The sequence below is a fragment of the Ammospiza nelsoni genome, chromosome 3 (genome assembly GCF_027579445.1).
Source record: "Ammospiza nelsoni isolate bAmmNel1 chromosome 3, bAmmNel1.pri, whole genome shotgun sequence".
Classification (NCBI taxonomy): Eukaryota; Metazoa; Chordata; class Aves; order Passeriformes; family Passerellidae; genus Ammospiza; species Ammospiza nelsoni.
In genome coordinates this window covers 15,491,956-15,552,903 of record NC_080635.1, presented here as the reverse complement: position 1 = coordinate 15,552,903, position 60,948 = coordinate 15,491,956, and the positions used below count along the sequence as shown (strand labels likewise).

General features: G+C 40.6%; 1 protein-coding gene across 3 annotated transcripts; it reads right to left on the bottom strand.

The window, feature by feature from the left end:
• Positions 1-2,880: 2,880 nt before the first annotated feature.
• Positions 2,881-45,283, bottom strand: AFTPH (aftiphilin). 3 transcript variants are annotated; one of them, XM_059467625.1, is made up of 10 exons: positions 45,059-45,283; positions 34,455-36,231; positions 24,694-24,845; positions 24,063-24,189; positions 23,687-23,743; positions 22,009-22,131; positions 15,529-15,589; positions 13,818-13,901; positions 9,782-9,905; positions 2,881-4,092 (listed from the first exon to the last, which is right to left on the bottom strand). In XM_059467625.1, the coding sequence occupies exons 2-10, from the start codon at positions 36,219-36,221 to the stop codon at positions 3,948-3,950; spliced, it is 2,640 nt and encodes an 879-aa protein (XP_059323608.1). In that variant the 5' UTR covers positions 36,222-36,231; positions 45,059-45,283; the 3' UTR covers positions 2,881-3,947. The 3 variants fall into 3 exon arrangements, 2 of the variants coding, with proteins under 2 accessions (XP_059323608.1, XP_059323609.1); XM_059467626.1 differs by lacking the exon at positions 13,818-13,901; XR_009418031.1 differs by lacking the exons at positions 13,818-13,901; positions 15,529-15,589.
• Positions 45,284-60,948: the final 15,665 nt, after the last annotated feature.

The following is a 60,948-nucleotide window of genomic DNA, read 5'->3' as shown; positions in this document are numbered from 1 at the left end:
GCCTTTACTCTGAGTACAGCTTCACCTTCCTCTTTCTTCTTCTGCTGAGCTCCTGCTTTGTGTTTTCTTCCAGCTCCTCCTCCAATTGTTTTTAGGCCTCTGAATTTAAATGTGTTTCTTCCCATCTCCTTTCACATTCCAGGCTCTCTGGAGGGAGCAGACCAGGCTGCTTGCTGCCTTTAATGGCTACGCTCTTTGGTAGAGGCCAGAAGACAAAAAACTTCTCTGATTTTGTAGCAGACACTCCTAGCAGGTACTATGCAATTATTAGATGACCTATGCTTTTATAAATGACATTCAAGTGTATTTTGCAACCATCGTGTATTTTCAAAATGCTCTGAAATTTACAAGATAAATATGCAGAGTTGCAGAACTGGCACAAAATGTAAATGGCTGGACCAAGGGTGATTCATCTTACATGCACTGAGCTGCATCTCTCTCACATCCTAAAAGGCCACAGATATTCAGTTCAAGTGCAGCAGTCCAACAACCAAACTTTCCACATGATGATTTCACTACCAGGTAGAATTCTGTGCCACAACTCAATGTGATGAAGAGTTAACTTCAGTACACACTCTCTGCATTTGAGGACATGTACACACGTTTATTTGCAAGCTTTACTGTTGGCATCTCAAAATGAATTTGCTGAGCTAATGATATTCTGAGAAGGTGTCAACATTCCAGGTGTTGGGCAGTGCAGCACTGCCAGCACCTGCAGCAGGTGGTGGTGCTCTAGGTAAGGCAGAGCTGAACCCCCAGGTCCCACAGCACAGTCTTTCAGATAACACTGAGCAGAGCCCAGCCCTTCCTAGCAGTCATTCAGGAGCCTGCAGCTCACTTCACACTGGGATCTTTGGACTTTGCTTCCTGGCCATGTGCCAGCTCAGGGGACTGCATGTGAACCAGGTGTGCTCTGCTGCTCGGCCTGGGCGGGCACACTGCTCAGTGACACCAGCTCTGGGCTGAAAGGGATGCACCCTGGCATGTCTGGTGACAATGCACAGCAACACAAATGTGCACAAAGCATCCACTGCCATCCTGCCCATGGGGCTGCTGGAAAGATTAAACCAGACACTGCATGTTGTGTCAATGGGAACAGCATGGAAGGACAACCCCGATGCAGCTGAATCTGTTAGCCAAAACTTTCTGCATATGAACAAAGCTGCCTGTACAAGACAGAGGAGAGAAGCAAGAGGATCCTGTCTGTCCATCCCACCATCAACAACAAAAAAGGAGGCTTAAATTAGGAGACAGAAAGCAGTCCTACATTTTAAGGCAGGCAGCATCTACTGCAAAAGGCCAAATTTGGATGTAAGCTTTACATCTTTCAGCAGCGTGAAGGTCTGTGGGATGCAGAAAGAACATAAAAACCCCATAAACACATTCTGGATAGTACCAGGTTTCACAAAGTTTCAGACTGGTACATCAGTCACAATAGAAATCTCCTTTTTCCCCTCCCCCATGCACGGCAGGCCACCAGAACTGCACTCAGAGACTGGAAGACAAATGGGCAGCTGCCTCTGGAGGCAATTGTGAGGAGACTAAAAATCAACTTGCAGCTGGCACTTCCACCCCCACCTCTCCTTAATACTTCAGTCCACTCGCTGCCAGACAAGGATCATGAGTCAGCTCCTAAACATATTCTCCCTGAAACAATGGCTACAGCTCTGTGCTGCAGCCACCCCACTGCTCCAGCTCCCAGGGACACGCCACAGCCACGGAAACAAAGGCACCAATTTTAACCTAGGGCAGCCCAAGCCCAGAACTGAAGGATACAAAAGCATGCACTAAAGAATACTGTGCTAAACCTAGGAGATTAGCAAAGCTCATTTTGACATGTAACGGGCATGAAGTCAGTGCTGCAATGAAAATCTGCAGAAACAGCCAACAGAAGTGGGTTTGGGGCTACATGGTAAAGCAGATGGCTTTTGCTCAAACCTTTTCTGCTACAACAGGGTGCAGTTTGATACCCCATCATTGTATACTGCAGTACTAATTAGAGGGCAAAGGAGACAATTTAGCCTTTACAAATTAACTTTACCATAACCATAGGAGCTGCTGTCTCAATTCTGAGCAGCCACCACTCACTGAATCTCCTGCACTCACAAAGATGGAATCCCAGCACTGGTCTCTCAAGGAGAGTAAAAAGCTTCCTTTTGCAAGAACAACCTTTCAGCTTACCCAGCTGATGACATCAAACTCAGGCTTCTCTGACCCAAGTGCTGTCAGGCAATAAAGAATTCAAATAACAGATAAAAAAAACCACACTAGAGATTTCTCAGAACAAGATGTTAGGTGATGAACTGGTGGTGACTACTGAGCACTTAAAGAGCTGTGCACATAATAAAGACATGGAAGAGTCCATGTCCATGCACCATCAAGAAAGAGCAGCACCCAGAACATGGCTTACCTGCAGCAGTAGAGACCCTGAGAGCTCCAAGCCCTACCTCCACTGAGACCCTCTGATGAGGTGTTTACAGAGCTAACCTGAGAGGAGAATTCTGTGACTGCTGTGTTTCTGGTTTTCTGCAGCTAAGAAATCAGCAAACCCAGCTGTCCTTTCTCACCTCACCATAGCTGGTGTTTCTTACAGCTGAATCTTGTCAATTGCTTTGAAGAAGTCTCTAACCCTAAATATCATGAGCCACACTGCCCTACAAGCCAGAAGGGAAATTGGAGACAGAAGTAAAAGACTGAATCCCAACATGATAAAGAGATAGGAGAATTGAAGGAAAACCTGCAGGACCCTGCCAGGTTTGTGGTTTGTGGGACTGAGCAGCACAAATCAGAAGGTCCTACAGCACATCAATTTTACCACTACCAGAAAAGTGAGCAATGCACACATTCTGTAAAAAAAAGACAGCAAGCTGTATACATATATATCTTTTAAATTATTTTATTTTGTGTAAGCTAAAAGGAAATTTACACACTTAAATCTCAAAAGACCTTGGGCATGCATATTGACCTTTTTAGAGGTTCTTCGACATAGCTCTCTTTTTTCCATAGGAATTTCCCCAGACATTTACAACCCATAGTTTTTTACTGTATATACAGCCTAAAACCATAGCAATCTATGATTATGTCATTTTACACTGTGCAAAATCAAACAGGAATAGTGGTACAATAGAACATAAAAATTTTTAACAGGTAAATTTCATTGTAAGACATTCATATTGTTTTGGTCCTTCTTTTCCAAATCAAACTGATTAAGAGCAGACAACCTTCTAATGACCAAAAAAAATTAAATCAAGTGTTTAGACAGTAATCCATAACTGGAACAAGAAATTACTGACAGCATACCTTTCAAAAGGCTATATAGTGACAGAGCCATATCACTGAAGTTCAAGAACATAAAAACTGATCAGCCAACCAATCAAACAGGGGGAGGGGATGGGGGAAAAGAAAAGGAAGAACACATCTTAAGCTTGTTAAAACACAAAAGAAATTACTGGGTTTTAAAGAAACAATAACTGAAAAACCCACAAAAGGGACAACATTACCTTTTGATTTTTTTCCAGCAAGAAGTATTTTAATATATGCAGGAAAGAAAAAGTTGCTCAATGCAATCTGAAAGTCTTAAGGGGCAACTTCACAGATCGTGAAGATTGAGGTTTTCATTATGTGTTTATAGGATTTTTTTAAACTTTTAAGAGTTTTTTAAGAAGGACACCACCAGTGTATTTCACAAAGACATAAATGTATACAGCCCAGCACAACAAAAAGAATAGATCTTCAAAAAGATTTACCCCCAATTATTTACATTTTTCTCTAATATAAATTTAGGACTCCAGTATGTAAATAAATATACATTACTATGTATACCTTTCTAGTGCTGCTTACCAACAAATCATCTGAACTTGATATTTTTTTAATTAAAGCAAGATTGCTTTTTGCCACCCGCAGAGGGAAGAAAAAAAATCAATAGAAAACGTCCAATTCACATCACTTTAGTCTACCTTTTCTTGGCAGCTTGTTGAAGGTGTTAATGTGGCTGGGAACATCAACACCTTGGCATGCATGAAAGTTAAGTCAGGAAGGCTAGAAATCACCTTGGCAGCCTCTTCACTAAGATGTTCTTCCTTTTTAGGCTTCCTGTTGGGAAGAAGAGAACAAAGTGCATTAATCCAGTACCTAATAACCCTGGGATCACTGAAACAATCACTGATTGAAGCAATGTTCTGTCAGCTTGTCTCCCACTGACAGGCACTTCTGCAAGCTCCTTGAAGGTAGTCTAATGTTATAATACCTACCTGCCTACCAATAATGTGTTAACAGAGAGAGTCAGCAAAATGTTCCTGTGTATATTGTTGCAATAAGGAAAAAAATGTCCTATTCAAATGATAATTTTTACAGGTTTTTTTGTTAGCAGCTTCAAGAGTCAAGAGACTCACTTGAATGCCCATATTCTACAGATAAAACAGCTGGAGCATTGGTTCTAAACTACCTAAATCTGGTACAATTCTTCAAAAATACAATGGAAAAGATCTTAAAAGGACATTAAGAAATGTCTAAGTTACTTCTCAGTAATTTTAAAATAAAAAAGCACTTATGCTGTGTTTTCATGAGTGTTCTCACACTGCCCATCATGCCACTCCACACTGTGATCCCAAAACCTTTTTCCCCTCAGGATGCAGCAGCAGCAGAAGGTGCCTCACAAATAAGTGTATCTACTTGCTTTGAAGTGCAGGAGTATGAGCAGCCATGATGCACAGAGCAGTTTGGGAATCACTAGGGTTTACTTTGCCTTTTGCATTATTCACAAGAATTACTGAGCACAAATGAATAAAGTAGTCTGAATCCCATGTCACTTGGTTCTCACTATTATGCAAAAAATTCACACTTCCCAAGTAAAATGAGGCCTGGCTCAGACTGCTACAGACCCCCCTCCTTTGCCCAAATATCCATTCTTTACACATATCTGGCTTATCTTTGAAGAACACTGACTACTACCAGAAATACTCAGTTTTCCATTAAACATAATTCCAGTTTCAAAAAGGCACCTGCTAAATCCCGTAATGATGTAAGAAATTGCAACTGAATAAGCTCCCTCATCTTTGTGGGGATAAAAGCTGAGACAAAATGCTTGAACCAAAGAAATTGCTTTCCCTAGAGCACTTCAGAAATCTCCTTTCTGTATCTGGTCTTATTTATAAGCATTAAACCAAGCCCATGAGAGGGCAATGTCCTCTCCAATCAGGAAGCAGCATGTACTTTTTGTCAGCCCCCACGAGGATTGTTTCCTCAGCTGAGCAGAGACCAGTGGAAAGCAAGGGGCCACATGTTTGCTTCCACAGAAGCTCAGAATTCCTTAGCTAGAAGAAAAAAAGAGCTGGAGTCAAATGCATCCTTGACATCTGATGGTTGTGGTGACCATCACCACTGATCACAGTGCTGACACTGAACTATCCCTTCTGTTTGCCACTGAAATCCCCACTCAATGAAAGTCCTCTAGATGAGGCAGCCTGAACACTAAATCTGACTTACCTTCACAGAACAGCAATATTTTTTTTCTCTGCTACAGTGGAATTTCACGAGCTACTGACTAGGCAGATTACCAAATTCTGGAGGATAAACAAAGCTGTGTGCTGGTTTTACTGAAGGAAGAAGCAAAGAGCCAATATGTGCCTCCTCTAACAACTTCACAGTCAGCTCTGTTTGCACTCAAAGGACTATCTCTGAGCTGTTGAAATGTGGTTCTCACCCACCACTGTGTTATCAGTAGCCTGTGCCACTATTAATAATGACTTACCACAAGCCCCTTAAAGGTACCAACTCCTGATGATCAAGGACTCAGAGCTAACAAAGGAGTGTTTGGCAGAGGAAGCCAAGGGAAGAGGGCTGCCTTGGAGATGTTCCTGTAATTGTTCATCAGGCTAGATGGAGCTCACACACTCCTTGCTATTTATATTCCTCTTCCTCCTCTGCAGCATGCTAAGCAATGGCACTGCTGGGCCCAGAGGCAGCGCTGCTTTTCCCTCTGTGGTCACATGCAGCACCTTTGTCACAGCACAGTGCCACCACTGCTGCTGTGCCAGCTGCTCTCTGCAGAACAGGCACACCAGGAAGGGGTCCATCCCACCCAGTTACCCACTGCTCCCCTTCTGGCTGGAACACTCCCCTTTGCAATAACTTATCCACTCCAATGCAATGTAAAAAGTATCTCTAAAGCAGGAGAGGCTAATGCACTAACATACACTAACTAACACTAACTGCACTAAAACACTAACTAACAGCAACCACTGCTTAACTGTGACCAAGACAGAACTACAGATACAATCACTTGGTAATGAGACTCAAACCCTTTTCTGAAATCACCTCAGTGCAGAAAGGGATGAGATGGCCAAAATTCTCCATTCCTCAGTGGAGAGAGGCAATACAACAAAACTGGACACTACAAGTACCCTTTCTGGGTAACAACCAACACTTCTGGCAGCAAGTATCACCAGGACAACCCTAAAGAGTTACTCACTAACTCTAATTTTAAAAGACAAAGTAGCATCATCACTGCAGACAGGTTTTACCTATTAAAGATAGCAAATTTCCCATTAACTGTGATGTCCATTAATAGAGGCAAGAGAAGTGACTGTGCATTAACTTCAGGCACCACTTTTGCTGAAGATTTCCCATTGCCAAGAGAATCTTTTCCTGAGCCCTGATCAGTGGAGAGGAGTCTTGCAGAGCTTCTCCTGCTCAAGCACTCCTCATTTCTAGGTGCCATGGCTCAAAGAACAGACACCTGAGTGAGTGTACTGTCTCCTGTTTCCATCTGCTTTGGGATCAGAACTTTTGATTACAAAACCATGTAAGGATCCATCCCTGGATCAAAACAAACTCTCTGCCTCACTGAGGTTTCAAAATAATCCTCTACAGCACACTTTGCCCCACTAGGTTACATTCCCTCCCAAGAAGGACAGGAGGGATATACCCCTACCCAAGCATTTGTACCAGCCTCTCTGTCTGTAGGCACTAAATTTCCTTTTCAAAGGCATGTTAACACCAAGCCACAAGAAATGAACCAGACTTACAGGCAGGAAAGTTGCTGGAAGAAAATCAGGCAAGAAAGAGGGAATGCTTTGTCCGTCCATCACTTGCATGTCACTGTTCTGTTTTGCATTCCAACCCCTTCCTGCAGCATTCAAGTCTTTCAGGGCTTCAGTCACCTCTCATGTTTGCAAAGGGTTTTTAGGATAGCACCAGCAAGGCCAGGCTTTATCAGCAACAATGAGCTGATTAGAGAAATGCACTTTAAAAACACTCTGTAATTAAGAGTTAGCCTGCTCCATCCAACATCATCCCCAAGGAGTATTTCCAGTTTAAATGAGGGTTTTGGCCATTTCTTGGAAAGGTATCAGTGCTCTGCTTTCCTTCAAAAAGACAGCAGATAAACTTTTGATCTCTGCCAATTCTATGGAACTAGGCAAGGCTGGAGACTCTGCGGAATGCTGCTCTGGATCCCTGACCTTCAACATTTATTGCTGCTGTCAAAGTTTCAGGCTCAAGCTGAGGAGGAAGTTTCCTTCCTCTCCCAATACTTTCCTGCTGAGAAACAGACTTTCTGGTTCAAGAGATGGCTTTGCAACCAAAGACAGGGCTACTTTAGACAAAGACAACTCTCCACATGGCATCCCACAGCTGAACAGTGGTATTTCCACTCTAAACTTTACCCTAAAGATCCTGAGTTCAGCCAACAGACATGGGATAGCCTCAGTAGTACTGAAGTTGCCATCAAAGTGATCCCAATCCACTGATTTTGTCTTCCTCAGTTAGTTATCATTGATGTCTAATAGTTAACATTTCCAGGCTGGTGCATGAACCTCATTCTCACTGACCTGGCTGTACCCAGCCACTCCTACTTTAAAGCCTCCAGTTCATTACAAAAGAATTTATAAAACTGAAAAGAAAAACAAATTTATTACAAAAAGCTAACATTGTGCCACACTAGTTGGCATACTGCTGAGGCTGTACCTTCTTATTTTACAGAAGGCTTCTGGCCTGAAAAAACAGACTGTTTTTCTTTTGGGGAGCATGAAATCAAGAAGTAAAAGCACTTTTTTTTTTTTTTTTTAATTAGGAGTTGATAAGAACATACAAAATGTATTAAACCATGAAAACAGCAAATCCTTGTGTGTGTCTGAACTTAGCCTCCAAGTCTGAGGTGTCAGCCTGGTATAATGCTACATCACAGATCTAGAACTAGTTCCTGCTGGCAAGCAATGCTCTCCAGAACAGGGGAAGAGCTCTGACATTTGGATAAAGAGCTTTAAGAGCACAAGTAAGAGATTTCAAGTGCATTGTGGAAGCACTCAGGAAAAAACCAAACCCCTCATATCAAAAAAACAGTACAGAAAAATGAGGGTCAACACTTACTTAAGCAAAGTTCCTTTGTAAACAAAAAGCTAAGACATCTTAAAGCAAGGTACAAATCTAAGAGTGCAGATACAACAAAGATACATTTAGAGTTTGCATGTCCTGCTGTGGTTACTTTTAAATTAAGCTTAGAATATAATACAAAAGTATTTCAACTGTAACTATGTTTTCTAATTCCTGAAAGCCAAACTTCCACTACAGTATCTCCAGGAAGAGCATGTGCACTCCATGGATAGAAAAAGAAGCAATCCAGAAGACCCAAAAATCAGCATGGAAGTGGGGAGTTCCCTCTACTGGTTCTCCCTTGAAATTTCATGGCTGGTTGATTTCATGCTCACTTTCAGAATTATCACTGCAGGAAAACTGGGAAGATCGTTTTCTTAGTAAAAGAGCATGTTTGACAAGAACTCTTGAAAATTACAAATTAGTCATTTTAAACAAGCCAGCTCCACCCCACCATGACTGTGCCTCCTCCTAAGGGCTGCTGCATGAAAACACATCCACTTCAAGAGTGCTGAATAAACCCTAAGGCTCACTGGGGAGTGAAGATATGTTATCATGCACTTGTTGCATGTTGAGGCATACATTTCCAAAAAGCCAATGTTTTACCTGGTAAAGACTCCTCAGCATTTCTTTTAAAGGGCACAGGCATTAGTTATATGTTAAGACAGTCTAGGACCCTACTGCTAAGACACACATAAAGAAATAAACCCAAAGAATACAAGCTTGTAAATAGAGAGATGATTCTGGACCAAATCAAAGCCCAGACTTCAAGCAAGCCATTTGATGTCTAAAGCCTTTCTACAGATGCTACCTATAAAAAAGGCACAAAACTACTTCATGTGTGCTCCACTGAGGCAGAAGTGACACCCTAAACCAACTACACATTCAATTCTCAAGGTGCAACAGCAAAATTAAACTGATGTTTGCTCACTGAAGTTTTGACAGGTGTTAGGAATATTTGTGAAGGGACAAATATAGTCATAATTATTAGTCTGTTATCATTTAACTTGTGCAGCATTCTGTATTTATAAATTACACAGAGACCAACCAAGGAGAGTCTCCTGGGTCAGCCCTAGGTCACTGAGCCGATTCAGTTTACCCTGCCACTCTCAGGAGCCACTCTGAGCTCTGATGTTCAGAAAGTTGCTTCCTCCAGTTCAGTCTTTGGCTCTACCTTTTCAGCATAGGTCCTGGTGATCTTTTTCCTTCAGCTCATAAACTCTTACCCATCTCATTTTAGACTTCTGAGATAATTTGAAATAGGAACTACAGTACAATGAACTTCAGATTTAAAATCTAAAGCCTTTTGATCATTCAGGAGCTTCTGCCCTAAAACTGCACACACATTCACACCTCACATTTCACACCCCCCTTAGAAACAGAAGAATAATGTGCAATGAAGAGCATTTACCTTGTGGACGTGCTTGCCTTCTCCACTGTGGACATGAGCCTTGCAAAAGCATCAGTCACTCTGCTGCTTGCATTGGAAGTTTCCAGTTTTGAGGTTGTCAATTCATACAGCTCAGGATCCACACCTTATAGTATAAAACAACAATCAGTGATGGTTGGAGGCAAGTCAAGTCATAATTAGTCACAGACCAACTTGCTAGAGACTGCTTTCTGTAAACATCTGAATCATTTATAATTGGAAGATACATGAAAAGAACATGACAGAACATGTTTGTGTTTCTGAAGCATCATCCTCTCTCCCCATCTTTTTTCAGCAGCTTTTTCAGCTGTAGTAGAAAACACATGCCTTGGATCAAGTCTGGCATACGAGGTCTCAGTCTGTGAGTAAAAAAAAAAAACAACAGTCTGACTTTTCAGAGTGAAACCTCTATAAAAATGTCAGCTGTGTCAAAAATAGATTGTTTCAATTATTTCAACTCAACTGCCTGTATTAAAAGAACACTGCATGTTAACAGGGACCAACTCTTCACCTAGAGATTACAAACAACACTGGCATGCAATAGAGTGCATTTAGCATCTGGCTTTTCCCTAGGGGTTGTCTTAAAATTTTAAGTGAGGAAAAGAAGCTTTTATGAAACACAGAAGTGGAATGGCATTAAAAAAAAGTTACATATTAATATGCACAGGACCACCAAAACTTTTAGTCTATGCTCCCTTTTCAACTTTCAACTATTCCTAAGTATTTCTAATGGCATTAAGAATCCGAATGTTTCAGCCTTGAATTTCTAGCTTCAGTTATCTGAGGTCAGATGCTGAATTTTGACATCACTTTTGCTGAAAATGGATTTCAAATTTTAGCAGCAGAGGTCATTCTGAAAACACTGCAAACAATGGAAAGCTATATGCAAAAAATATATATGTATGAGCTAAATTCTATCTGTTTAGTATCAAGCATCACATCTCAGTAGGAAGCACCTCTAGGATTTTTAAATATTACATACTATTTCTTAAAAACCTTCTAGGAATTGGAATTACCAAAATAAATCAAGAGGAAAGACTGTTACAGCAAGTTCTGTTGCATTTGAAATTGCTGATACTTCCCTAGTTACAGTTTCAGATATTTTATGCTTCAGAGGTTTCATGAAGCGTGCATATGTGCCATTCACAAGGTGTTTTTCAAAGACAGCACAGAATTTCTGTTCATAAGCACTGTGTTTATTCAGAGACACCTCTGAGCTAAACAGGTGTCACACTTGTGCCTGTTGGTGTGGACAACACAAAAGCATTTCACTCTACTGCAGAACAAACACTGCAAATACTGGGACCTGGTGCTCCTGTGCAGCTCCCAGATACAAAACCAGCATTTATTAATGTTTGCTGATGATTGTATCCAGTTTAATTCTCAGGATCAAGATGCTTTTAGAAGTATTCCTGAAACACCAAAAGATTACCAGAAATAAATGACAGTGCCTATTGTCCTGCCTTTACCACCAGTAACTGCAGCACTGTGAGTGCTAAGAGATGATGTTAATCATCCCCAAACCTGCTTTGCATGAGCTCTCCACAAGCAGTGTCTTGACCATTTATCCTTTTGGGACAAGTTAATTCTTCTTTTATTGTGAGGAAACTTAGCTGACCAAAATGTGAAATAAAGAAAATCATCTGGTTAAGTTGCAGGATGTGGAAGATTTGTTTCACATAGTATGAGTTGATTAGAAATTAATCAGCTGTCCTTTTAACACACATGGTTTTTTATATCTGGATTTTCACAATTGATTTGATCCAGTTCCATGCAAAATATCAAAATATGTACTATCCTGAGACCGGTATACCAAGACTTCTAGAAATGTCAGATGTTTACAGAACTTAGAAATAGGAAAAAGCCTGAATATTCCATAAAATATCCACTTTCAATCAGGGAGAGGAAGCCTTGAAGAAATACACTTTGACTTGCAGAAGCCTGCGAGATCCCATTAAGGTACAAATTGGAAAGCTAATTGAAGGAAGGAGCCCTTTGACATGCAACTCTGCAACAAACATTAAATGCAACCTTGGAAGTTACATCATTTAGATATTGCCATTTACAGTCCTGTCTTGGGATGTCACTGCTCAATTTATTGCTCTTTAGGCACCTCTTACTCAGCTGCATTTATATTAAACTACTAACATGAAAAATAAAACAATACACTAAATCTGTGGGAAAATATAAGAAATGAGTAACTCCCTATTCATAATGTGGAATGAAAATTTTTATTAAAAAGTTATTTTGAGTACTGATGAAATCACACTGAGAAGAATTCCATGTCAATCTATAGCAAGTAAAACTAAATATCCAAAGAAAGAATAAACTTCTACTGAAAAAAGTATCTTCCTTAAGCAAAAAAAAAAAAAAAATCTAGCAATTTGTCTTTCATTTATTTTATGTATTTTTTAAGAGTTGCATATTCTCCACTTTATTCAGATGATGAGAGAGTATTTAAGTAAACCACTGCAAAACCTTAATGAGATATTGAAGGAAAGTTAGCCAACCAAACCCCACACAAAGCTCCTAAACACACACACAAACACACGAGCTGCAAGCCATGAAACAAATGACTTTCCCAGAAACAAGTCAGTAAGAAAAAAAAACCCAAAGCCAAACCAAAAGAAATGAAGGGGAAAAAAAAAAGGCACTATAGGGCATACCATAGAAGATGATACCTGTAACTTGATGAAACAACAACATAAAAAATAAAATGCAATAAAAGACCAACAGAGTATTCCTCCAGTAACACCTTCCAGTGTGCACTCCTTCTGCACAAGCAATAATGCACGTACCCAACTACACAAGCAATAATAGGTGTAATGGGCACTGGTGACTTGTGGCAGTGGACTTGGCACACACTTACAAAAAAACCTGTAGGACTCAAGCACCTTTTGTTAGCTGTCACTTCCATGACAAATCTGCCCTCTTTCATCTGATAATGGTATTTCTCAAGGGTGGAATAAAAAGTCATTTAGATTGCCATGCCATAAAATTGCTTTCAGTGATTAGATTTTAAAACTAAAAAAGCGTGTTTCTAAAAAGAAAAAATACCATAATAATTATAATAATTTGTTTGAAATATGGGAGGACCCCAAACATCTTATGAACAGGTTTTAAAAATTAAAATCACTAAGAGGAAAAATATCTTTCCTGTGACTAAATTGATTATCATGGCTTCAGGCATTGTATTGAAGGAGTACTTGCATTATCAATTTAACCTATGCACTAGAAAAAATCCCCAGTGTTCCCTGAAATTCCTGCAGGAATTTATTCAAAGTGTAGGTTTTCACAAGCTCGTGCAAAATACTCAGAGCATATAAAAACCATGTGAAAAATGAATTAAATTACTTTCACACATTATTCAGGGAGAGAGTGGTGTTTTCCTCTCCTTTTTAAGGGAGTAAGTTGCAGATAAAATGCTTTGGGTTCAAAATTAACATTCATGAACTTCTAATACCCCACAAACATGCAACTATCCTTCTTTTCTATTATAAAGGCTGTTAAAACACCTTTTTCACTGTATTATTGGTAGTAGCCCATGACCTCCTGAGCTATCACGTATCAAGGTTGATAAATTTATATTCACACATGGCTTCCAAACATCGTCATAATCCTGTAATTTGGAGGCACTCAGAGAAGAGAGCAAGCCTCATCTTTTGGGAATTGCCACATCTACACCATTTTTCAAATTTCCTTAAGTGCTTAGAAGAGTTAACTTCTGGAATTTCTCATTTGAAACAAGTGTTTTAACATCTTATTTGCAAGAGCATAAAAGCCATTCATTCCTTCAGCAGGTGACAAATACAGAGCTGACAGTACCTTTTAAATACTTCGTACTCGATACAAAACATCAGAAAACAGAACACAGATTAAAGGAAAAACGCAGTAGAGAGACATTTTAGAGAAATGCAATGTAAAACTTCTCCTTGTTTGTAGGAAAGTCAAGTGATGTGCTCATGCTTTTAGTAAGTCGTTATATTCGTAACAGTTGTGGTTTGAACACTCTGCTGACCTGGGATTGTGGTGGTGCTGCTAGAGCTACTGTCATCCACGGGCCCAAAGAAATCAAGGTTCAGAAGAGTGGAACCTCCACTAGCTTGAAATTCAGTGACCGTGTTGGTAGGCAGCCATATAGAAGGTAAGCCAAGGGAGGGGTTTATGTGTAAAAAGGGGTAAGACACACACTTGAACATGCAAGTTATAATTAGTACTCAGTACGCAATTTAAAAATTGACATGAAAACAATGCTTACAGTATTAGTTTGTACCTTCTAAAATGTTAACAACTTAATTCAATGCACATTTCCTCATGTACAATGCAGCAAGGAAATCAACACTAGTAACTTTAAAATATAAATATTTATTTCGATCTAAAAATGAAAGAGAACCAGCACGACCCAGAGAGAGAGATGTGATCAGTTAAAGGGAAACAATATATAAGTCAATTGACAGTTAAAATATAATGGGCTTTTTCTCCCCTTACTGAAATTGAAAGCCATTCTTTCATCAGGAAAACTTAGCAAAGAACAAAAAGAAAAAAAAATTCAAAATTTTATTTAGCAGCTTTAAGCTATAAATTATCATTATCTTAAAGCAGTGTGACCACTAGGTAACAAAGGCCACTCTTATGTCCAGCTCCTCACTGGCAAATTATACTGTTCCCCTTTAGCACTAAAACAGAAATCAAACCAAGATACATTTTAAAGTTGTTTGTTAAAAGAAAGCATGATGATTGACTGAAGTAGTAAGACACCAGACAACAGCAAAAGGGTCCATCCAGGCTTTCCTTCAGCACCATGATATTGCTATCCAAACTCTTACACCCCACACATTCTGCAACAACACAGTGTGGCAACACCAGTGCAGTAAGAGATGCACTTTATCTGAGCCTGCCTTTGAACTTGTGTCATCAATCAGTTGCTGTCAGAAGGCTCCTTGTAAAGGAGTTTCTTAATAGGTTTCTAGTCTGTCAGTCAAACAAGTTTCCAGAACTTGTTTTATTTCCTCTGCATGCACTTACATTTCTGACACTAGAGGCAGTGGCACAACTCACTTTGCTATTAAAATAGACATAGGTGAAGGGTCTTTTAGGTGATAACTATATACATTTACAGATACAAATAAGTTTGTAGCTACCTCTTTAATATAATAGCTATAATTAGCTCTTTAGTGTAAGCAAAAGTGATAATGAATGAAGTCACATTTTTGAAATATAAAATTATCTTTAAATCTGAAAACTTTCAGCTCAGGAAGTGTACATTTTCCAAACAGTTTGTGGTTAAAATATTGTGCTTTGAAGTAGCCACTTTACAGAAGTTTGTCATTTAGAGGATGTCTAAAGAGATAGCTGACTGGTGAAAAATACTTTTAGGAAGTAAAACTCATCAACCTAAAATGCTCATTTGTTCAGAGTTTCATTATAATCTGCAGTTATACGTAATGAAGTGTTAATATTGCCACTGTGTCACTAGCATATGGCAGGAATCTAAAATAATACTTAACTTGTATTTTTCAAACTATGTAATACTTCACACAGGGGAACTGTAAATCAGAAAGAAAGCCTGAATTTCCAAAGTTAGGAGTAAGAAATAAGTAATATATATATTTTTATATATGTGTGTGTGTATATATCTTAAAAAAATAATCAGCAGATAGATGTTTGTCTGAACTTTGTAGCTTTCTTATCTCTAGCTCTGGTGCTAGAGGCTCTACGGAGAGACGTACCATCTAAAGGGTTAGTAAGGCCACTGCTACTCCAGTCAAACTGGACAGGTGGTAGAGATTCCTAGAGTTGAAAAGTCAGAAATCAGATTTTATAGTCAGTTCAGGTTACAACAATGCAAAGCAGTTCAAACAACAGATTCTTTAGCGTCTAAACACTAAAAAAGACAACTAAATGATCAAGCCCCAACTTTTGGGAGGTGTGTCTTTCCATAATATGCACTACAGATTCAAAGTAGATTTCCTCTACCACAGGAAGTCCATTAAATTCTGATCAGCACAGATTAAGTAACTTCTAACTCAAGCAGGATTTGCAAATTAACTAAAACATGAATTGAATAACAAACCTTAAGGCAACATTGAAAATTAAACTATTACTTTCATGGAAGATGAGGCACTTAGCATAAATAGTTATGTATACACAATTACAGGGCAAATTCAGAACAGTGAAAGCTGTCTGTGCATCCATTCTTTGTCTTGATCATATATATCATTTATCATCAAACAACCAATCATTCTTTTGGTTTGTTTTGCTCTTAAGAAACACAATCTCCACACATGAGGGACAAAGTATCAACACCCTCTCCACTCCACCCCCTTTAAAAATACAAGTCCTGTGAGTTATTATCCTTTCACAGTTAATTAATCCTGATCTATATACAAACCATGGGCAGCAATGCTTGAACAAGAGGAGATTGGAAACACTGACTCCTCCTGGGAGCCCATCCTTGCCTTTTGATTTCCTCTTGTTAAGCCTTTTGGACACAAGCAAGCAGCAGGGACCATGCTCTACAGGGGCAGTGTGAGTTGCAAGCACTGTCTTCCTGTACTCCCAGGACACAAACTGATGGGACAGTAGCAGAAATGTCTGAAAGAAGCTGAACCTTTCTACTTCTTTCTGCATTACACTCTGCTCTCTCCCCAGTGAAGCCAACTGTCATGAGGCACTGGGAAAGGATGTGCCCTCAACTTCTAAAGAAACAATCACAGTATGGAAGAAAAACAATGGATTTTCTCAGCAATGTTCTTTAAAACACATCAGTACTTGTTAAGCTTCCAGTGGCTGAGCCATACTTTCTCTTTGCTTTTGTAGAAAATCAGCCTTCATTTTTAATTTTAAAGATTCCAACCATCCGACACTGAAGAAAAATGCAGATTCACTAATTGAGGCTGCAGCAACCTGAGGTAGCTTTGTAGCACAATTAAGCTCACTGTAAATTTCCTCAGTGCGAGACCTTTGCAGGAAGCAAAACAAAGGGAGCTGGAGATTTCTGTATTTATTTATAGGAAAGATTTTTCTAAGCAAGACATTTACTATCTAATGCCTTAAAAATACTTTCAGCACTGAGCACAGCTTGAACAGTATTCTCTCCATGGAGGTTAATAAACTGATTCTTCACTTTTTACTTTGCTTTGGGAATGGTCTTATGAAATGATTTGCATGTAGATATAATGCCAGCAGTGTGGAAGCTCCACCTGATGAAGTAATGATCACCATTATCAGTAGCTTGTTTAAACTTTGTCACATGTAAAATATATTAACATTAAAAGGAGTTTGTAGGAAAAGAGAAGGGCAGTGAGTATAACAATTTAGCAGCTTTCTGCTCTGAGCAAAATGAACTCAAATTGAAATAAAGTGGCTTCCTACCAGCTCTTACTGAGGAAAACACCCAGTTGATTTTGTGTCAAAGGCCTGAGTCAGGACTGATGACTGACAGAGCTGCATGGAAAAAGTGGCAGCAATGGTTTGCAAAGTGTTTGCCTTTAATGATGGCCTGACTCTCAGATTTGACAAGGAAAGGACAAAGGATGTGATGAATTCTTCCTAAAATGGGAAAAAATGAGTCTGACTCCAAATCAATAAGAATACACCAAATATATTAGTCTGCTCTGTGGGGTGAGGCCACCCTGCTGACTTCAAGTACTTTGCAAAAGCAGCCCTCACCTACACAGATGCTGGCAAGTCCCAGTCTATACAGTAGCAAACCAAGTGAAAGGAAAAGGCAGGGGAAAAAGCAAAATTAAACTGAAAGTTTTCTGTTTCTTGCTACTTCAGCCCTAAGAAACACCTGAACACAGGCACTGAAACATCAGCCAGTGGGAATATACTCAGCAAATGGGAATACAATGTTCAGCCTTTCTGAAACTGTGAGGTTGTTTTGTTACTGCAATTATTATTTTAGTAACATGCTTTAAGGAAAAGTGCCCAATCTATGAGAATATTGAGAAATGGAGCACATTGCTTTCACTCCTCAAGGCCTCCATCTTAGATTACAGGACACAGTACAGAAATGAAAAAGTACACTCAGCTGTCAGAGTACTACTCTGAATGTTAAAAAGAAGTAAGAAAGAGGAAATTAAAATGCCTGCCTGTTTTACTGCATCATATTTCACTTTGATGCAAGTGAGAGATGTTCTCACACAGTAATTTTAGAATGTATTATGTAAGAGCTCTCATAATCCAAAAGAGTAAAATGTAAATGTTTGTGTATGTGCCAATAATTACTCAAGGAAAATTAAACAAAATAAATAAAAAGAAGCATTTTGCTGTCTTAAAGCTGGGCAAAAAGAATAAAAGGACTTGTAATACAAATATAATGTCAATATTCAGATGGATCCCAAAAATGAGCATCATACACATTCCAGAAAAAGCTTTACATGCAAGTAATTCATACATTTCCTTGTGTGTATTCCTTGGCAAAATTTTATCAGTTCTGAAAACTGCTCTTTTCAGACAACCCCTTTACACAGCTGTCACATCTGAGAGAACAGCAAGTTCTGCAGCATCTCTTACCTGCAAATCCTTCTTCCTTACTCTGTCAACAAAGCCACACACACTCTCACACTCTTGGATCTTTCTCACACGTATAACTGGAGAGCAGTTCCTGATGGAGCCTTTGGCTGGTGGCCAATAATATGGTAGTTTGCATCTGTCATTGTTAGAAGTCCTGATGGTCTCTTATGTAATTAAAAGTGTTTTTAGAGACTGTCACCCCGTGGGGTTTAATTAAGGTTTAGTCCCTAATAGCCACCAAGTGTAAGATGTATATTTCTATTATAACCTGATCCCTAATTCAGTGGCTTACATGCAAGCAGATGTGCTGTAATGGGCACCTGCAGAAAAGAAGCACTGGTAATTTTCTTCTACAAAGGTCTGGGTCACTGCAGATTTTTATTCCAATAAAAACTTACTAAGTAAAATTTGGCAGGTAACCCTCAAAAGAAACATAGTCCCAAACAGAGAGAAGAGAATGCTTTGAAGCAATAGCAGAAGAGCAGAAATATCTGGACAACTTTCTTCAAAATATCCAAAGAGAAGCAGATAAATAAACTTTAAAACAACATTAACCAGAAAACAGTACCAAACCAAGAGAAAGCAGTCATCACTAAGTCCAGACAGCAACCCTTTAGACAAACACTGGAATGTAATTTGCATGCACTGCCTGAAGACTTGGCTGTGATTTAGAAGCCCACTAGAGCTGCACTAAAAAGAAGAGAAAGGCACCTGTCTAGGGTCTCACAATCAAAGGGTGCCTATTCCACCAGCCACTCCTTACACCTGATGTGCCTTTACAAAGCCTTTTACCTCAGCCCTGTGAAGTCTTCGAGACACCATGCTTAGATCAAGGCAACAGTAATCAGGGGATTATTTTATATTCTGTTTACTGCCTTACAGTTATGAGCACAGAGGAACAGAGAAATAAACCCCTCAATTGTCAAGATAAACAACAGATCAAAGAAGAATTTAGATTCTACCTTCAAATATAAAAGAGAATGACTCTACAAAAATCATCTTTATACAACAAACTAATGTGACAATCCAGTGACTTGCTTGAGAACTCAATTTCAAAACCCTTGTCCCTATAGCTTAAATGGCTCAGATGGAAATTTGTCCACTCTATTTCCCCAGCCTAACTCAGTCAGACCCACTGGAGGGAATGAAGGCAAAACATTCAGAGTTTATGTCATAACTAGGAAGAGACATTGCAGCTCATTTGCTGTTTTTTACCTCATTCTATTAGTTCTGAAGTTCTCCAATTTAAATCTCTGCATGGTTTTGTCTGTTTGCCTACAACAAAACCACTTAGGAGGCATTTCTGTGTTTCTACAAGTGTTCTTTCCAGTATTCCTTTTGCCTCATCAGTCTTCCAAAGTCTTATTCCCTTAGCAGGAAGTCATACACACAGATGCACAGACACTGATCTGTATACAAGTGCCATAAATGCCAGCCCTCAGAGGAGAACTTTTCCCTGAGCAAAGAACATGAATCTATCAACCAGAGCCTCTCCTTCCAAAGAGAATGTCAATATTCTGAAGTTTGTGAAAATATGGATAAATCTTCATTCTGAAAATGGAGGAATTTAGAAGTTTAACTAAATAATTACACATTAACCAGGTACACTAAAGAGATATTTGAATTGCTGCACCTAAATAACTTGCACTTAGAATAAGAAGTTTCAGACTAAGAATAATTTTAGAATAAGAAGTTTCAGAGTCCACTAAAACTGCCTGTATTTCTACTGAATAGTTTAACAATGTTTCTAGCAGAGCTCCTAATGAAATGCTTGGGCACATCATCTTATTACCACAACAATCTGGAATATTCTGAAAGAGCCATTTGTACAATGTGACGTGAAACTGGATTTTCCCCAAAGCACACAGAAGCCATCAATCATTGACAGAAGATGAGACCAAGAAAGAAAGGAGGTCTCTGAGGTGGAGAATTGATTGTTCATGCCCTGAAACTTTCAGAATGTCATCTAACTGTAGCCTCCTAGAATTCTGAATGGTTACAATCCCTAACCCATTTCTTCCCCAAAAGCTTATTTTAGTGTTTGTCTTTTTGAAAAAGCTAACCTAACGCCAACAGTGCAGACAGACAGCACACAAACTTCTCAGATGTATTCATGGACCACAACTATTGAACAGAGATGGCCTTATCAGAACAAGCTGTAGGTCAAGATTATCCCACTGTGACAAGTAATGGGAAATTCTGTAGCAGGAATTCATAATTACAGAAAAAGAGAGACTTTGGTAAGTAGAGGTTCTTATTTTCAGCACTATGACTGTCAAGCAAAACTGAGAAAATGGCACTTGTCAGAGATGCTGTTACTTCAGGCTCTCTCAGCTATCTACACTGTTTAGTGTATGGCTTCATTTATGTTTCCTCCTCTGTAAAAAAGGGTGATTTGAATGCTGCAAAAAGACTGTGAAATGTTCCTACTTTCTTACCATACAGTAGATTTCTTCCGGTCAGACTGCTTGCACTGATGTTACCTTTTCCTATATCCACTTCAGCTGCTCAGTTCCACTGCATAGGAGGAGCAGCACAGGAAGCACCAAATGTGTATTGCTGTATAAAACAATGGGAGCTCTGAGCCCACTGACAAACTGCTGCTCAGTAATGAAAAAGAATTCTCCTGTGCTATAAGCATGTCACACTTAGAGCCCTGCAGTGTGGCAGAACAAGGACTGCAAGAACATCACTACAGTCACAAGTACCTAGTGTTAAGGTTAAGTGTAGCCCAAGAATAATCCTTTCTGGAATGCCTTCAATCAGAAGTCACGAGCACAGCAGGTACCTGAAAATGTTGGGTGGATTAAACAAGACCTGCACTAAGGAGGGACACAGCTGAGTCTGAATATGTACGGAGCATCACTGTAATGACACTGAAAATGAAGTATCTCTGCATATCCCATTAGCTTGTTGACAACCACACATATTGAAGCATGCATGGCATTCAAGTGCTCTTCTAATATCCTTACATCAAAACAACAGCAACAAAGAACTCATGAAATTCAAAAGCTCACTCCCAAACTCCTCTGAATTAATTTTGTATCAGACTTTAAAGATAGAGAAGCCAGTAAAGCAACTGTGTGTAACAGATAATTCAATAAATCTGGCACAAAGGGCCAAGAGAATTCATACAATCAAAAAGTCAGACATGTATGCTTGTAATGACCACACCAAAAATCTCTCTTGGGGCAGCTGGGCTGCTTTGCATGATACTCTGAAGAAGTAAGAAAGGGCAAAAGGAAATGAACCTGAACAGTATAAATGTAAATAGCATCATTCAGAAAACTGAGTGCTAACCAACACGTAGAACAACCTCCAACAATGAGCTCCAGAATAAGCAAAGATGAAGAACCCTAGCCAGAGGTCAGATGAGTCTCACATTACATATAAATCTATCTACCTGCCCAGTGCCTTTGAGAGCAAACTGCTGTGTAACAGTAAGGATCATCAGGACTCTGAAATGGTGGCCACCAACTGCTACAGCCTCATCACAGGGACTCCCAGTCACACATGAAAAGCAGATCCAAGAGCAGGACTTCAATCTGGCACAACCAATAGCTGCCTTTTACATACAGGTGTCTTTGAATACACCATCCAGATATTTTAAACATAAAGAGACAATGCACCCCATTATTTCCCTCATTCTTTCTTTTCCTCTGCTCTCCCTTCTCTCCCTGTTTTTTTACCTGGAACTGATCAGATGCACATGTGTTCATCTCTGGTGATACAGGAGGTGTCTGTCCTATTGAAGCTATTTTTTCTGCTGCAGATATTGGTTTCAAAGGTTCCTTGGTAGGTTCTAACATACCCTGAATAAACAAACAACAAACAACTAAATAAATAATCTGATTTTTAAAAATGACTTGCACACACAGACACACACATTTACAGACATTTCAAGAACTGCAGATGCCAAAAACTAGAACACACTACTAGGTAGTACTACCCTCAACTAAGGGCTTGGGGGTAACCATGTATCTCTGGGACACTTTCACTGTGTTGAGATGGAGCAGGGGAAAATCATCGTGGGTCCTTAGGCCTAAGAAACATTTTAGAGCTAGTAACAAAACCCAAGTGTTGAGCTGGAGCTTGCTTTCAACTTTCAGTGAAGTAATTTAAGCTGGAGAAAACAGTTACTTGATAAGGTGATGTCTTCTCCTCCCAATTGTGTGTAGACTATTCCAGAAATATCAAATGACCCATCACAAAAGTACAACTGCATTCATTCCATTTCAACAATTAAGTAATCCAAAAGAAACAAACCAAATTATCAGTTTTCAGAATGATAATTACTGAGATGCAACAAATGCACTAAGAGGCATTAAGAAAATAAACTCATACTTTAATTTTAAGCAAACATTTAAAATATAGATAGTATTATGAAAAATGTCTGAAATCTGATCTTGAAAAAAATGTAGGGAGAGAAGATCTACAGAAAGCCCAAAGTTTGCACTGAGACATGCCAACCACATGAGAAAAATGAGAAACCCCCAAATAAAAGCATGGGATTTGCAACTACAGCATTTTAAACAATTTTCAGAAAGTCACTTGCCAAGATCCACTGTCCCACAAATGTTCCTACACTTTATTAGGGGAGCTTTGAATTTATTCACCAGTTCAATAATTTCTTTTGGACAGCAGAGAAACACAGAAAGCAATGTGGAAACAGAAAGCAACAAGCCACTTTACTCCTACTCCTGCTGCTATCCAGCTTATTGTGTGCAAAAATATAAAAAAAATTTAGGAGACAATTATCAGCAACAACAATCTGCTGCAAAAAATAACTGCATGTGTTGCAAACATAGTCCTGCTCACAAACAGGAAGAAAAAAGCAATATCTCAGAGTTGTTTTAACTACCTGTATCAGAATACCATGTCAACATCCAAAGAAGCACACAAGCTGACCTTGATGCACCAGAAAACTGCAGAATTCACTCTATAAAATTACCCTACGTAATTAAATCAGCCTAATATAAACCAAAGAAAAGTATTTTGTTACTGTTCCATTTGTGGATGGTCATATGAAAACATAGGTGTGTTTGTCTGTGTATATATATATATATACATGCTCTGGTTTTTTAGAAAAGAGAGCATTTATTCTGCTCAGACCAGCAAAAATCACAACCCTTATCTTCTCCTTGTTTTTACCAAATACTTCTTTCACTTAAAATCAAGTATCTGCTTGCACACATAATGAAAATTATTTATTTGGTAATTCTTTTCTAGCATTTCTACTGATGCCTAAGCCATAACTGTACTCACAAAAATATCTTTCAGCACACTTGGTGTTTAATGTCATTGAATATATTTAATTACATGATGTTGCTGGAATTATAACAAAAAATAATACTAAAAAAAGCTTACCAGTCCGGCTGCATACATGGGTACTATAACAGGCTGCTTCTTGTTGCCTGTAAAGAGCTGATAAAACAACAAAGAATTTACTTAAGAGTTTCTTCTATGTCAGTGATGGAAATGTTTTTCAATGCTACATAACTTGAATAAGGTTAGTATCACAGAATAAATGCTATGTTACTTATAACACAATGGTTAAAAACTCATTTTTGCAACTTTTGACATTAATAGGGGTTATAAAAGGTTGCCAGGTGGTCAGTCATGAACAACCATGTCCTGTGCAATGATGCAATTAGGAGAAGGCACTCACACAGAACACCTCCACCTGATTCTACATATAAAGCAGCTTCCTTATTTAAAAAGGCAGTTTTACTGGCAGACTCACAATATTTCTTGTGTCAATTCCCAGGGAGCACAGAAGCTTTTTGTTGCTGTGGGAGCCACCCCACTGGTATCTCAGTCCGTACGCATCGTGGATGTCCTGCAGCTCTGTCCACACATCCATCAGTTCCCTGCACAACCCATCATAAATCAAGTTATCATTCAGAAATAGAGCTTAGCAGCCTCCAATATTTATTCTGTTTTTTAATGCAAGTGACTTATTATACATTCCAATTGAATTTATGCCCAAGCACAATACCCAGGGGAACTAAAACTGCAGTGTTCTCAGAGCAATTATAGTTCAGACTTCTTACTGGAAAATTATGTCCATGGCAGGCAGGACAAAGCCAGCTAAGACTTCATCATTACATGAATAAATACAGTAATTTATAGCAAGTGTAACTAATAAGACATATTTGGTTAATTCAAAGACATAACTGAAAAGAAGATGATAGGCTGCTGAGTTGCTAAGTGAAGTACTCCTGGTGTATGTAGTCACTGAAAACAAGAATTCTGAGAGATAGCTGATTTTCACTCAATGGCTTCTCAAAATACTTGAAGCAAACAGCTCTTTTTAAATTACTGTCATATGTGTTTCAAGTTCATCTTATATTTGTTGCACTGTGGTTTCTTACCCAGTACTTCCTAAGGTCTCCTCAGTTGTTATCTGTTTTTCACCTGCTTCCAGCAAATGATTCAAGGAACTTATTTCTTCTTCAATTTCAGCAACAGGAATGGAAGGAAAACAGACTTCAAATATTCGTTCCAGACGACTTAGCAATGTTGTCTATACCAAAGAGAAAATATTTATGTCAAGTTTTGCTAACTGCTACAAAGGTAAGTCCAATATTACAGCAAGATGGAAAACAACTTCTAGCTAACACAAGATTTCACTTACTACAAAATATTAACTGCCAGAGGACCACAAGACTCTTTAAACACCAAATACAGGCCAGGATCCTGTACATTTACTGTTTGCCCTCTGCAAAGTGAGTTCTAACAGAAGTGTCCAAAGTCACTCTGGTTGAAATTACCAGAAAGTGCACACAACAAGATTTAGGCTATATAAGGATAATGTCTCAGCAATATAAACAGCATATATTGGAAATAATGGTTTCCAGACATTTTAATTCCAAAGCATGCACTGGGCCTTGGCAGATGGATCTAACATGAAAAACAAAACAAAAGTCAAACAACCTCCTGCCCTCACAAAACCAAAAAAATCCCTCTGTTTTTTCTGACAAGCATAGTATGCTTTCTTCTTTTCAAGTTCTTCCCTTACATTTCTCTTTTCTCTTTAGTATTTCCATATAGACAGGATTTCAGCTTCTTGTACCTCTGTTAACCGGTCTTGGACATCAGATGTACTAATGATATGGAATTTTTTTTCAACCCATTAAAAACAGGTAAACATCAAGCTTTTATTATTTATTAAAATATCAATTTCAATGGTATTTTTTGAAAGGTAAAAATACCTTGATGTAAATATGTAAAAATTAAATTAAAGCCTTTTTTAATGTACTCATTTTTGCCAGAAACACATGAATCTCTTTTCTTGCTAAGGAAAGAAGACAGAAGCCTGGCATTCAGTGGAGTGTTTCCATCTTTCTAGTTTAGTGTTCCTCAACAACCACTTTCCCAGTGCTCTGCTGCAACACACACAGGGCAGCATCCAGCAGCTCCAGCACCTGCTTTTCTACTGGGGAAATGGAAAAGAAACAGAGTAGGCGGAAATCCCAGGAGCATCCCACAGCATGTGCTGTTTTAGCTGTGCCAGCAGAGCCCTCCTGTGGAGATGCAGCATATTCCAGCAACAATGTTCAATTGACACACATAGGCCTCAAAACAGAGGGTTTTTGTTACAACTGAGATGATTTAAAGTTCAAAAAAGCAAGGCTATAGGAGGAAGTTACCTATTTTAGTTAGGCCAATCGATACAACTGGGACAAACCTTCATGCAGCAAAATATCTGCTTCACAATTCCAATCATTATCTGCAACATTTCTTATTTGAACTTTTAGCTGAAAATTTGTCTTGTCTCTCATCTCAGCTAAGCAACTCACTGATCATGTACATCACCAAACATAACAGAGGTAAACATGTTATCAGAATATCTGGATTCTGTGTTGGAGTTGGGATGATGAGTCAGGAACTGGGATGGAGTCTGTCCAGACTATTCTGTCTGTTCAGCCTCTAACTGCAAAAAACAGGAAAATGAATTGGCTTAGAGCATCAGCTCTTCAGTTTTACTGCCTGGGAAAGAAATGCCTGAGAGGGACAGCCACCAGGTACAGCCACTTGTAAACCATAATGTATCAATGTGCAAAGATCTGAATTCAGAGCATACCTGACTCACCCTCCCCCCCTTTTTTTTTCTTTTCTTCTTCATTACCTCTCTGGTAAATTCTGACCATAATGAGCCATGTTCTACAGTAAACAATTCTTCTTTTAATCATCTCTCAATGCTCAGTCATTCTGGCCATACACTAAGTTGCAATACTTGTAGGCTGTTTCCTGTTTGTTAACCAGAACTAAGACACCACCTTACATTTTTAGGAAGTAAAACTAAACACTATTCCAGATTCTAGGCTAATGCTTTAACACACTAAAGCATATTCTGCTTCAATTTCAAATCTTAACTTTGCCTACAATATATCACTTCCCCTTATCTTACATTACCAGGTGATGCCTACTTCATTTCTGTAATACAGCAAGAGAACAAATCCCCAGGGAAAAGCAAGAGGCAGATGAATGGCATCACATTTCTTGAAAAGGATCAACATTTGAGAACATGCTAGTGACTAAAAATATGCTTGCTTAGGTAATGAAAGAACTAACAGAACATCTCTAAGAACCAAGCAGAATCTCAGTCAGTGTCACATTTCAAATCTGAGTTTAAGAATTGTGCCAAAATTTCAGGAACAGTTTAACTATAGCATTCTTTACACTTCCTGTCATCTTTTCTAAATTCCCAGCAATGTTCAGGCCTTATTTCTATATGACAAAGAATGGTTTCCATAGCAAAGCAGAATAATTAATTCTGTATGTGCAAATGGACAAAGGGATGAGTGCACAAACACACATCTCCACACAGTGGCAATGGAAGCAGCTGGACTTGGTTTTGTAATGAAATTACAAAGCAACTGAACTTGTTTTGGCTTCCAGGTATTAAGGGCATATTAAGGGCATTACCAAGATTTTAAAGCTGGTGTAAATGTCCACCTCCTACAAACTCTAATCTATTGTTGCATAAATCAGACTGCAAGAAAATACTGTACATGACCAGAAGTAATGTCATGTCTGTCTTTCTGGAAAAAAAAAAGGCAGAAGCCAATAATTTTTGTCCACTTCTCATGTCACTAAAAGTATCTGATACATGATTGTTCTGCATGGCCATTCAAGAAGAATAATTCTTGAAGGCACTTACAGAAGATGTGAAAAGGCTACAGCTGCCATTAAACATTAGCTGTGATTCTCCAAACAGCTGATAAATAGATAAGTAAATTTATTTATTAATAAATTTAAAGACTCATAGTTTTTGTAAATGCATTTTGGCAGACACTTAAGACGTGGTAATCACCACCAGAACCAAAGAAAGTATCAGAGATGCTTTTTAAAAATAAGCATAACCACAAGATTAGAATTTATCTCTGTGGTAATTAAACAGGGGTCAAGATCCATCCCTCAGAGCTGAAAGCCCAAAGTACTTGGTTTACACAATTTGTTTTTTCTTCTTCTCCACCACAAGGTCACAGAATCCAAAAACTCCTTCAACACAGCAATTCTTCACTGACCACCCAGCACACCAAATCCTCCCCAGGTGCCCCCACATGAACCCAACAGTGACAGGGCACTGCCTTTCTTCAGAGCTATCAAAAGAGGAGATAATAAAATTTGCCATAAAAACAACACACTTGAGCCCCACTACAGAAACAGTGGACACAAATGGCAGTTTTCACCATGTAACTGCTGTAAGGCTTCTGTGGGTAAAGTTTAGGGGAACTCTGTGTGCAAGAGTGGAAAAAAGCCAGTCTTGCTTCTTTCTTTCCACGGTTCTGGTCCCATCTAAGCTGTGGAGCAGACACAAGAACTCATCCAGGTGAACTCCCTTTCAAAGAGTGGAGTGGCACTTTGTCCTTCCACCCTTTCCCCTTTCCACTGGAGGGCACAGCCCCATTTTTAACACAAGCCCTTATTTTCCCTGAGGAAACCTCTTATATCCCACAGCATCTCTGCTCTGGCAGCCTCCAGAGGTGCTTTAAGAAGGGGAGAGTCAAAACCAGAGGCATTCCTTCAACCCTCCTCATCCTGCTGCCAAGAAAAGAGGCCACAGAGGAAGCACCACAAACTCTGGGCTCTTTGCCTCTACCAAACACAACACTGGAAGATCTAAGAATAAATAAAACCAGTGTAATAGTTAAATTGTTGAGCATGTTTAGATATTCAAGCTTTTGTGAAAAGTAATAAAAGAAAAAACATATTAAAGGAGATGGAAATGAGCCTGTGAAAGATCCAAAATGCTAAACATATAAAGTAGGAAAGGAATAAAGTCCATATGAACATGACTGGCTTCTGGTTGGAACTCAAAAGCTAAATGAAAGTTCTCAAAAAATGACAGAACAAAGCTCAGGGGCCAAGAAAAGAAAATTATTAACCACTGAGATTTTATTTAACTTAAATCATGAACTCACTGTTCTGCAGAGTGCCTAGCACAGCTTTTTATGACTATTTTAATAAAATAAAGATTAAATGAGAAGCTCCCTTTGCTGGGTTTTTTAACAACCAAACCACATTTTCCAGCAACACATTTGCCTGTGAGAGCTAAATAGCCATTTACTCTTCTACCTTCACCATGTGTGTGCATGGGCTGGGTGTATTTGGGGTTTTTGTTTGGACAGTTTTATTGATGTTCTTGGAGTATTCTGGGGGGGTGGGTTTGGGGATTTATTAAGAGCTAAACTTCATGACCATATAGGACACAAGGGAGCTGAAGAACCAATTTCAATGGATGTAAGTCCCCATGGGGAACACACCAATCAACTCCCTCAAAACTTTCTGGACTCAAGCATTAAACAAAGCTAAATGGTTAACTAAAACCCCACAAGCAAATGAACAAATCCCTAAGTTCTCAATGGAATGGGGATGGTTTTTTCTTTGAAACAGTTTATGGACTGTATAAACTATGAATCCATTTCCTTTTCACATAGCAACAATTTGTTTCTTTGAGGAGGCAACACCTCCTCAGAAGCAATAGGAGAACAGATGCAGGCAGAAAAACTCCTGAGTAAAGAGAAGCAAAGCTTACAAAGAAAACTGGTTTAACTTCTCATGTTTCAAATGTGATGGCATATCTTCATCCCCACTTTAAAAGATGGTTAGTATAAGGTAGTGCCATAAATTTCTTAGATGTAAAAAACTGAATTGAAATATGCATTTTTATTTACATGATAAATTTATAATGGAAACACTGATCCTAGACTGAGATTTGCAAATCAGAAAGAGGATGCCACAAGAGCTAAAAAACCCTTCATCAACATAAAATGAGGAATCAAGATTTTTTTAAACAGTAATTTAAAGAATTAAAGAAGGCAATGTTAGTCCTAAATATCCCAAACCCATTTTAAAAGCATAACTATAAAAGTTTTGAGCTCAGCTGCAAAGCAAATCTGAAAATGTAGTGGCTTAAGGGGGAAAAAAAGTTAAGATTTCTCTTCTCTTTTTACTGCTTGATCTGAGAGTGTTAGAAACTGCAGGGAAGTTCAGGCTAGAAATATGAAGCTGTCTCTCTCCTTCCTGCTGGAACCTTCACCATTTATTCTCCCTCAGCTGAAGAATGCATCAAATATTGCATCTTCCATGCAAGCAAAGTCCAGTTTAAGAGTTATTTATTGTGAGTACATAAAACTCACTGACCATTCCAGTTTGTCACGTTGTTGTTACCTACTGGTGTTGTACTAACTTTTCAGTCAGACTCCGAGAGGAAGTACAGCAGATGACACTTACGTGTACAAAATGGAAAATAATTTTGTCCATAAATAGTAATGCTAAAACAACCCTCTCTCAAACTATTTTCTTTTGCAAGATTCCCCTCAGCCAGTCTGTTCTGAAAACCAGCAATTACTGATTACTTCTAATAGTGTGATTTTTACTGTTATACAGCTGCAAATACTTCAGAACTGTGCTGTGGACTTAAAACCCCCAAACCTTTCCAAAAGGGTATGTTTACATAAGCAGCCAGTACTATTTTAATTTACCTTACTGAACTGAGGGGCTGAAGTCTTTATGGTCATAATTACTTTTCTCCAAAAGGATGCTCATTGCCCAAGACAGAGTACACTCCAAATGACAGTGATCCAGGGCTTTCTTTGTCTGGGTGCCTATTCATGGCTCAGTAACTGTGCCTCGCCCACACTGATTAATCCAAAGAGGCAGAGCCTGCACGGGCTCTCTAATAAGTGGAGAACCTTAAAATCCACTTGGAGGACTGTTCACCTTTTCCTTCAGCCCTTGCCAGGATTTGTTAAGTCACAGGTAAGATCTGGCCTTCCAACCGAGCCCTTCTTTAGCTCCTATTGCTCTGGAGATGCCCATGCTCCTTGCACAAAGGCAGGCACAGCCATATTCCCCACCCACACCATTACCATGGATTATTACTGCTCTTGTGCCTCACTGCTGAATCCTATATATATATATATATATATATACACACACACATATATTCTTAATGCAGCAGAGTAACCCCCTCAGCTGACTAATGCTCAGCATTATCTCATGGGAAAAGCTGCCCTACAAGCCTTATATTCATCATAAACAAAACCTGGTAGTGTGCAATGGGATTTCATGGAAAGGACTAATGCTTGTGCAGATTTGCTCAAGACTTGTTGGATCAACCATTTCACCCACAACTACATCCTAAATCTGTTACTGAACACAAAGGCACATCTCTAATGCAGAGTGCAGCCATACTGAAACCAGGCATTAGATCTTTTCTGCTGCAGACAGAAACTAAATGGATTAAGGTATATGCAGCATTAATATGGGTTCAGATGGTAGTTTGTGCATACCATGCCCTTCCTCCTCTCCCCTCCACACAGAACCACTGAACAGAACAGGTCAGCATGTTACAAATCCTGCACTGCAAATTGTGAGCAGAATTCAGAGAGCCTGAGACCAAAGGCAAGGAAGAAAAGACCATAATCTTTTTGCCACTACATGTGACTATATAAGGGAATTTTTGTGAACTTCCCACCTCTTAGTTTCATCCTTTATATTGTATATTTTCTAATAAAAACTGTATTAAGTAGTTGAATTGAAGCAAAGCCTATTTTTAATTAAAGATTATACCAAATCCACAGTCTTTAAACAGTTTGCCCATCATACATACATTGTGCAATCAAGACTGCATTCAGAAAGCACAATATTTTACTGCCATCTCCACATTCAGAATCTACAAACTAAGAAACAAAGGAAAATACATAGAGACCTTTTCAATGGAAACTTGAGCTACTGATAAATAACTTTGCTTTCATGCTGCATTCTGATGGATGAAAATTGCTGTATACATTATTTCCACATTTAAACAGCATTGCTGCTGGCTAAGTAGCCTTTTCAATTTTCTGCTTTTGCAAAGAATTCCATTAGGATCATTCTGTTTATACACCATTCAGGATTCTTTCATCACCACATTACAGTGACTCTCCCAGCCTCACCATCACTGATCAAGTGTATTCAGTATCTTGTAAACGATCCCAGCTCACCTTTAGCCTAAGCTGAGATCTCAATTTTCCCATCTATCTCAAGTGTCTAACACATGCACTGTTTGTACACGGCCTGCTCCCTTTGGGTTGCTACAGCAAATGCTTTTTAGATCTGCCAGCAACACATTGATGCAGGTAATCTCCTCCTCCCTACCCTTCTTTAGGCTGGTAATAACAAACTTTGTTCTCTTCCCTCTCACCAGATTTATCTTGCCTGCCAGTATTTCTGCTCTTGCATCAAACAGCTGCAGAACCAAGTTTAATACCTGTCAAACAGAAGATTGGCAACAACTTTAAAATGCCATATTTTGTGTTTTGACCTCAGTGACAACCTCTCAAATGACAGCAAGGAAGCTGATCAAAATCTGAGTTTAATTTTACTAAGCTTCTGCACTCAGAGTACCAGGGCTGTCTGCTGGCTCATGCTGACTCATTAGTTAACCTCTGTTCCTAACAGCAATTTAGCAAACTGTGGCTCATTGGATTATAAACAGAATTACTATTTAATTTTAAAACAAGGATTTTTTAATATAAAAAAAGTTTTAGTAGATCCCTCCGAAACTTCAAGCACTTACAAAATAACTACTGCTTTAAGAGTTAACTGAAAAAAAATGTAGCAATTGATACTGCAAGGCTAAGGAAACTATTGCAACAGAGAAAACATGTCCAGCTCAACTTCCTCTCCAGTTTATTTGCGTAAAACATTCTCTCAGCTGTACTTCCTCATTGGCAGAGGAAGAAGAACATCACTTTAGATCCAAACAGTCACAACTGACTGTAGCATAAAGAGAAGGAATGAAAAAACTTGAAGTCTTAAAATTTGCTTTACAATTAGACTTCATGGCAGACTTTAAGTAAGGAACTTCCAGTTTACTTGACTTTTATCTTTTGTTAAGGCAGGCTTGGGGAGGGAAAACTTAATTACAGAGCCTCTGAGGGTTCTGTTTTTATAAATATCTACATTCAGAAGTGTTTTCTATTGAAAATCTATCATAAAATCACAGAAAACTTTAAGTGAAAATAAATATTTGAAACCTTCAGGCTATCCCTTAATATTAATTAATTACAAGAAAAAAGGGATGATTTACTAGAATCATCTCCCCACCCCATTTCTTTCTCAGATTCCGGACAGTCTTTCAAGTGGCAAGAGAAACAATTGAGATTAATTGCAATAATCTTAGTATTCTCTAATTTTATGGGTGAATAGGTAACAATGGATTTGTGCTTTCAGCTTAAGAAATGGACCAACACATTCAGGTGATAAAGCAAGGTCTGACACAGACACAAAACTCTGCCTGCAGGTTTACTCAGGAGCCTTTTTTTTTTTGGCTTGTGAAATCTCTTTGAGGTTTGGAGTTAGTCACTGCACGGAACAGCAGGCAGGAAGAGCAAGGACCTGAGGCTCACAGCTTTTAACGTGACAAGAAATCAGTGCTAAGTCCCAAAAGCTCCATTCCATTTACTGATGCTGGCAGAGCTCCAGCTGGCACAACCTCCTGAAAAGCCATTTCACCTGTCACTGGTAGGAAATGGGAAGAGGCAGGGCTGTCACTGAGCAAGGTCCTGAAAGAAAGGACTTACCTCATTTCCTTTTATTGCCAGAGAAGATCCAAACCTTTCAGACACATATTAGCACTAACACCCTTTACTGCTGGTGCTGCTGCACGCTTCAAAAAGACAGGGCATACTCTAAACTACTCACATGGCATGACATGAACAAAAAGAAGCTTTGAAGAAAATTCTAAACTGAAATTCTTGTTCTGGATTTTGTAAAAGTATTATTAAATGCTTAACAAAAAAAGTCTTTGTATGAATAGCCACAGATCTCAAAATGACTGTCAAAAAGGTTTAGGAAGTAACTAATTAGGAATTAATGAATATTTAGCAATGAAAGCAGAAAACATAGGAGAAGTGGTATGAAATAAACCTATTTACTTCCCTCTCCTGGAAACTTCTAATTAGAAATAGCAGCAGCTTTAACAAATCACCAGTCCTCTGTGATGTTGTTAGAATGTGCAGCTCCCCACAATTAATACCTAACAGAACTTTTAAAGAGTTAACTTCCCAGGAGTTTGAATACCCAAGACGGAATTCCACAGCTTTTGTTTTATCATGCTGTCTGCTCTAAGTGAATTAGTACAACTAGTTACAAATCAAATCATCATTTTTAATCAGGTTTTGAAAACACAGATAGAGAATGTTGATGGAAAATTTTGGGAACCAGTAATCCCAGCTTCTGGTCACACCACTATTTTACAAAAAGGCAACAGAGTGCCTCCCCAAAAGGCAGTAAACAATGAAGCAAAAGGAAAAACTATCACAGGCCCTAAAATGTTCATGTTGGCTTATTCCTTTGATCAATTTATGTAAATGATCACATGTAATCATCAAAACACATTCCTACAAGTTCCAGCACACCTTGCTCATTTGTCTGTGGGAAGTAACAGTGCTGCAAAGATCTGCAAGATCCAAACACAGCATAATGTTTCATGCCAGCCCACCTCACAGAGCACATTAAATCTCTCCTGAAAGGCAAACAAGGACTATTCAAATATTTGTTGTACGCAGAAGCAGGAACCAGGAAGAACTGTATGCACAAGAGCAGAACAAGACTTAAGAAAATCAAAGTAAACTCTTACCTGAACTGAAGGTGATAGCTCTTGCTTACTGATAGTCCCTTGGAAAGATGCTAGAGCAGCACTGTCAGTCTTGTGGAACACTGGGCCATCGCTCCTGGCAGACACATCTGTCCTATGTGACTGCCACGTCTCTTTTCTGTGATGAGATTCACCAGCCTGCTCGTCTCCAAAGGCAGCCCAAGAACAGCTGTCTTTTTGTTCATCTTCAAAAGCATTCCAGTCTGTGGCCTGGTCACAACCTGCTGAACTGAAGTCCGCAAAGTCATCCGAGTCCTGGAAAGCAACACTCTCATCTTGAGGTTTTGGCACCGAATCGAAGTCTCCAAATTCAGTATCGTCACCATTTTCTACCTCAGTAGTATGCTGGAAGTCTACCCCAGAAGTTTTACTGGTAGTATCACATTCTAAAGTGCCAGCAGCCTGATTTAGTTCAGCCTGGTCCAAACCTGCTGGCTGCTGACACACAGTACTCGTGTCCCTGAATTCACCAAACTCCTCGTTTGGTTCGCTGACGTGTGCGGGCTGCTCAGGAGTTCTCTCTGAATCGAGAGCATTTACTGAGCCTTCAGCATTCCTGAAGGTGGGAGATGCACTGCTGACTGAACCAAAGTCACCAAACACATCATGTTTGTCACTGCAAACTACAACTCCAGTGCTACTTCCACCATTCTTGAGATCTTCATCACCACCCAGTTTGTCTCCTGCAGGATCACAGCTGAGGCTTTGGATCTTATCAGTCTTGATGTCTGCTGCTTTTGAAGAGTCCTCAGACCTACTAAAATCTTTGCCATTCTCTATGTGATGTTGTCTTCTCCTCCCACTGTGCTCTCCATTCTCTGTAGTGCATATTGAACTTCCAGTTGTTTGAGATGTACTAGAAATTGCAAATTCCAGTGCTGAGGGACCCTGTTCATAACTAATTTCTGAAATGCAAAGCTCTTCTTCACTATGAGTTACTCTGTTTATTCTGTTATTCTCCTGAATGCTCACTGAGTCTCTTTCATTAAGAACACTGCATATTGTAGGCTCTGCTCCCTCTAAATGGATTGGGGTTTTGTTTGAGAAGGTAGCAAAATCTGCAACATCTTCACCTGAGCTAGGCATTGAGTTCAAATTTTGCTCAGTACTATGGGTGCTAAGAGTTTTCAGTCCCTTTGAGTCACCAATACTGTCTAGATCTTCTGTTCCCTGAGGATTTACAGGGTCTGATGCTGCAAATCCGTTTGTTAGAATCTCTAGACACGGAAGTTTCTCACCATTACAAGCATCTATTTGCTCATCCTGCCTCTCAACTGTTACACCAGTTCTAACCACATGAGAAGAAAAACCCTCTGATTTTCCAGTGTTGTCTCTTTGTTCCCCCCTTCTGTTTACATCTTCTAAAGCGGTACCTGAAGTTCTAAACTTAGATTTTTCTTTGATAGTACTAGTAGCTGACATATCAGAAAGCTCCTTAGGATGAGTAGGAAGCTCTGCAATGCAGTCTTTATCTTTACCATTTTTAACAGATGTGAAAGTTGCAATGCTAGCTACATTGTCAGAATAATCATGGAGTGGGATGAAATGATTTGTGGGTATAAACTCTTCCTTTGGATGACTGTAGTCCGCTGTATCAAAATCAGCAAAAGCTACACCAGCAGTGCTCACACCAGAAAATCCTCCAAACTCATCTTCATCATCATCATCAGCTCCATTGTCAAGTGGTGGAGGGGATGAGGAGTACATTCGAATAATGTCTGGTTCCATTGTTTGGTTCTGCTTCAACATTAATGTATTTCTGTATGAGAGGAAAACAGAGCTATGTTAGAACTGGGCTAGCTTTCATCTTCTTACATATTTCATTTTTACAGTTTCATGCCTCATTTTTAAAGTGTGTATATAGGTCAATATCTGTATTAGGTATCAGAAAGAAACACTCCCCAAACCCATGTGTTTTACAGGTCACAAAGAATCTATTGGGACAGTTCAAGTCTCTTCTAAACTATTACATGATCAAATTGTCAGCAGACAGTGCTGAAATTATCACCTTGAGCTGTTGTGCAACACACTGGCACAACTAAATTCAGTTTTAACTCATCAGTTCTCTACCTCCCATCACCAGCAGTTCACAAAAGTGCCAGTGACCCTGGTCCATGATTTGCCACCCTCCTTGTGTGCTCAGGTGTGTGACAGGCATTAAGCCACTCCATGGACAATGTCACAACAGCCATACAAACAAGGGACCTTCATCACTGTCAAAGACTTCAAAAAGGGCTTCCATAAGCTCTGAAATGGTGAAGGAGTGGAGGAAGGAACTGCTGTTAGAACCACTAGCTATGACCTGCTGCCCTACTCTCTTTCTACCAGTTTGGTTGCCCTGTTCTCTGGATTTCCCACCCACAAGCCAACACATTGCCTCCATCTCTGCTGCCACCAGCCTGCTTCTGTCTCAGGAACCAGCTGAGAAATGCCATCATGAGGCCACCAGTAAAGCCTAGAGCCAAACACACTCCATCAAAACTTATTCTCAAAAAGAGAGCTGAGCACAATTATTCATAAAGTATTTAACCACAAATCACTAAACCACAGGGGGAAAAGAAAAAAGAAGAAAGTATTCCCATGGCCTAGATAGAAACAGATTAAGGACTTTCTCTGTCTTAACATTGCAAACCATTGCAGGAACAAGCCAGGTATGGGTGGAAAATTTTCTTTCCTAAAGAATGAGCTTGACTTTTTCAATGCTGTGTGCAATTAATGAAACAATAACTATTAGTATGCATAAATTCACAGTTGTACACATCACTGAACTAGTCCATAACTTCAAACCCTTCAAAGAAGAGCTCACACCAATCTCTCTCCATTTCAAATGACACTTGACATGAATGAACCATAATAACACTAAGCCTCACCTACAGAAAAAGAGTGGAAACAACCTAGACATACTGGCAAATATTTGAACTTCTAACCACCAGAATAAGTGCAGACTTTATAACACTAGTTCTGCAACACAGATAAAACATGATCCTTATATCCAGTGCCTTTAGCAAACAAGTTTGTAAAAGCACCTCAGGAGCAGCACACAAAGGGTAAAAAAGCAACAAATGGAGCTCTGCAGTTCTTCTCAAGCACAACATACCAAGCACTTGATATTTGCCAGGAAACTGGCATCCTTGAGGTGACTAACATAAAATTTCTTTTTGAAAGGGTAGTTTGCAGTTACAAAAGTACACCATGCTTATCAAATGAAAGCATGAAGTAATTTGTAACATAACATGCAAACAGAAGAGAACTGCAAAGGAATTTTGTTTAGAATAAAGCCTAAGTTGTCAACAAGCTCCCACATAGGCTTACTCAGCACCAGCTGCTTAACAAGGTATTTATTTGAGAGAAGAGCTTCACTCACTCTAAACTTCTGAACTTTCCCATTAAAAGAAAAACTTGTCTGTATAGTTGATCAAAAACCATGTGTTTTAAGTCTTTTCAGATTTAGAGTTTGGTTTTCACCAGAGTAATTTGAAATATCACATTCAGGTCTGTGTGTTACTAACTATACCACCTTACCTTAGTGGATCTCATTTTGGTAAGATATCCCAAGAAAAATTCATATACTATCCATCATAACAACTCTACCCATTTTTTGGTTGACCATTTACTGTATGACTATTTTAACCTCAGCCAAAAATAAATCCCAACAGAGTTGAGAACATCCTTGGAGGCAAGGATGATCTAAAATAACCCAAATATGCAGTTTCAGAAAACAAACTGAATAATGTGAGAGGAGCAAGCATCACAACCACAGGGAATTTACCCACAAGACTAATTTCCTTTCCAGTTAACGTGAAAAAGGGGAGACAAGAATAATAAGGATAAGCACAGGACAAAGACAACTGCATGGGAGCTGAAGCAAACAGCCAAAACCCAATTGAACATGTAGGAAGATGTCTGACCATTTAAAAACTTTCTCTCCTGCAACTTCTGACATAGAGCAGAAGAAACTTCCTTCAATTTTTCATTTCAAAGAACTTTTAAAACAACACAGGGACCATTTACAAAGCAGCAGTCCAGCAGCACAATGCTCCAGCTACATTTCAGTAACAGTTGCCAAAACAGGATCTGCAAGGAACATTAACTGTACTTTTAAAAATTTGATCACAAGTTTGATAGTCTACTATGTGTTTAATCCACAAGAACCCACTGCCTAACCAACTGTATGCACTTCTGCATAATTACTGTTTAAATGTCAGGTACTTCCAGTTATGCTACTGCTGTATTTTAAAAGCCAAAAACAGAGAGCTCCAAAATGTATGAATCTGCATTATAAATGAGTGTAAGGTTACAACTGACACAATTTAATTGTTGTTGACAGAACTCAAACTGTAAGAAAAGGAAAAAAATCATAATAGTATTCCCCCTCCTCTTGACTAATCAGTGATAAATTCTTAAACTGGGCATAATCCCAATTCTCCTCACAATATAAAACAGCATGGGTATTTTATAGTCTTAATGTAGTTTTCTTCAGAAAGAATTTCATTATGGTCCTCTTTCATGACTTCCAAAAGTGTTCTATCTGCCAGCTAGAAACCAAATCAGTTATTGTCCATTGAAACCTTTGGTGAAAACCCACAGGTCTGACAGAACAAATACTTTGTTCCTTATTTCATTTAGTTAATCCCTGCTTTGTCTGGCATTTCAAATACAGCTGGCACTGTGGCTTCATCTTTTGTAGTCCTTTTACCCAACTCAGACATATCCTTGGTCAAGACATTCTGCTACATTATCCTGTAAACCTGGTATTTCAAGTGATGTTTACAATGTGATTTAACCAAAGTAGAATTTGAACAAGTTCTATGACCAATGATATGGATTATTCATCATCTTGTTTTTGAGCCAATTGGTGACCAAATTTAAAAGTCTAGTATAAAGTTAACTCTGTTCACTTATAGATTCTATAAATATGTACTTCTTAAAAGAAACCACCAATTTTTCAGTACACTATTATCATAAGGATTGTGATTTGAAGGCAATTATAACAGCCTTTACTTGTGTAACAGAGCATAACTTGCCAAACTTCTGTGATTTGTAATAAGTAACAACCCAGGTTTCTGGCATCAGACCTTACACCCCGAGGAGAGGAATCTGACACAGCTAAAGTGTTCATGTTTAGTGGATTGCTTTAGTCACAAACACAAACAGATTTATGCTGACAAATGCCAGTAACTTCTGCAGATCTCAACAGTTAAAGATTAGACTGAAGACAGATTTCTATCAATTGCTCATGGCACATGGTTGCAGCAAGGTTTTCTAGGAAAAATAAAGAATTTCAGATGAATTTCATATGCCATTTTCTGTATTTCTTTCTTTTACCTGTTTGCTTGTTGGGTTTTTATTAACTGGAAATGCTAGTTCTTGCTTCCATGTGCTTCTTTATATTCAAATTCTAAAGCTCACCATCAAGGGATTTCTCAAAAAATTTCAGTACCGCAAACAGGAGACCACTGTGTAAGTCATACTATAAATGCAATTCACCAATACCCTCACATACTATAAATGCAATTCACCAATACAATCACAAAACATATTGACATTGTACTCTAAAGGAAAAAAAAGCTGCTTAATTAATTAAGATTCAAGGTTCAAACCTTTTTTCTCAAGTCACATGCATTTAAGAAGGCAATTCAAGTTAATTTGAAACATTAAAAGAAAACAAATCAGTAATGCTAAAAAAATTTTGATAGGCAAGGAACTGGAAAGAGAAAATGCAAATCCTCCTTTTCTGATCACTAACTAGGTTTTCAAAACATTTACAACAAAACCAGGCTATCTGCTTATTTGTTTGCAGTAAATAGGGAACAATATGTGCTTTCCTCACACACAGATCACATCCTTGTTCACTACCTTTTTGTAGAGTAATAGCAACAGCCTAACAAAGACTAGGCAGCATAGAGAACAATGCAATTACACTACACAAAAGCAGGTATAAATAGTTCCTTCTCTGTGTATCTTCTAAGGCAAGACTTGAAACAGCATGTTTGGCTCTTACATAACACCTAAAAAATCAGGAGGTCTCAAAGAGTATGTCTAAAGAAACACTTGAGGCATGGAAATTCAAAAGAAACCCCTTGTAAGGCAGAATGTTTCCTTTAACTTGAGAGGAAGCAAAGCAGTGAATAACCTCTCAGCTGTGGATTATTCTGAAGAAAAGCTGAGTTAAGCAAACCACCTCCTTAAAGCATACAGGAAACACAATAATCAGAAACGGCACAATCAAGATCTCCATGACAGAAATTACAATATTACTGAAACACCTTACAGTAAAAGCCCTGCAATGGCAAGGAGATGGATTCAAGTCATTAGCTGCTAGCATCTGATCTTTCCTAGAACATTTAACTCTTACTGCAAGGGAATTCCTCTAGCAAATGCCAAAAATATCACAGTAAGGACCAGATTTAGACTTCTTATTACAGCACAGTGTTGGCTTCCAGTAGGAAAAGCTATCCTTTTCCATTATCTCTTTGCCTTTTCTTTGGCTTAAGAACAATGGAAACCAGATTCCCAGTCTTTCTGCACCTGAGAACTTATTTCTAGAATGGTAGTTGTAAATGAGGAGAGCCTGTCTGTTAGTACAGCATTTCTGCAATCCAAATCCACTCTAGAGAGAGTCTGTCCAGGCTGAAGTCAATATGTTCTTAAATTGGTTTAATAAGCTTACTTTTATTTTTGGAAATAGTTACCAGCAAACAAAATAGAGCAAGAAAATGTTTACTTCATAAAGCCTCCAAGAAATCAATGTTTTCGATTTTGAACTTAATGCTGCTACAGCCAGAAGGCCCATTACCCAAAGCAGGAGTTTCAGAGCACCTTTTCTTGGACATGGATGAGTTGAGGAAAACAATATTCTCCAGTTCCAGTAGGCAAACATATCTAAGCTTAATTTCTCACTACCAACCATTTGGAATTAATCAATTCCACCATACATTACTGTGGTTTCAAACACTAAATTTGCTGGACACTTCCTATTACAAAGTGTTGTATGTATACTGAACATAAAAGTAACAGAACTCAGGACAGCTTCACCAAGAATCTGGCACTAATCTCAGGCAGCTCATTCTTCCTGTTCTCCTGTGCTCCCCAGGCTGGCATTAAACACCAGGCACCCCTAGACAATCCAGCCTATTCCATATTCAAACCTCTTTGACAGTGCTGCTCTTCCTCTCATCACTGACAATGCAGGAGGACCAAGTTAGGTGGCACACATGAGAAATTTAAACAGATCCTGGATATAAGCACTTCCATTTTAAATGTTGTTAAACTATATAAAGAAGTAAACATGTATTATCAGTAGTTGTGCTGCTCCCCTTCTTCCTGTTTCATTTTGGCTTAGCTGCAGAATCAGAAGAGCTGTTGGAAAATATGAATCTGAATGTTCTGTTGCTTCATTAAACTCCTTTTTTAACCAAGAATAGCATTACTCGCCAAACCTAAAAGACCAGGTTGTCCACAAAGTTACTATAAGCAAAAAAATGCTTCAACTCAAAGTCTACTGATATGCTTTAACAGCTGCAGCTGTACATAAATCTGTAAACAGAAAGTGGGGAAAATGTTGTAAGAACAAGCACATCTTAAATTCATATGGGCAAACACAAGTGGCTGGGACAGTCAACCAGGTTACAGTCTGGCTCTGTGGAATGCAGCACTTGTGTCCAACACACAGCACACAGCCACACAATCTGTAAAGACAGATGCTACAAGTAACACATAACTCAGATGTTTTCATTCTTATGGTTTCTTAAATTCATTTTAAAACAGCGCTTAACTCAGTGAGAAATCTATTTCTGGATGTTACCCTCGAACATACTAGCTGGGAATGTGTTCTAAATTAGGATAAAAAGAAGTTAGATTAGAAAGTATTAGAACTAGATTACCTAGGGTCAAGCGTTCTCAGAGACTTGCCCACAGAGCAGTGTGATCTCCATCACTTCTAAACCCTTCAAACTTCACAGAGGCTGCAGCACAGAGTGGATCAGAGCTGCCCAGGGCTGCACTCTGCTGTGACAGCTTCTCCCACAGCCTGGCACAAGGAAAACAGCCATGGGTCTGCTCCCATTACTGCAAATGTACTCACTGCTTGTTTTCCAGGGAGCAGACGTACTTATTCACCATTTATCCCACCTACAGACATTACCTCATATTAAAAACACAATACAGGAGGGACACCTAATACTCCAAAGAATAAAATCTATTTTCCATCGCTTATCAACAGACATATGAACTTGAGGTGTCACGTTTCCTTCACCCTACTTCCAAACACAGTCAAGTGAAGAGAGGATTTGCCCTTCCCTGTGGTTCTCCCAACACAGGGCTCTTGGATTTGAAAAACCCAAATTACTTGCTTTACAGCAGATTTCTTAGATCACCTTGCAAGTGGCACCAATACAGAAATATTCCTTACAATTGAGAACTTTAATTGCCAAAGACATTAGCATGAAAGAAAGTCTACAGAAAATGAGACTGTCAGTTTTCAAACAAGGCATTTCAAGGCTTTATTTCTCTGTGTGCGTGCATAGCAGCAGCTTACTCAGTGTGGTTTTTTTGCACAAAGGAGAAAATCTAACAGACAAAATTTCTAACACCTAGGAATGAGTAGGATCTAAGGCACTTCTCTAACTACCCAGAAAAATTATAAGTATTTTGAATCCCCATGAAAGGGTGAGCATGTCATTGCGCTGAAATGTTCACAAAGAAGCAGTTTAAGTTGTCAAACAGCACAATAGCACAGAGAGGAATGAATGTTCTGTCGAGAGAGATAATGGTATCTGCAAGAAAATTATGCTGCAGAGTGTAGTGAAAACAACTCGATCGAGCATCAGTTTCTTTACCACTGGATTTCCAACTGATACCACCACAGCCCTGCAAGGACAGCTCAATGAATATTTCAAGAGGAAAAGGCAGAGCTGACTGAGGTCCATCTAAGGTGCTCTATTATTTCCACTGTGAAAGACAAGTCTTTTCAAAGCACTGAAAGTTTCAGAATATTACTTTGGGTAATTAAGGTGTTAAAAGGCTTGTGTTAGCTCAGTAAGCTACTGGTGGAGTTTTTAAGCAGAATTGTAGAGATCACATAGAGCCCTCATCACCAGCAATATGTGACACAAGTATGATTCACTGTGTGAACTCCAGATTTTATAGCCTATTAAATCCTTTGCTAAACAAAAACACAATCTGAGCAAAAACAAAGTACATTAAAAAAACAAATGAGGCTGAGATCCTTCAACTGCTTACTTATAAACAAATTAAGGAAATAAAAACAAGAGGTCATACTTTCACATGACCTTAAAAGGTCATACAATGTGTACTTTATGCAACTATCAGTGCAGAATGAAAACACCAGAGCTCCATTAGCTTTTCTACGTATTTTTAAGTCTCATTCTCACATTCATGCTATTTATTCTTACGGACATGACTGTTTAAAATAAACAAAACAAGCCCTCAGTAGCCATAGGTACTCCAACTCTTCCCCAGGCTCCCACAATTAATGTCACATTCCTCCAGGTACAGCTCCAGCTTCAGGAGGAGAAACTGCTACCTGTGCATTGCATGAGCAACCCTCTGCCTGTGCTGACAACACAACAGACCATTTTTATTTTTAAAGTAGGCTAATTGCCTTTCCAAGTCTAGTTCATATATGTCCAGAGAATAAAACAAGGAGGAAATACTTTTAATTTTGTTCAATCTCCGAGGACCAATCCAGCTAAAAAGCAGCATCCATCAAACTCACTTTACCATGGGCTCAACAGCTGAAAAATGAGTTCTAATGAAGCATGTTGGGCTTTAAACCATGCATGGAAACAAAACTTGTAAAGCCAACCCAGCGCAGCTCCTGTCAGCAATGTTTCTCTACTCACTCCAGTCATTTATGAACAGATGTTTGCTTAAGGAGCATTAAACTGCCGGTTTCCATTTCTGTGCTGAAATGGAAGGAAGGGCTGTCACTATTAAGAGGCCAGTTTACTGACACTGTGAAGGAATCCCAAGGTTTAATCGTTGTTTTTAAGGCACTGTCTTCTCTAAAGAAAAAATTATATTTTGGTTCACCAAGCAGACACTTCTCATAGCAAAACGAAGTGTCAGGACCTAACAGCATTTGAACAATTTCGCCTCATTTCAGAATGACATTACCTCTTCCTCAAAAAGAAAAATGCCGTACTTAAATTATCGTAACTCTGTTCAGCCGGTCATGTCCAGATGCATTTAGCAATAGACACACTCTACGCCCCTCGAAAGAGAAAGCTTGTCAGGAAAAGCCAAACACACAGGACAGCTGAACTTCTTGCACCACATCCCTGCGCCCTCTCCCAGCTGAACCCCAGGAAAGCGCGGGCCCCGCCGCAGGACAAAGCCGAGCCCCCGCTCCGGCCGCGGCGGGACGAGCCCGGGGAGCGGCGGGGCTCCCCCTGCCCTGCCCCGCCCGGGCCCGCCGCCCTCCCCCGCGGGCCCACGGCAAGGACGGCGCTGCCCCGACAGGCCCCGGCCGCCGCCGCCGCGCCCCGGGGGCAGCGCCCAGGGGTCCCCGGCGCCCTTCGGCGGCCGGGCCCGGCGGGAACGAGCCGTCCCCCGCCGTCTCTTACCTGCGGGCTGCGCGGGGGGCGGCGGGGCCCGGGCGGGCATGGCGGCGGGCGGGGAGGGGGAGGGAAGGAGGGAGGAAGGGGAGAGGGGCCGCGGCCGGTTATCTGCGGCCTCCCGCGGCAACCGCCATGGAGGGGAGCCCCTGTGGGCGACAGGAACCGCGTCGCTGCGGCCCGGCCCCCTCCGGCCGCCGCCTCCCGCCCGCCGCCGCCCACCGCGCTCCCGGCACGCACCGCGCCGCCGCCCCCGCCCGCGTCACGTCCGGCCCGGCCCGCGCCCCGCCGCGCACCGCGCTGCGGATAAAGGGCTGAGGGAGCGGGCGCTGCGCTCAGCGCGTCCCGCTGTGCCGTGCCGTGCCGTGCCGTGCCGTGCCGTGCCGTGCCGTGCCGTGCCGTGCCGTGCCGTGCCGTGCCGTGCCGTGCCGTGCCGTGCCGTGCCGGCGGGACTCAGGGCCCTAGAGCAGCCTGGGGCTGGAAGGGACCCTAAACGTCAGCTGGTTCCATGCCCCAGCGAGCGTGTGTTAACATTGTAAAGAATAACGTTTAAAAGTGTAGCGTTTGAGTAGCGTGCAAAGCCTGCCATTCGTCCTGGGGCCGTGGTTAACAGGGCTCTGTGCAGCGGTCACGACGCGGCACGAATTACGTTAATAAAATAGCAAGCGAAGTGTAACATTAGGGCTTTGTTACGGAATCACGGAATGAATTCGGTTGGGAAAGAGCTCTGAGGTCACCGGGCCCAGGCTGTGACCCGGCACCGCGGAGCCAGCCGGACACGGCACCCAGTGTCGTCCCTGAAACACCTCCAGGGACCGTGAGTCCACCGCCTCCCGGGCAGCCCTTTCCGAGGCTTAATCACCTTTTCTGTGCAGAAATTCCTCCCAGTGTCCAACCTAAACCTTCTCTTGCTTACAACTGTGGCCTCTGTCCTGTCACTGGTGGCCTGGAGGAGAGGCCGACCCCACCTGTAGGAGCAGTAAGGTCACCTCAGAGCCTGTGCTCCTCCAGAGACTCTAGATCCGTACACACCATGTTGAAACACGCAGTAGTTTGGATGAGAAAGGCTTAAAACAGAACATTTCATGTTTAACATAGGCTAGTGGAATAAAAATACCTCAAATGCATTTAAGGGTAATTATAATTAATCTGCTAATTTAATCCGCAAGAGAAGGCTTCAGTGAAGCAGGAGGGAATTATATTGTTAATGCAACGTTTCTGTGACGTTCTGAATCCTGTTAAAATAGCTGAAGATAATCATGGATGACTATTAACGAGTCTGTGTGACTATTAATGAAGCTCTATTACTTCGCCTCCTGGTGGCTGGTCCCTTTTCACAGCTTAGTGTCAGAAGCCAGAGTGAAGCTTGTGCTGACCCGGCGGGATAGGAGGAGAAGCCTGAGGGAACAGGAAATAGGATAATTTAGCGTTCAGCGACCTTCACCCCGTTTACAACAATGCGGTTTACAAATCGTGAGGGCATCGTGTAAAAACAGTGAAATACTTTGCTGTGAAGCAACAGAGAAACGAGATCTTCCCCGCCCCCTTCCCCTAATATCTGGCAGTAGCCATGAAGTTCCAGCATCTCTTACTGTGGGGTGCTACTTCGTGAGGATTCATTTTCCATTCCAGCTGTGTTTAATTGGTGGTCATTGGCTATGAGTGTTAATCTTCCTGTTGTGAATAATACAATTGGAGAAGGTAAAATAATAATTACCTTCTCTTTTACATCTGCCTTACCAATAATTTCAATGATGCATGAAATAAACATGCTGCCTGTAAACTCCACAGACAGCAACATAAGTCCCAGTTTTGTCCAAAAGAATCAGATTTTTTACCCAGTGCAACAAGCCAATAATTACACACTCAAGAGAGACATTGGTTATTTATCTCAGAGTTGCACAAGCTTGGATCCTCTGTGGTATTCCACAAATCAAGTACACCAACTATAAAAACTTTTTACTATTTATACATTTTAGCAAACAAAGGAATTAGTGTTCATTAGCTACAAGTTACAGAGTTCTCTCACTAATTGGTACTCTCTCCTCTATTGTTTAATGACTCTCTCACTTCTCATGCTGATTAGTCTGCATGCCCAGGCTTTCTCTTGCTCTGAGGTGGGCTCTCTTCTGCCCCTGCTGGAATTACCTTTTACCCAGGCAGAGCTGATTCGGCATGGTCACTGAGTTGTCTTTATTGGTTTCTTCCTTATCTTGGGAGCTCTGCTAAATGTCCTTGAGGCCCATAAATTCTGCATTCTTTGTGTCCACTATCAGTGGTACATCCTTCTTCCCAAGCCTGGTTAACCTCCCCCTAGGTCTGAGATCATTGAAGCAAGTCCAGCCCTAAACCTTAAGAAGGCAATTCCACCCACAAATAATTTGCTTTTCAACACCTGTATGTCAGAGCTTGTTAGCTGCTCTCTGTTTAAATCTCCCTTCTTGTTGATTTGGCTTGAAAGTATATAAAGACCAAACATTAAAGAACATCCTTTCTTTAGAAAATTTTACATATTACACACTTTGCAACACTGGCACCCTAAAGAAAAACAAAATAGTAAAGCCCTTCTTGTGCAAAAGCCCACACTTGCAGAACAATCATGTATCTCAGAAGAAAATCCAGGAAGATAAATGGTGTCAGTAATCAGGTTCTCAATTAGAAGGAAATTTGTTAAGTAAAATTTCAGATACTTTGAAGAAGTGGCTCATGTCCTAAGCTATAAAGATAAAAAATTCCTCTAAATAGTCCCTGCCAGACTGGTGTGGTGAAAATTTCCTTCTCTTTCTTGGTGGCATTCAGAAGTTTCCAGGACCAGAAGTGTTAATCAGTCTGCAGTTGTGAGTCCATAAAAGTCACTTAACTTGAATGCAAGATCAGATGGGAGGTAAACATGTCACACAAAAAAATGAAGTTAATATTCACTTAGGCATAGTGTGAATGATTGACAAGATGTGTGGGATTTCTTCAGTCATTCCTGCATAAGCTTTTCTGTTGAAGGAGATTACATTTGCTTGTGAAGACAGACTGACTCTTTATAATAGCATTAGCCATATCATGTATTAGCTCTGTGAAATGGAATTCATGCGTTACAACAGTAATTTCAAGGTTGTATTTTTAACATATGAAAGTTTCCTTTACACAATTGCATGGATTGTAAACACTGTATCTTGTTTGGAGATGATTCTAGCACAGTGTTTTATCCATTTTCAAATATATGGTGAGGTGTTTTTAAAGCAAATGCTTTCAAGCAATTTGTTTTCCTAAAGCATGGTAATAAAATTTATAATTTTGATATATCCATCTCAACGTGAATCCCTTCTGCAACAGAGGTTTTAGTCTGTTTAGTCGAGCTGGTCTGGTCTTGGTAGGTCTGAGGCTGAGCCTTGACTTGTTGACTGCGGCAAAGTGGCTTTATCAGTCACTGCTACCGAGTCCTGAGCTGTCAGGAGAGGGCGCAGCCTTCCCAGAAGTGTCAGATGGAAAAAGGTGCTCTGGTGTGTCACTATGATTCAGAAAGGTTCTCCCAAAACCCTGCGTGGCCTGGGAGACACAGACACTCCTCCTGGTTTGGGAATTGAGGACGGCGGAAAGAACCTGCTATGATCTGCGTGCATGTCCTTCATAAAACTTAGTCATTCATAATTCTCAAAAAAATGGAGTATGTAGTATTTACAGAGAAGAAATTTAGGGTTTATTTCTCATTTTGAAGACTACAACATGGCTCTTGAATTTTAGTTTAGTAAATTTTAGTTTTACATAAGCTGTACCATATATTGTGTAGTGTGATGCAGAAAATCTTCTGAAAGATCTTGTACTGCTGGTAGTGGATAGTGCAGTTCTTTTTTTCTCTTTAATTTCAAAATTGCATACAGTGCAACATGGCTCATGCCTCTGCAAACATTTTTGGCTTCCCCACTGAGTGAGGAAGAAATTTGCTGTAATCAAAGGCTAGATAAGTCTCCAAAATTCAGGCAGCGTGCTTCCCTCTCTGCTGTGTCTGGCAATGCTGCTGATCAGAAACTAGGTAGCCAGTGTCCTGAGAAATTATCATCCTTGGTTTTCCTGATTATTATTTTTTTAATTCACAATCCAATCAGACATTTAAATATTTTATATTATCCATAGAATGAATTTTAAATAGTCTTTTAAGATACCAAATAGTTTAATTTCATTAATGCCTTATGCTTACATTTCTGCTATTGGCTCCGTCCTCGGCCAAGTGCTCTTCACCATCTATTTTAACACCTTAGGTGCAGGGCTCAAAGGAATACTAAGTTTGCTGCTGTCACTAAATTGGGATGAGCTGTTGACTCCCTTAAGGCCAGAGAGGCCCGGCAGAGAGACCTTGAGGAATTAGAAAGCTGGGCAGTCACCAACCATGTGAAGTTTAACAAGGGCAAATCCCAGATTCTGCACCTGGGATGGGGCAGCCCTGGATGTACAGCCTGGGGAATGAGAGGCTGGAGAGCAGTGCCATGGAAAGGGACCTGGGGGTCCTGGTCCATGGCAAGGTGAACATGAGCCAGCAGTGCCCTGGCAGCCAGGAGGGTGACCTGTGTCCTGGGGACATCAGGGACAGCAGCCCCAGCCAGGCAAGGGAGGGGATTGTCCCGCTCTGCTCTGCACTGGGGCAGCCTCACCTCCAGTGCCGGGGGCAGCTTTGGGTGCCATGGTATAAAAAAGACATGAAGCCATTAGAGAGTGTCCAAGGGAGGGCACAGGGATGGTGAAGGGTCTGGAGGGGAAGCTGTGAGGAGTGGCTGAGATCACTTGGTCTGTCCAGCCTGGAGGAGACTGAGGGGAGACCTCAGTGGGGTTTTTGACATCCTCAGTGGGGGCAGCAGAGGGGCAGCACAAATCTCTACCGGTGACCAGTGATAGGAGTTGAGGAAGCAGCCTGAGGCTGAATTGGGGGAGGTTTAGGTTGGATATTAGGAAAAGGTTCTTCACCCAGAGGATTGGCTGGCACTGGAACAGCTCCCCAGGAAAGTGGTCACAGCACCAAGCCTGGAAGAGTTCAAGAAAGATTTGAACAAGACTCTCAGGCACGTTGTGTGATTATTGGGATGTCATGTGCAGGGCCAGGAGCTGGAACTCAACCATCCTGATGTGTCCCTTCCAACTCAGTATATTCTATGATTCTAATATTCTGTGAAATCATTGCAATTCATCTTCCCAGAGTGTTTTGACTTTTTCTCATTCTGACATGAAACTGAATTGTCACATTTCTCTGAAATGTTTTAAATTCAGTAAAACTGCATTTATTTTAGACCCTTATAGCTGAAATAAACCTACAACTGCATTATCAAGCAGAAAAGTCTTTCCTGACTGAATTGACCAATCAGAATCAAAAGCTTTATATGAAGGTTTTTTGTGGCTGTGGTTTCATGAGGTGGGCATTATGAAAGCTAGTTGAATGAATAATATGTGCTTTCTGCTGGCTTCTAAATGGGCATCAGTCAATAAAAGAAAAACTCTGCAGTCACTGCTAGCTGAGTTAAACAAAGCTGTAGCTGAGCAGAGAATGAACTGTTGCTAAAGCAGCCTGTTGCTGAACCCCACTGTCCTTTGGCATGGAAAGGTGATAAGACAGATTTATGAGCAGTGTTTCTTTGGGGAGTGGCTGGGTCTTTGAGCTCCACCCCGAATCAGTGCACACTGCCTGGCTCCTCCCCAGGGCAGCGCTGGGCTCTCACCTGTGTCAGAGTTGGGGGAGCCAAGAGTGCCTCTCTTGGCTGCAGGGCACCACCCAGACGCATCAGAGACCCTTGTGAAGAGCCCATCCGCGTGTGCAAACTTCCCCACATCTTCTGCATCACTGCTACTCCCTTTGGCACTGACCTCTGGGCATGCAGAATGACCAGGCACTGGTTTCTCTGGTTTTGGGGATCCGGCAAAGGTGCTTTAGCTTTTCCCAGCTCCCCAGGCAAGGGACTGTTTCCATTCTGTTCCAGTTGCAATGGCATAAAATATAAAACATTGTTCCATATGTTTCAGATGCAACATGTAAGTATTCTGTTTGATGCAGTGTAAGTTTGTTACAACTTTTCACAAGTCTCCCTGGATATCTTTGCTGGAGTCCTAATACAAAAGTGAGAAGGCATTACTATGTCAGCAGCTCATTGTCTTGTGATTAACAAGCCATAAAAATTTTCAGAATTGTGCCTAAACAGCCCTGAATGTATTAACTACAAAGAACCCAGTGTAGTTACAGAGAACAGAAATAACAGTTATTTTAGAAGTCTCTTACATCTGAATGTAGGTTCTTTGGGGTTTAGCTCAGGCTTATTTGGGCCAGAATACAATTGTTGACACTCAACAGTGTTTGTTATGAGGGTTGAGGGTTTTGTGGTGGGGGGGTTTGTGATGTGGTGCTTTTTGTGTGTGTGTGTGTGTGTTTTGGTTCAGTTTGGCTTGGTTTGGTGGTATGTTTCTTTTAAAGAGGTTCTTTCTGAGTCTTGGCCATGTTTGCAGCTGATTTGAAGCATCTAATGAAGACGAAGACTCACATTCTTGCCACATGAGGGCTTACCCAGTGGATTAACCAGATCATGAATGTCTAAAGAGCCCCACTTTACCTGCTGTGGCCTAGACCACATCCTCCAAGTGGCACAAGTTAATGACTTCAGTGTGGCAATGCTATGTGTGCACCTGGCCTCAACATATTTGCATACATAACTCATCAGCAAGGTGTGCAAAGTGTATTTTAGTGTATGTACATATTAATGGTGATGAGGCTTGTCAGCAGAGTCTGTAACCAAACCCAGGTCTGACAATACTTCCTTCTCCTAGAAGATGATATTGAGTACCTCAGCTGTCAGCAGGAAAGCAAGATCTCTCATGCCCACAGCAGCAAAACATTCCAGTGTAACTAATTGTTTTGGTTTGGTTCTTGTTGGTTTTAGTTTTGGGGTTTTTTTAGTGCAGGCTCTAAATGCAGAAAGCCCATAAGGAAAGAAATCAAAACAATTCATTTCATGACAGTCCCTTGGCTTTAAGAGGTATGGCTTGTGAGCTTTTTACATTTAAGATGAAAACTGCTTAAAAGAGGTTAAGACCATTATTCTGTTTTAATGGTCTCATTGATTTATTGGGCAAAGGTGAGCTGATTTTCAAAGTCATCCTCCTCCCTGCTGCATCAGTTCCTTTGTGTGAGGGAGGAGTCAAGAGCCTCCAACACCCTTGAAGATCAGCTGATAGGAAATTCCAAGGTACAAACTATTCACTCTATGTGTGTAATAAATATGTGTGTAATAGGCACAATGACAGCAGTCCCTTGCATACCAACCTGTGCAGGGTAGTAGTATACATTCCTGTATTCTCCATTTATGTCCATTTGAAGACATTTTCATTTCTAAGGCATTTTGGAGTTTGGGGATATTTTGTATGGTTGGGTTTTTAGAGGTTTAGGATCACTGAAACTTACCTCTACCACTGTTTTTTCCCCCCCATATATTAAAGAAGACCTGCAATATCCTATTTTAATCACACAAGTTCATCTCACTTCTGTGTGTCAACACAGTCACTGAAATTCAGGTGTCAGGTTCAGATGTTTTGATTAAGTTTTCCTAATAAACTAATGTTGTGTGACTGGCAGTGATTCTTATCAATAAAAATAATTTGAGATTTTTTTTTGCAAAGGTCATGTTGTTTTCTACAGTGAATGACAAAATGGCCATTAAACACATAGTAGCATTCAGTTCCAGGTTTAAAAATGGAAATGGCAGAGGTTTTTCTGGGTTAATGACAACTTATGTCTCAAATGCAACTGCTATGCAAGGAAAGTGATTTCTTTCATAGGTGTTTGTCAAAATCCTTCTCATTGTCTTTCAGACTCATATCTGTTGCCTTGTTTATTTGTCAAAATCCTTCTTGTTTTCTTTCAGGCTCATATCTGATGCCTTGTTTCAGAGCCATATGTTCCAATTTTATCCTCTGTCATATTTTTCTGTAATAGGTTTGCTTTCTTGATCTACATTCATTGAGATGCAAAGCATCTGGGATGTAGGCACAGGAGAAGGCTAAATCTCAGAAAAAAGAGCATTTCTTCCTTGAAAGCTCTTACACAAGAAATGTGTGAGATTGGCTGTACCTGACCCTAAACTACCTGACAAGGCTGTTGTCATGAACAAGAAGACAGAATCAGGAGAGGAAATGCAATGCTCCAAGTAGATAAAATGTGTTTGAATGCTAACAGAATGTCAGCCCCAGCTGCCAGAGTCCTGCATGCAACAACCTTTGGCTGCACCAGCAGTCAGGATGAGACCTTCAGATGGAGGGATCTGTTGGTCTCTGTGTCATCCCATTGTTATCTCACAAGCAGAAAGAAGAGAGAGTGAACACCTGACATTTGTATCAAGAACAGGCTGAGTGGGAGAAGGAGCAGGCAGAGAGGGGTGTGGAGAACAGGGAGGGAAACAGCAGGGTGGCAAAGAGAAGCACAGTGGGCAGACGAGGAGATGAAAAGTCCAACCTCCACCCCTTCTATATCCAGGACCAGTCAGAGATCTCTGGAGAGCAGCTGAACCAGCTCTGTTTCCACGAAAAGAGCTAGCAAAGATGAGATTAGGTAAATCCAAGTACCTGAGCAATCTGTTTAAGGTCATTAGGCTCCTCTTTCTAAATCATGGCTAACTGGGTTTCCGCAGTGGGAAAAGGATGCTGTCTCTGAGTCAGCTTCTTGGTTCTGGGAAGCAAATGTAATCTCATCAAGCTTACTTGGAGTCACTGATGTGGTCTGCAGGAGCCCTTGCCTTGTTTCCTCACCATTCTCTGCATCTCTGCACCAAACATGCAATCTGAGAACAGCCTGTGGCACTACAAGGGAGCAGTAAGCTGCAGTCACCCCCATCTCTAAAGTTACTGAGCTCAAGGGAGTTTGGCTCACAGTTTTCAGTTTTTAACTACTGAGCTGGAAAAAAGTGCAATACACATAATAAATCTTTTAATTTATAGGGTTGGGTGCTTCTTGCAAGGAGCCTTGATTCCCAGCACAGGCTGATCCCCAAGCTGGTGTTCTGAAGGAGACTCTTTTGTCTCAATTTCCCTGCATTTATCGAATTGTTTACAATGTAGGCCACAGGGTCTTTTCTGTCTGTTTGGTCTGATGTAGGTCAGCAGTTCAGTGGATTCAAATAAATGACTGATAGCAACCTCCAGTTGGTTTCCATGGAAATGGCATTGGGCCAATTGCCCAGTTGTGGAATGTTGTAGGAGCAAAGGAGACATAATTATTTCCAAATTTGGCCACAATCCATATTATATCCATATTTATCCATATTTTGCTGCAAATGGCCTTGTCTTCTTTGGCAAGATATCCCGTGGGCAGAGAACATATCCTTAGTGACTCACTGTTCTTATACTGGGTATATACCATGTTCCATGCTGGGTGGAGTTTCCAACAAGTTCTCCTCTGTGGAGAGGCCAAGACTCATGATCCTTGCTGGGCATGCAGCTGTGTCCCAGAATCAGGCTCCTTTGGCAGCCTGTCTCTGATGCTGCTCTTTATGGGATCACTCACAGACCTTTGAGCAGCAATTAAATCTTGGTACAAAACCTGTATTGAGGTTTTCAAGGAGCAAAGGCTCCTGTGCATATCCTCATGTGAAGCAGGAAAGAGTTTCAGGAGCACTGCAGAGATCTCCCACCAGTCAAATGCTTGTTCCTCTTACTCAAAGAGGTCACCACCTCTTTGAATATGAGCCAGCTTTTGTTCAAAAACAACATCAGCATTTTAGCACATGACACCCCCAACATGTCCTCTTGTACCTTCTGGGATCATTTTGTCTGAATTGTGCTGATGGAACCCAATTGCTATCAGATGGCCCTTTGCAGAGTTGCTTCAGAGGTGAGGGAGATGTGGACTGAACGTGCTGGGGTAGCTGTCACAAACTGGCCTATTCTTCTCATGCTTGTGGCCAGCCAGTCAGGGATGGTTGGTGTATTATCCACTTCGTGGCTGCTGAGCCACGAGTCTGATCTTTTTTCTGTATAAATGTCTTCAGATGCAATTTGACAGCAGGTTGCACTCAGAAGATTTTTCCACTCTGCAGTTCTACACTATCAAGACATGCTTAAATTATCCTAGAGGCCATGCCTTCAGAGAGGCCTGGGTTAGTTACACATCTCTGGGTTTGACTGACAATTTATACACCCTCCCTAGCTAGGCCACTTCTCTGGAGAGTCCCTGTTTCTTGATCTGACAGAGATGCAGGCAGACAGAGCTACAACCCTGCACTATATAGAAGAAAACCCGGGTGATAACCCCTACAAAACATGACAGAGTCACTGCATGCTCAGGTTTGCCTTGGAGCTGGTTTGCTTTTACAGAGCCAGACCAGTTTCTTCTGAGTCAGATCCTGTTATATGCACACTATTGTAGTGCCTTTAATTCATTTTAAGAAGGTTTCTTCCCCTTTCACAATTATTACCTGGTTATGTCTTTGCTTTCCAAAGTGTTCTGGTTGCATCTCACAGCTGCAAGCGTGCCCCAGGGCCTGGTGCAGTGAAGTGTCTGTGTGTGTTTTGCTCTCTTGGTTGTATGGAAGGAGTCATCACTGCATTATAAACTCATCTCTATAGTTTTCAAAGCTCATTCAGGCCAGTGGAAAAGCTTCATGTGTGAAAAGTGTCAGGTCCCTTGTGGGATGGGGTGGGCTGTTACACCCCAAGCTGCATCTTGCCATTCCTTTTTCTGCACTAGACCTGGGAGGAGGGAGCAGATAGGAGAAAGTCAGAGCTGTATTGGACCCCAGTCTAACACTGGGCCCGGGTAAGCCTCTGCAGCAGTCTCCAAGTTTCTCTTGGAAGTCAAAAATTATAATATTGAATGAGTAAGTTTAATGAAGAACAGGAAATTATCTCTGCAGTTGTGGCAGGCAGCATATGGGAAACATGCAGCATTGTGTGAGCTGTTGAGTATTCCTGTGAATTCTCTTAGGCTGATCTAGGTTGAATTCAACCATCTCATGTCCCAGGAGCAAGCATGACCACCACAGGACTTTCACTGGTGCACAAAGATGCTCATTGTGCTTCCCATTGCACTGGTATTGCTCAGCTATGAAAAACCAGAATCACTGTTTTTAACAAGAAAATGGTTGCTAGATGAGAGGGGTCTCCCAAGGGATTGTAGGTGGTAAGCTACTCTATTGGTAGAAAGCAACAAGCTGTGTTGATATCTACCTAACACACACATAGGCTTTGGACTCTTTGGTGTTAAAACAATTTTGAAGATCAGGAATAATGATGTGTGTGATTGTCTGTGTGTATTTACACTTTTCTTGCAAAGGACAAAAAGGAAAGAGATGCCTATTTTGGCTTTTTTTTCTTTTTTATGTTTTTTTGTTTGTTTGTTTGTTTGTTTTTGTTTTTTATGAGTAATATTGTTTGTCTGCATGAAGATTGCTTACTCTGAGGCTTTGATGCATGGTCTTTTACAGCTATTGGGCTGCTCCCATGTAAGATTCTTCCAGAGGATACTGCAGAGCAGCCAGCTGCAATTAAAACTGAGAAGACAGTGTCCAAGTCCTTTGACTTCCAATTCTTTGACTTCCATTATCTTTAAATTACATCTTTAGTGCTGCCACTCTGTCAGAGTAGGATCACTCTTGCCCATGGTTTACTACAGCCCTAACCTGATTAGAAACCTGAGGGTTTTCTCCTCATTTCACTTGGGAGTATTAAAACAAATTATCCTGATATGGAGACTATAAAATAGGTTAAAAAATAAATAAAATAAATTCAAGCACTGATTCTCTGTGTGCCAAAGACCTCACCATCCAGAGCTCCATTAGCAATAAAAAATATTTGAAGAGGCAAAATGTTCCTTAATGGTCTCCTACACAATGGTGGTGGTCCACAGATATTGAGGAGGTTACAGGTCTGAAATCTTCAGGTTTATCGAAATGTCATTGTCCCTTTGTTGAGAGTCCATAGTCCCAAATCTTTTCTTAGTCTTTACCTGCATGAAGTAGACAAGGAACTTAGAGTGGGTTAGAACACATCAGGACTCCTGAGTCTAGCTAAGAGTGCATATAAAAATAATGTTGTCTTAGAAAGTAAAAAGGCTGCATCCTGCATCTGCTGAGACAGGGTTTCAATCCTGTGGTTTTTTTCTGTGTGCTGGCAGGTTCACAAAATAGGATGCAATGCATTCTGACTATGGCTAAACAAACAGCTGGAGGGGTGTTGTCTCTGCAGAGCCACAGGCCTGTCCCTTTCTGTTTGCAGGCACTCTGCCCATTCCCTGTCCTTTGTAAAGGCTCCAGCCTTACAGGGGGGTGAGCACGCTCACACAGAACATTGGTGTGACCTGAGACTGAGCCCAACAAGTGCTTTCTGTCCCACTCCCCCAGAGCTGGTCACTTAATCTCTGACATATATATATTCTGGCAAAGCACTCTGAAAAACCCATCAGGCTGAATCAGGCTTTGTGTGGGTAGTGATCATTCACCCATCCCTGGCATTCAGCTCTTTTGGAATCAAGGGAAGGATTGTCCAGCTCTGCCCTGCACTGGTGTGGCCTCACCTCAAGCCCTGTGTGCAGTTTGGGGCACCACAATATAAAAAAGACAATAATCTATTACAGTGTGTCCAGAGGAGGGCTGTGAAGGTGATGAAGGGCCTGGAGGGGAAGCCATATGAGGAATGGCTGAGGTAATCTGGTCTGTTCAGCCTGGAGGAGACTGAGGGGAGACCCTACTGGGGTCTTCTACATCCTCACAAGGGGAAGTGGAAGCGCAAGCACTGATCTCTTCACTCTCGTGACCAGTGACTTGAGGAAAAGGTGTGAAGCTGGGTTTGGAGTGGTATAGGTTGGATATCAGGAAAATGTTCTTGTTCCAGAGAGTGCTTGGGCACTGAGCAGGCTCCCCAGGGCAATGGTCATAGCACCAAGCCTGACAGAGTTCAAGAAGTATTTGTACAATGCTCTCAAGCACAGGGTGTGACTCTTGGGATGACCGGTCCAGGGCCAGGAGTTGGACTTGATGATCCAGATGTGTCCCTTCCAACTCAGCAGATTCTATGATTCTATGGTTCTATGAAAAAATGGTAAGCGACACACAAAACTGGCAACCCAAAGCAGATCAGCTCAGACTTGTTTGCTGCTGTAACCTCCTCAATATCTATGTAGCACCAGCATTGTTTCTTCTACATTCAAGTGTAGGAGACCATTAAGGAATGAAGGCTCAGTACTGAGACATTTGTCATTTTTGGTGCTGTTTGTAAATAAACTCCTCAGCCAAGAGCTATTGCATATTTTGAATTCCAAGAAGGCAATGTTCTGTGTCTTCTTACACGTGCCAGTGCTGAACAGTTCAAAAAGGACAGTGAAAAAAAGTTACCCTGTTCAGTCTAAGAAAAGTGATAAATCTCTTGAAACACAGTTCTGCTTTATCTGGCTTTATTTTCAGTGGAAGGGGAGACACACAGTGCTTTCCTATTGCCACCTGTTTCTGGCAATGCAGGCCCTGCTTCTAAGCCACCCAAAGTTCCCATAACCAATAATTCCTTTGGATCTTGCTAATAAGAAACTCTGCTCTCAGCAATATGGAAAATAATTGAAAGTAAATAAAGGCCACATGTTTACAGAGCCCTTCCCACATCATTAGAATTTCTGGTTGATAGAGTGTATTGTTTCTTACTCCCATGTGTAGAAGATGCTTGCACTGCCTGTGGAATGTTGTGCAGGCACTCCCTAAGTGCCTTGGCTTCTTCAAGAACATTTATTCAGATCTTTTTCCAAGCCTGGCAGGATAGGTGAACCTCTGTGGAAGCAAAATTGGAAGTGTCTTCTTTATTTTGTTATTTATGCATAACCTTCCCTCTGCCTTCAGCACTGAAAGCTTTTGCTGGTTTTCACTTTCTTAGGGTTGTGGTTTCTTTCTTAATAGGTACTTAAGGAAACACCTGGAGTCACCTATCTCTGGTGTCCTGTTTCCATATCTGGTTTATTTATTTTTTTAACTTCAAACACAGGATGTGTGCATGTGTGTGAAAAGGAGATCAGGCATCTACATTTAGGTGCTTGGTTGGAAGTGAGTGTCTTCCAGGTTCTTTTATAAACACTGGAGCTAAGGCCTCTAGAAAACCATTCAGGACATCAAAATCATCCCTGCTAAATCATCCTCTGGAGAAGCATCTCTCTTTCCACTGCCTGTATAGGGAACCCACAGAGACCAGAGTGAATTACCACAGCTGAAATAAGATGCTGCAGAAGGTGGCATAAATACCCCTGCAGTGTGAGCTACTATTCACCCACTGAAAGGCTTGAAAGGCTTCCAGTTTTCCCCTTAATGTAGTCACTCTGCTCACCTAAGCAAAAAATTTTGTAAAAGTGCATCTTTGCAGAAAATTGTGTATTAAGCACCAGTCTTTATTGCACCAAACAGCACTTTTAAATCCTCTCCCCAGGAAGCTGTTGACACATGTTGGAGTCACTCTACCACCTTCTCCCAAGAAATGCGTCTGTAATTGCATTTGTTTGGTTACACGTTGCTGTGGAGGTGTTGGCATGCTGATCCAGACCTGCAAGCCAACCAGCACAGCAGGTGGCTTCATGGCCCTATATGGCATTTCACCTGTGAAGGCAACCAGGATCTCCCTCTGAATCTCTTTGAGGTCTAATCTAAGCAGCCTAGAAGATGGCAAATGGAGCTGCTCCATGCCTGAGATGGGTGGCAGTCTCTGGCAGTGAAAGCTGTGACCTCCTGTTTGAAACCTGGCTCACATCACCCCAAATGTTGTGAAGGATGGTTCTTCCTGCCATGCCCTCTCCAGAACAAGATGTTCTCTGTGGAGCAGTATGCTCTGAAAGGCCAGGTCTGGCTGCTCCCTTCCAGCACTGCAGGTAGAAGATGGCTTTAACATAAAGGAAGACACAAAAATGATCTGGAGGCTGGCCAGAGGCAGGTGGGAACAGGCTGAGAAGGTGGAGGTCTGTTTGGTCTGGTGACACGGCTATGTAGATTCACTGTCTAAAATCCCTTGTGGGGAGAGAAAGACATGGAAGGAGTCATTGGCTGCAGTCAGTTTGGGGTGGAGGGAGTTTTCTCAAGGCCAGGCGTAGGAAAGCTTGAAAGCACACATTTCAGCATAATTAGAGACTTTTCTGACATGAAGATAAAACTTGATATGCAAAGTCTGTACATTTGGATTTCGTGTTGCACTACACCCCCAGATTTGGCCTTTATCTTACCTTTACATCAGGATGTTAGGCAATTCACCACCACTTGCAATTTACTTTGATTCTGGTGACTGTTAATTCTTACAGTGTGGATTGAAGACTTCTTTTAGAAAAGTTTCCAGTTTGTTATTTGTTTGTTAATCTGCATTCATTAAGTTGAAAAGGTCTGTGTGCCTTTAAAAAGGTGATAATAAACATGATGAAAGTGTAAAGAAAACTCAGTGATACTAAGAAGTTAGGTTATGGTCTTCTCTTTATTCATTCACCTATTAGAGGATGAAAGGGCATATAATGAGACAGAAGAGTGGGACATTGAAGGCAGACAGCCATTTTCTTTGCATGTGGTGTGTTGCCATTCCTGAACAATATCCACATGCATAAATGTAACAGGATCCTGCAAAAGGTCAGGGATTAAATAGCCTCCAACACCAATTGCAATAGCAGTGATAAAAATACAAATTTCAAGATTATTGAATGGGCTTCTGAGGTCAGCTATGCTGTAGCTGTCTGTTACAGCATTCCATGTCCTGTCCTCCAAAACATGTTCCAGTTAACACACCCAAAGCCTGGGAGCTATTTGCTCTGCCCCTTTTATCAAGTGTAACAGTCACCATGCTCCTGGGATGGTCTGTGGCCATTACTTTGTACTGGATACAATAACAGTCTGCTGGGATTCTGGCACTACCTGAGTGACTGCTGAATGCTTTAAGTGTTC

What these genes read in the sequence shown, in the direction of transcription:
- AFTPH (XM_059467625.1), bottom strand. Translation starts at nt 36,221, where the DNA reads ATGTTGAAGCAGAACCAAACAATGGAACCAGACATTATTCGAATGTAC. An exon ending in GAGACCTTAGGAAGTACTGG is followed by an intron (nt 24,190 to 24,693) that starts GTAAGAAACCAC and finishes TGGGTTGTGCAG; the next exon opens with GGAACTGATGGATGTGTGGA. An exon ending in GAATTGACACAAGAAATATT is followed by an intron (nt 23,744 to 24,062) that starts GTGAGTCTGCCA and finishes TTGTTTTATCAG; the next exon opens with CTCTTTACAGGCAACAAGAA.